General features: G+C 44.2%; 1 protein-coding gene across 1 annotated transcript; it reads left to right on the forward strand.

The window, feature by feature from the left end:
• Nucleotides 1-8460: 8460 nt before the first annotated feature.
• Nucleotides 8461-59255, forward strand: CCDC174 (coiled-coil domain containing 174). Its single transcript, XM_029601384.1, is given in 13 exon segments — nucleotides 8461-8611; nucleotides 19402-19506; nucleotides 19973-20073; nucleotides 26863-26921; nucleotides 27117-27291; nucleotides 43556-43651; nucleotides 44237-44306; nucleotides 44308-44375; nucleotides 45332-45443; nucleotides 47267-47403; nucleotides 49017-49026; nucleotides 50189-50318; nucleotides 54900-59255. Coding segments are annotated over 13 exon segments (1341 nt in total). The 5' UTR covers nucleotides 8461-8569; the 3' UTR covers nucleotides 55136-59255.
• Nucleotides 59256-72089: the final 12834 nt, after the last annotated feature.

Below are 72089 nucleotides of genomic sequence, written 5' to 3' on the forward strand. Positions count from 1 at the left end.
TTAAAATCTACCCCTCATTTCTTACATTTGTCTATAATCCTTTAGGAATGTTATGTTTGTGGTTCGGTTAATTGTTGTTTTTTTAAGTGGATTTGGTATAATATTTGTTGAGTTTCACAGTGTAAAAGTGGAATATAAACCAGGAAATGAAATGAAATTAAAGCTTATCACAGCCAAAAGTGTTTTTGACTTTGTTAAATTATTGCTTTGTATGTCATTGATTCTGAAGACTAAAAGAGTGCCTCTAGTAGGACAAACTGAGATTAAACAATATTGATGAAACTGTATGTGATACAGCCCAACAATTTATCTGCACTTGAAAGAACAGTGTGAGAATATTGTATTGACATTTACAGTATAGAGTTCTTTTGTGTGTACCCTGGCTTTATGAACATTCGACAGTGCACTGGTTCATAGGGTGGGCAGAATGACAGACTGCCAGCATCATATTATTGAGCTCTGCTGTCTTTCATTAGTGCCCACTGATGTCTGTTGGCATGAGCCTTGAAAAGAAATGTGGGCTAGGTGGCTACAAAAGAATGTGATGCACATAATTAAATTAGGAAGGAGTAGAAAAGTCTGCATCCTGCAGCTGCTGGGACTAAGTGATCGGGTGTCATTCAAGATGGAAACAAGTGTTTTATATGGATGTACACAACAAATCCTTCACACCCAAATATTTTATCCATCTATTGTGGCCATCATAATAGGCACTCCCGGTCAAGCAAAATACCTTCTTTGCCTTGTTTTTAATCATATGCCAGCGATCAATCTTTTTGTATATATTTTCTTTTAATATATTTTTGCACAAAATAGACTTATCTTAAGGCAGTGACAATGAAACAGTGATCTCCAACATGGGTCCATGTTTTGTAATCCTACATCAGGGGGATGCACTCTACTCAAAATCACTTCTTCTTCTTGTGAAAATTGTTAATATTGAAACATTGCTAAAAGAAAAATTGACAGCTTTACGTACCATGTAATCGCTTTAAATGTGCCTATAGACCTCAATTTTCACAAGAGCATCGCACAGAAAACATTTAACATAGCAGCTATTCAATTGTAACAGCATCGCCTTACAGGAACAGTATTCAGCGTTACCTTCTTTCACCATAAACTCATTTTAGCACCAAAGTGAGAACCAGAAGCTGTTTCAAATGTCTGGTAACCATTTAAATACTAAGAAGTGATTGACATATATTTAAATTATCGAGACCCATTCAATTTCAAGGTGTAATCCTCTAGGAGTTATTGAGTCCAAAAAATATATCCAAAATTGTTCTCTCAAATTGAGGCATTTAGTGCAATTGCAGTGTCTGAAAGATTCTTCAATATGCTCCAAAATGCCCCATTAGAAATCTTGGAATTGATTAAATTCTATACAATGGGCTGCTACTGGAGGATTTATCTTGCTGGTATTAATACAACTCTTGTGTTCTCTTAGACGCACTTTTATATTTCCTTTTGTGCGTCCAACATACATTTTTGGGCAAGGACATTGTAAAAAATAAATCTCACATAATGACAAACTATTAGTATTGTGGTACAGCTTAACAATTTTTTTTAAGTTGGATTAATCCACTGACTACCCACTATTGTTTGTGTGCAAAAATTTCAAATACCGCACTGCTGATGTCCAATAATTGGAGATGTTTGTGTAAGAGGTTCTGTAGGAAGAAATGAATGAACTACTATATCTTTAATGTTTCTTCCTCTTTTCTATGCAATCCTGGAGGTGTCTTGAATATGGATTGTAAAGTTAACACTGATCAATGTTTAAAAATTACTGCTGTAATGTTTCTGATCAGCGAAGAATATTCCAATACACATACCACTGACATCTCCATAGATTCTTTATTTTCCAGTAATAACCAAGTCCGCTCTGCATCTGCTGCCTTTTTGTATGCTCTCCGTATTAACTTAAATGGATAGCCTTGTTCAAGTAACCTTGCACTTAAATCCCGTGCATGAGTTAAAAAGTCTTCCTTCTTGGAACATAGTCTGCGAATTCGCAAAAATTGGCCAATGGGGAAATTATTCCTCAAGTTAGCCGGTAGAACTGGAAAAATGTAGTAAATTATTTCTTTCTGCTGATTTTTGTATAACGATGTTTCCAGTCTACTACCTTCTTTATAAATCAAAATGTCCAAAACTGCTATTTGTTTATCATGGCATTCCATCTTAAATTGAAGATTACTATCTTGTGCATTGAGCCATAAGATGAATTCTAACAGATGGTTATAAGAAGATGTCCATAAACAAAAAATATTGTTCCTATATCTGCACCATATAGCAATATACTTATAAAATGTAGATGTATATAAAAACCTATTTTGAGCAGAGTGCATCCCCCTGATGCAGGATTACAAAACACGGACCCATATCGGGGAACACCGTTTCATTGACACAGCATTAAAATAAGTCTATTTTAAGTGTAAAAATATATTTTAAAAAATACACAAAAAGATTGATCACTGGCCTATGATTAAAAACATGGCAAAGAAGGTATTTTGCTTGACCTGGAGTGCCTATTATGACAGCCACAATAGATAGATAAAATATTTGGGTGTGAAGGATTTGTTGTATACATCTATATATTCAACAGCCTTCTTGAAAAGCACTAGTTACTATTTAAACAAGTGGTTTATAGACATGAACAGTATTTCTCAAGTAAATACTTCCTAATGACCCAGTAAGGCAGACTGGAATAGGTGCAAATTTATCAAGCAACAATTTACTGGGGCTGGTGAGTGCAAACCAACTCAGCTTTTAAAACAGTAACTCAAGCAGGAACACAAGTACAGTGTCTTGGCAGCAAAATAAACAGGAACAAAAAATTACAGCTTCTCTTCAACTGAGTTCATGCCAAATAAATTAAAAGTTTACCAGAGATCACGGGCTCAAGCTCTCTGAAGCAGAGCTCTACTCTGATTCAGCTGTTGGGCAGCATCCCTTCTTAGCATGCAGGATCCTCTTTGCAAGCCTTTCCTAATTATGAGCACGTCTGTCCCTGTGAGACCTTGCTTCCCGGCAACCAGGTGCATTTCTATCCGGGCTCTCTCCTGTGTAAACCATGATCTGGATCAAACCCACATCCACCTGTAACATTGTAGCTTTAATGTCTATCCTGATCTAACCTTACACCCAGTCACTATCCTAACTTTTCTTAATTTCAGTTTCACAATGGGCAGCTTTACCAGCACTCTCAAAAGTGTAACATATTTCGGTAACCCCAGAAAAAAAAAAAGTGTCCCTGTTTAAGCTGATTCATCAAGGTCTTTTCCCATAGACCCAGAATGTAGTCCTGGGGGAATTCTGTGCTACTGCGGAATGCAGAATTTGCGCAGAATTCTCCCTTCCCGCAGATTTCCTCCTTCGCCTCACAGAATCCACTGCTGCTTAGAGATGTGCTTCGTTTAAAGATATCGGTTTGGGCTTTGGATTGGGCACTTCGTGGAAAATTTCATTTTCCCACAGTTTGTTTTTTTTTCCGGCAATTTTTGAAGAAGTGTGTTAGTGCGCACTAACGGGCCTTACTGCACACTAGCAACCAGTTAGTGTGCACTATCTCAGTATTAGTACACAGCACACCGAATGAGATAGTGCGCACTAGCTAGATGTTAATGCGCATTAAGGCCTGTTAGTGCGCACTAACAGGTTAGTTAGTGCGCCGTAATAGAATTTACAGCGCACTAAGGGCCAGATCTTAAAATCTACGCCTAATTTTGTAACATGTGCGTGCTGCCGCGTGCATGTTATAAAATCCGGGCTCGGCATGAGCAAGGGGGTGCACACATGTGCACCTTGCGCGCACCAAGCCCAAGGGGAGACCTGATGGCTTTCCCCGTTTCCTCCAAGGCCGCTCCGAAATCGGAGCGGCCTTGGAGGGAACTTTTTTTTGGATCCCCCACCTTTCCTTCCCTTCCCCTATCTAACTCACCCCCAGCCCTACCTAAATCCCCCCCCCCCCCCACATTACTTGATGGAGTTATGCTAGGTGTAACTTGCATGTGCCGGCCAGCTGCCGGCGCGCAAACCTCCGGCACAGCTGCTGTGCCGGAGGACTTGGGAACAGCCCCCAGCCCCGCCTCCGCCCCGTACCACTGCCACGCCCCCTGCCCCACCCCCGATCTGTACATTTTTGAAAGCCCCGGGACATACGCGCGTCCCGGGGCTTGCGCGCGCCGCCGAGCCTATGCAAACTAGGCTCGGCGCGTGCAGGGTCAGATTTTCTCGGGTTACGCGTATATGTTACGCGCGTAGCCTTTGAAAATCTGCCCCTAAGTATGCAGGAGTGTGCTGTAACTAATGTTAGTGCGCACTAAAAAATGCAACTTAAAAATTAAAAAGTATCAATTCAGAGGAGTTCATTAGCTAGAAAAACAGTGCGCACTAATTGGTATTACTGCGCACTAAGAGATATGCAGTGCTCAGTAACTCCGTTAGTGTGCACTAACACGAAATACGAATTTTGCCGAAATTTCAGCAAAAATCCCTTCGTATATCGGTGCTACCGAACCATGATGAATTAGACAATATTGTTGCCATTGTCTAATTCATTAAAAACAAATGCACATGCCGTGCTGCTGAATGCTTCTCCCTTCTGAATGCTCTTCCGGAAGAGGAAGCAAAACTGGAAGCATCGCACCATGAGCGAGTTTAACCATGCACGGAGAGCGGAACCATCACAGCATGGGCACGTGCACAGTGAGCGGAGGCATTGCAGGTGAGGTTCCTGCATGGAGAGCAGAGGCAGCGTGGAATGGGTGAGGTTAGCAAGCTGAACTGTGCAAAGTCCAGGATCCTACAATCAGCTGGGGGGGGGGGGGAAGGAGAGAGAGGGGGAGGGAGAGAGGGGAGGGAGAGGCATAACCCAGCAGTCTGGACTGATCCTGGTACGTACAGGGAAGGAGAGAGGGGAGAGAAAGAGATGGGGAAGGGAGAAAGAGAATGAGAGGGGGATGAGAGGGGGAAGAGAGGGGGAGGGAGAGATCGGGAGAGAATGGGAGAGGGGGAGTGAGAGATCGGGAGAGAGGGAGAGGGGGGAGAGAGAATGAGGGGGAGAATGAGAAAGGGGAGAGGGAGGGATAGGGAGAGAGAGAGGGGAGGGAGACAGAGGGGAGGGGAGAGAGAGAGGGAGGGAGAGAATTAGCGATGGAGGAGAGAGAGAATGCAGGGAATAATTAGCAATGGGAAGTGGTAGTGAGAGAGAGGAGGGGAGGGAGGGAGGAGAGAGAGGGGAGAGAGGGGAGAGGGAAGGGGAGAAGAGGGAGGGAGAGAGGGACAGAGATGGGAAGGGGAAGGGAAGTGGAGAGAGGGAAGGGGAGAGGGAGGGAGAGATAGGGGAGAGAGAGAGGGGAAGGAGGGAGAGGGGGAGGAGAGAGAGGGGAGAGGGGGAGAGGGGAGAGGAGGGAGGAGAGAGGGGGAGTGGGAAGGGGGAGAGGGAGAAGAGAGAGGGAAGGGGAAGAGGGAGAGGAGAGGGAGAGAGAGGGAGGGAGAGTGAGAGTGAGAGAGGGGAGGGGAAAGAGAGAGGGGAGGGGGAGGAGGAGAGATTGTTTCCAGTGGGGGCTCAAGGTATGAGGTGAAAGCAGGTGAATGGGGACGGGGCAGAGGCCAAGGGACATTCATATTTCCATTATTCTGAGCCAGAGGTCTGCAGCCTTTGACATGTGTGTCCTGGCACTGGACAGCTAAGCGAACTCTGACTTCTGCTGCAGAGGTTGCATTTAACCAAACATCATCTCCTACTGCAAGAGACCGGCCCCACAGCAGCAGGAGATGTCTGGTTAAATGCGACTCCTGCTGCTGCATGTGAGGCTTGGAGCTAGCTTTCTGATTCAAGTAGCAGCGGCAGCCATTGTCTGCTCAACCATGGGTTGCTACCTCTGGCCTAGAACAGGTGATGTGAATCATCCTTTTATCTGTTCTTCAGTTCCTGTTTACCTCCTTTCAGGAAAATAGTGGTTTGCACTGAAATGCAGAATAATTTGCAAAAAATATTGTGTTATTTTGACCAATAAACGTGCAGAATTTTGCAGAATTTAGAAAATGTGTGCGCAGAATTCCCCCAGGAGTAAAGCCCAGCTCTAGCTGCCTGTCCTGAGCTGTCCATGGAGTAGGTGCTGAAACAAGCTAACCTTTGGGTCAGAGGTGTTCTTCTCATTTTGTGCCTGCGGGAAATATCTAGTAACCTTTGGCTCTTTCTTCGTTATTTAACATTCTTAGTTGTTCTTCACAATTACCAAACCTCATTGATTACCAAATCTGGACACATTATTCCACTCTTCTCTGCCACCCCTGCCCCCTTTTCTGCTCTACTCAACCTCTGCTGCCAAGTGATTACTCACAGAAAATTACTTTCTTCTATTTAGGGACCTTCATAATCATGTCCACAATTAGCATTTTTCAAATATAAAGTGTAACTTTAGCTACTTTTAGTAACGATTTTGAGTGGGAGCACATTCTTTTATCACCCTGTAAAAGTAGTGCGTACCAAGACATTTGTGTTTTGTTTACAATAGCATTATAAATGATTGCTAGAAATTAGTAAGAGTGTGTGAAGGAACCTGTTCAGTTGGTTTCTAGCGTATTGGCTGTCCAAAGTCAATCATATTTTATTTGAAAATTTCCTCTTTGATCACTCATGTGAGGTGGTTCTATCTCGATTCGAAGTGAATGAAACATAACTGTAAAGAGATGTATTTTGTCACATTGACTTGCAACTCTAATAGAACAGCTTCCAGTCCAAAGTCTCTCCCTTTGGCTTTTATTCCTTCTTCTTGAAATAGAGATTCTTGTGACTTTTGGTTCTGTGTGAGGCGTCAGCTTACTTTCCTTTCTACCTTAGGCACTTTGCTTTCCATGACGATATGTTGCTTTCTTATGGGCCAATACAGTAAAGTGCGCTCCAGTGGATCGCACTGTTAGCCCTGCGTTTGGCTTACTGTATAAGGGGTAAAAATAGCGCGTTAAAAACGCGCGGCCAACCCTCCCGAAACTAATAGTGCCCGCAACATGCATTTGGATGTTGCGGGCACTATTAGTCATTCTCGTGCGATACAGAAAGTAAAATGTGCAGCGAAGCCACACATTTTCATTTCGGCCAGCACCGGGAAAGTGTACAGAAAAGCAGAAAAAACTGCTTTTCTGTACACCCTCCGACTTAATATCATAGTGATATTAAGTCGGAGGCCCCAAAAATAAAAAAAAATTAAAAATTAAAAATCTGCCTGCGGCCCCCTGGTTGAAAGAAGGATGCTCAATTTTGCCGGCATCCTTTTTCCAAACCCGTGGCTGTCAGCAGGTTCGCGAACCAACGCCAGTAAAATTGAGCGTCGGCTGTCAAACCCGCTGACAGCCACCACTTCTCTCAAAAAGGAGGTGCTACGAACGCGCTAGTGTCCCTAGCGCTTCCTTTTACCACAGGCCCTCATTTGCATGCGGGCCGATACTGAATCGCGCGCCCAGGACACTGGCCTGTGCGTGCAGTCGGGAGAGCGGGCGCTCGCCGGCTCTCCCATGCTTCTTTCTGTATCGCCCGTATCTGTTTCATTCTCAGTACATTATTCTGCTGTGCCTATCGATCCTTGGATTTCATACACACGGGCCGATGCTGAGTGCACTGTTAGCCCCATTTGGCCGCGCGTTTTTGACGCACTATTTTTACCCCTTATACAGTAAGGGGTAATAGCGTGTGGAAAATGTGCGGCCAACCCCCCCCAAAACTAATAGCACCCTGCAACATGCAAATGCATGTTCATGGGCCTATTAGTAATTCCCGCGTGATACAGAAAGTAAAATGTGCAGCCAAGCCGCACATTTTAATTTCGGCCGTCACCGAGAAAGTGTACAGAAAGGCAGAAAAAACTGCTTTTCTGTACACCCTCCGACTTAATATCATAGCAATATTAAGTCGGGGGCCCCAAAAAAAAAAAAAAAAAAATCTGCCCGCGGCCCACGGGTTGGAAGACGGGCGCTCAATTTTGCAGGTGTCCATTTTCCGAACCCGTGCCTGTCAGCGGATTCCAGAACCAACGCCGGTAAAATTGAGCGTCGGCTGTCAAACCCGCTGACAGCCGCCGCTTCTGTCAAAAAGGAGGCGCTAGGGACGCACTAGTGTCCCTAGCGCCTCCCTTTACCGCGGGCCCTCATTTACAATTTTTTTTTCTGAATCGCGCGCGCCCAGGAGAGCGGGCGCTCGCCGGCTCTCCCGCGGATTTTTCTGTATCGGCCCGTGTCACAATGTGCTGTAGATTTATAGAAATAAAACAATGATGCATCTATTCGAATTATATAAAACTGCAGTGCATTATGTTAAGGATATTTTAAGACATTTAAAGGCAGAGAATAACTTTAGGGGCTGCCGATTATTTGTCTCCAGCAGAGGTAGCCCCCAAACCATTTTTCCGGGTCTCCATCCATCCGTGTTCTGCTCTCTGCTTTCAGGGCCCGCCCCGCCCCGCCGTCCGGACCTTGCCCATCCCAACATGGCGTCTGGCCTGGGCCGGAAGAGCGGTGCGCTTTACGGCAGAGTTGCGACGGTGGTCGGTTTCCGGCCGTTCTAGACATGGAGCGGAGGAAGAAAGCCCTGGATGTGACAGCAGCGTCGGTGAGGGCTCAGGGGTCTGAAACATGGTCAAACAGGCTGCAGGGAGGGAGCGGGAAGCTGCCTGAGAGCGTACCGAGAATTACGAAAACAAACAGCTATCGGTAAAGGACTTTCCGGGCAGGAGCAGGGTATGAATTACTGCCTTTGGCTCTACCGGACGACAGTAAAGTTACGGGGTTTCCCGCACTGTCCTGGTGACCTCACTGCTGTTATCCACCATGAATATGAATGAGATGGATACCTGGGCACACGCAGATCTAACTCATGCATATTCATGTCGGATATCTAGAGTTATAGGAGCCAACTTTTCAAAATGGTTGGGGGGTAAAAAAAATCAACGAAAATTACACCTTACTGGACACAGTGAAGGCATTTCTTAAACATTGGGGGTGATCAAGCATCCATAGAGCTGGCTGCAATGTCCCGCGCTCCTGACTGGTTGCAAGATCACGAAGAGAATATTGGGAAGTTCGTTCTGGCATAGTAAAACCAGCTGAGCACAAAATGAGAACGGTAAAATGTCTCTAAAAAATTGAGGCTGTCAGTACAAATGTCTGAGCTGGTCAGTCAAAAAAAAAAAATCCTGCTAAGCAGCTCCATCACAACGGCTGCTACATAAATGTTTGTATGGGGGGTATGGAGGAACATAGTGATTTTCAGAATGGTAAGTGGCTTTCGGTCCAATCAGTCTGGCCGTGTAACCTGTGGGAACCCTCCCGAGCCATATGACACGGTTCCACAGCCCTGGAGGAATCCTTGTAAACCTCTCAATATCTGCATTGCCATGGACTGAACTTCCTGACTGGTGAACCCACAGATGCCTTCTAAGGTTCAATTAAGTTCTTACCTGCTAATTGTTTTTCCTTGAATCCTGACACCAGTACAGACAAGTGGGATTTGTCCCCTCTACCAGCAGATGGCGGCAGAAAGCAAGCTGATCTGACCTGTTGTCCCTCCCTATATACTCCAGTACAGTACGGAAGGTGTCGTTAGTTCTTTGCTGCCAGCAGATGGCAGGAGATGTCTGGTGCAGTAGGAAGGTGGAGGAAAGATGATTCTGGGGCAGAAGTGTTAATGCCAAGCTGATTTCCTCAGTGGGAACTGTGGCTGAGTTGGGGGTTCCTCCAGGACAACAGTTAGAAGGGTGGCTGCTGTTCCTCCTCCAGGGCAATCTCAGCAAGATCACTGTAGTTCCCTTTTTTGATTAAAGGCACAGTTGTGCTCTGTGCCTTTAAGAAGCTTGGAAAAAAAACTGCAGGTGAGAAGGCACAGCCTGAGGCTAGCAGTGGTGACTTGACCTGTTGTGCACTCCCAGGAACCCCCTTTCCCCCCGGAGCAGATATGGAGCAGAGTTGAAAGTGTGTCAAATGCGGGGCCCAGCATGTGCCTAGTATGGCAAGGTAATTTTGCAGGAGCCATGATAGGCTGAGCTAAATGCAGTACAAGCAGGAGAGAGGAGTGCCGGAAGAGCAGAGCTCCTGTAACAATGCAGCCTTTCCGAGTCAGCTTTTTCTGCTCTATTAGAGTCTGGAGCAGCTGCGGGATGAGCCAGACAGTTCTCCACAGTCTTGGAGCCATTGCTGAAGACCTATGGGAAGGTTTGGGACTGCAGGGCTCAGAAAAGGAGGAGGAGGAGGAAGATTTTACTTCAGAGTTTGTTTTGGTAATGCACAAAAAATTCTGTCAATTAAAGGGAAAGAAAAGGCATAATGCTGTAATACACCTTATGGAAACAGCCCAGCAAGCCAAGAAACCAAGACTGCACTCAGCACACGAGTCAGGCCAGGGGGAAGATTCCCTATCAGGTAAAGAAGAGAGAGTCTCCTTGTAAGATTCCCAAGGAGAGGAGACAGAGATGGCAGCAGACTCCACAGTTAGATTATTCAGGGCTAAGGAACTGAGGCCTTAATCTCTAAAGTGTCCCACTCTGTCAAACTGTATAACAAGCCAAAGGAGGAGGGGCCAGAGGGGATCCATTCCTCACAGGAATTAAGAAATTGGCCAAGGTCTTCCCCATCCATACAGCTATATGCTTGGTGCAGAATGGGAATGCCTTGATGCAACATTCAAGAGCAGGAGAGCCATGGAAAAGCTGTAGCCCCTGCAACAGCAAGAGCGTGACTGCCTGTTCTGGACCTCCCAGGGTGGATGCAGCAGTGGCAGGAGCCTTTATAGCTGATACCCTATACGATCTGGACAGGTCAACGGCCTAGCAGCTGGCGACGACAGTCATGCCAGGCGCTTCCTCTGGTTTAAAAATTGGGCAGCTGAATCATTCTCAAAGGCCAGATTGTGCAGACTCCCATTCAAGGGTAGACTCTTGTTTGGGGAAGACCTGGAGAAGCTGGTTAAAGACTTGGGGAAGTCAAAACCACAGAGAGTACCAGAGGAAAAAAGCAGCTCTACTAGAGGAAGGCTGAGCAGGGCTCAGCTGAAGGAGAATAAGCAATATAGGTTGCCTAAATCATCCAGTGTGCAGAGATCCATGCCACTGGATAAGATTCAGCCCTTTCCAAGTAGCAGGTGCAGTGACAAAGGCAGAGACAGCTGAGAGCCAGCATCAAGTAAGGATTCTCAGTGACATTGCAGCAGGCCATTCCTCGCTCCCGCCCATAGGCAGACATCTACAGCAATACTACAAGGAGTGGTCTTAGAAGTTGTGTGGCGGGGTAATGCCTTGGAGCTGGAAGCCCTAATAAGAGAAGCCTTTGTTCTTTTCCCCATACAAAATAAAAAAAAAAAAAGAAAGCAGTAAAGCAACAATAAACAGACTACTTTATCTGGAAGCAGTGGTACCTGTGCCAGGAGAAGAGATAGGAAGATATTCAGTTTTACTTTGTTGTTCCAACTAAGGAAGAGACATTTCGTTCGGTTCTAGATCTGAAAGGTGCAAACCAGTCTTCTGCATGGAGACCTTGAAGTCTGTGATCAGTGCAGTAAGAAAAGGAGAGAACCCATCAGTGTCGGATCTGTCGGAAGCATATCTCCACAACCCAATCAGACAGCATCATCAGCACTACCTGTACTGTGCTGTATTGGAAAGCCCCTTTCAATTCAAGGCTTTGCCTTTTGGGCTAGCCTCAGCCCCCAGGACCTTCACAAAAGTAACAGTAGTGGTAGCAGCCTACCTGCACAGAGAGAAGGAATAAGAATACACCCGTATCTGGACAGTTGGTTGATAAGAACAGATTCCTTGCTGGAGGGACCCCAAGTGACAGACAAAGTCATGCAGACGCTGGAGAAGTTGGAATGAGTGGTGAACAGAGACAAGAGCCAGCTGGATCAAAACTGACCTATCTCGCAGGCTGATGCAATAAAGTGCGTTCAGCCGAACTTTACCTGCACTTGAACGCACATTTTGGGCATGTAAACCTCACTGCCGATGCAGGAGGGAGTTTTACGCCCACAAAATGTGCATTTAAAGCTGTGAGTCCTGGTTAATACCCTCGCATGGCAATCGCATGCAAATGAAGGCATTAATCAGCACTACCCGATGCAGAGAGGTGTGCTTGGCCTACCCCAAGTTTTCTTAGCACATGATATTTTACTCCTTGTTAAAGATGGAGTTAAGTTTCCAGTGCTGCAGTGCACTTAACAAGTTGGCAACATTTTATTGCTCTCAGTGACTAAAAGATGGCCAAGCAGACAGCAAAACCATAAACACAAAGCTACTTCCAGCTGCACCAGTTTCAAAACTTCTACCAACAAAGATGCAGAAAGGTGAGACTGACCAAAAATTCCAGGTAAAGATTCTGATCAACCAGAGCCTGAGCAAAGCAGTCCAGAAAAGCCCTTACTATCCATGGGAAGAGGTCAGGGCTGGGTTTATTGTCACCAGGGAGTAGCAGAGAGCAATTGTAAAGGTGAGTGACAGAGAAAGTGCAGGAAAGAAAAGGAAACCCAACGAAGAGGGTGACAACCGGCTATGGTGGGTAAAGGAACGTCACAGGGTGGTGAGCAGCCCTGGGACAATGCACATCACCGTCTGTGCTTGTCCAAAAACATGCAGACTAAATGCTTTGCCACTACCACCCCATGCTCTCTCCCCCCCCCCCCCCCCCCCCCCCCCCACGTTAAAAAGCGCCTTCAGCAGAGGTGTCGCTAGCACCAAGCACACGGAGCCTGTGCCCCAAGTCTCAGCCATGTCTCCTGCTAAGGAAGAGACTAATGAGGCCTGTGTGGCCCAAAGAGTCTGCAGCTGTATCCGCCGAGCCGCACGGTGAAAAACAGAGACTGCAGCTCTGTCAGCAGGGCCCATGTGGCTCAAGGAGGCTAAAGCTGTATCAGCCAGCCCACAAGGGAAAAGGAAGAGACTGCAGAATCAGCCAGGCCCGTGCAGCCCAAGGAAGAGGCTGCTGCATCAGCACACCCACAGGGATGAGGAAAGAAACTGCTTGCTGCCTGCACCCGGCAAGTTTTGGGGAGAGAGAGAGAGAGAAGCATGTGTGTGTGTGACAGAATCAGTCTGTGTGTTTAAAAGAGACAGAGCCGTTCTGTGTGTATTTGAGAAAGAGAGACATCATGGATCCAAGAAGGAGGCTGCTGTTGCCCATATGTTCTGGGGACAGAGAAAGCGAGTGTGCATGAGGGCATGTGAGGAAGCATGTGTGTGTGTATTTGAGAGATCATATGGGGGAGTGAGCATGTGTGTGTGTTGGAGTATATATATATATTTAAGAGAGAGAAGAAAGTTTGTGTGGCCCCTTCTCCCACTAATCCATGACAATCACAGGGTGACTGGAAATCAAAAGTTCCCAGGTATGGAGAGCAGAGGATTTTTCTTTCCTTATTTGTTTTCCTTATTGGGTGTTTGTTGTCTGTTTTGAAATATTTTGTTGAAGTTTAGGAAATTAAAAAATGTGTGTGACTTTTAATTAGATATTCTTTTCATCAGCTGTTTTATAATTATTCTTTCTATGAATATGATTTTACTATTAGAATGTTTATATTTCTTGATTTTATTTTTTTTATCTTTTATGTGGAATAATATTTGTGCTTTTCAGTTGTTGCATGCATACAGAGTCTGGCTTGTTGCTGTGTCAAGTTGAGTTTGTCTGCATGCTTCTATTTACAATATATTTTATGGTCTCTTCAGTTAGTATTGAGGGAGGCTTTGACTGTGTTCTGCATGTGTGACTAAGGCAAGGTATTATGCTAACATGTAGTTTTTGCGTAGGGATCTGTAGCAGCTTGGCTTTTTATTTTCCTGATAGGTGTACTAGTGTTTTAGGGTCTAGTGCAATATTTGAAGTGTTGCCTTTTCATAGTTAGGGTTGTTCCTGTTTGTGTACTGGCAGTTAGTGCTATTTTGGAATGGAAGTCTTACTGTATTGTAATTGTAATTCACTTTTTTCAAAGGATTCATTGCCAATTTATTTTCAGTATCACAATTTTTAAATCTATACAGTACTGTATCACAAAGGCTGAATGTAAGTGGCTATATGCTGTGCTGTGTTTGGGTCCCTCAGCCAGCTGTGAGTGCACTATAAGAAGAGATCGGTGAAGGGTGTGGGTGACTGATGCATTCATATTTCTGTAACAGTGGGAAGAATCAGTAATGCATCCATAATACACATGTGCATATACAATTAATGGAATGCATGCATCTATGCAGATTGTGCTCTGTCGTTCTCATGGTGTTTCAAATAGATTCAGCAGTGCATCACTCATCATTGATAGCCTTGTTGCTTTTGTTGATCCATTGCTAGATCGTTCATTGTCACTGTCCTAGGGATGATAGAATAGAAGGAACAGAAGGCAGGTTCTGGGGAGGTGGTGGCAAATTTATGCAAATGAGGGGAGAGTCAGGTGTCTCTCCCATCTCCCCAGTCCTCAAGTGTCCAGTCCTGTGGAAAAGTTGGCAACCCTGGGGGGGGGGGGAACGGGACTTGAGGGAGGAGGTGAAGAAAAAGGCCCATGCCCCGGATCTTTGTAGAATCTAGCAACACCTCTGGTATTCAGCCTGTGCTGAATGCACATTTTAACTCCCGGTGCATCAGCATAGCATTAGCTTACTGCATCGAGAATTTAAAAAAAATGTAACCTGGCCATTAAGAAATTGTGCGACTTATCGGAGTCCAGTCTGATATAAGGAGAGGAAAAGTGTGCTTAACAGGCAAGCGGACCATCAAACTATAGGATCAGGTGAGGGAAATGCTGACAGCTTCTCCTCAGGCACGCCAGTACTTACAACTTATGGCAGCGATCAACAGAGTCAGAAGGCAAATATGGTAAAACAAGACCAGTCTTCTTAGCTGAGGGAATTCCTTTATTAATTAGATACTTGAAAAATCACAGGACGATAAAATATGCCCAACTCGGGTTGAGTTTCGCCCCAACATAGGGCTGTGTCAGGGGCTATGCTTTGTTAATTATACTTCAATGTTCACTGGTTTATAATTTGCTCGTGCGTCTAGAGAAGTGGTACTCTACACAGAAAAATCAAAACAGCGCAGAGCCTGCCCTTGACGCTGGGCTTTAAATTCAAGACGTTCCCATGCTGCATACTCGGAGGCATTAGTTCAATATAAAATTAGCTGGTTTTTCAAGCCAGTGCACCGAAGAAGGAACAGGAGCAAAGTATAAACCAGTGAACATTGAAGTATAATTAAAGCAAAGCCCCTGACGCAGGAGTGACAAGATTAGGGACTGAATGATGGTGCGAAAAGCAGAATAACAGAGAAGCAGAGGGCCCAGCAGGCAAAGCTTGTAATAAGAAGATTGAACCAGGGACCCAATATGAGGCCGTAGAGACAAGGAGGAATCGATGAGAACCCCTAAGTTTCTTGCCTTCAATAGAATAGGGATAGTATAGCCTTCAAAGAAGAAATCTAGGTACTGCTTAGTACATCACACGTATCTGGACTTGTCTGGCAGGACAATGAGGAAGATTCAGTTAGGCTCTTACCTGCTAATTGTCTTTCCGTGAATCTTGACAGACCAGTTCAGAACCCACCCTGAGAAGAAATTGGAGGTCAGAAGCGAGATATATAAGAACAATAGGTGAAGCACACACAAAAAAAAGGATAAAAAGGGACATATGTATACATAGATATACATATAAAAATAAGTGAAAGGAGTGCCCTTTTCAAGGTAGGAAATGCAGCACAGGTGATGCTCAATCCCATACTCATTTTTTTTCAGAGCCTCCACTTTATTATTGAAACTATTTTCTTTTTTCCCATCTGGTAATATCTTCTTTTGAGTTCCAGGGAAGCCTAATGATTCAGCTTGGGCAAGAGACTACTGACACCTTCCCTGCTGTACCAGAATATATAAGGAGAGACATCAGGTCGGATCAGCTTGCTCTCTGTCTCCATCTGCTGGAAGAGGTCAAATCCCACTTGTCTGGACTGGTCTGTCAGGATTAAAGGAAAGCACACTGTAGTGACGGAGTCAACAACACACACATATAGAACAACAAATAATATAAAGAATGTGTGGCTACACATAAATCACTGGTCAATACATTTCCAAAAAAATGTTTTAATTATTGTTATATATTTATATTTTAACAAAACCGCATGAACACATGAACAGGTTAATGCAGGACACTCTTTTTTCTGAATTACAAGCGTATCCTGCATTAACCTGTTCATGTGTTCATATGGTTTTGTTATTATATAAAAATAATTTAAAAAATTTTTGGAAATGTATTGACCAGTGATTTATGTATAGCCATACATTCTTTATGTTCTTAGGATTCAAGGAAAGACAATTAGCAGGTAAGAACCTAATTGAACCATCTCTGTGACCACCACAGACATCTTCCAATTGCAACGCATCTTGTCTGCAGTAGCAGGGCAGTTCTCTGTAGCGAGCCCTTACTAGTCAGTCAGTGACTGTGCAGAGAAAAACAAAATCAATTTTTTTCCTGTTTCTTTTAAAAAGTACTAAAATGATTTTAGATGCACTAATTGTTTTAGCATGTGCTAAACATAAAAAAACAAAAGCACATCCCTAGAATAGGGTGACCTCAAGGCTCCACGTCCAAAGGGACAGGTTAAGCCAGTCCTGGTTTTACCACATTACTTGCAGGGAGATGTAGCCCTGCTTTTCATCGGGACCTATTCCAAGGCATTTGGTGAATGTAGCAGGTTGCTGAAGGTAGTCTCTGTCATGGGTGCTGGTGGTGAACATGGCAAGGGCTGCCAATTGCAGCCCCAGCTGTTTTTCTTAGGGAGCTCAGTAGAACAATCTAAACTACATTTCCATACATGGAAAGAGTTAAAACAGGATCAGTTTGTCTTGGACGTGGAGCTATATTTTCACCCTAACCCAAGGCAAAAGTTTTGTTTTTTTGACTCCCATTCTCAGCTGGTCCTAAATAGATCAGAAACTGCCTGATGTGTAAGGCAGCATTGTTTATTCCAAGGCTTCTCAAACCTGTTTTGGTAACCCCACAGCCAGTCTGGATTTCACAGTGAATACACATTCTATAGAACGAATTACCTGAGTTCATTAGATCAGAGAATGATTGGCTCCATTTCCATAAATTGCTAAAAATTAATTTCTTTAAGCAGGCATTCCCAGATAGAACATGACCCAGTAGGTTTGTTCCACGATTTTCACGTTTGTGTTGTCTACTTTTCCCGATGTGTTTAGTTTTATGTACTGTTTGGTGTTATTTTATTGTAACTGTACATTATTTTATTTTGTTTTTAAATTATTGTTGTACTCTATTTTGAATGTGTGTTCATTATCCACTGAGATCTATGGATTAGTGGAATATACATTTCCAGAATAAATAAATGAGATGAATTTGCAAATATTAGATCTCCAGTATGTGCAAATATTCATGGCAGATATCCTGTGGGGTCAATAGCACAGCTTTGGTTAGCAGTGGCTTAATATAAGAAGTTAGGATTACTGGAAGGGGAAATCCGTACATTTGATTGGATGATGCTGGACATTTCATATTTTGGAGACCCATTTTGTCACCTGTAAGAACTCCTAAAGCAGTTAATATATGCCAGGGGGTTTCAGTGAGGGCTGTGTAAACCTGTCCAGTTTTCAGAATATCCACAATGAGCATTCATCAGACATCTCTGAATTCTAAAAATGCCATAAACCACTTTGAGCATTATTTGAAAAGCTGGATTGAAAATCCAAAAATTAATATGGTCTAATAATTACTGAACCAATTTACATTGCTTACTTATTCAGAAAATTGGACCTGTTTATAGCCCTCGTGGGCTGGAGTTGAAAATCCCTGCTATAGCATTACATGTGTGTTCACCCGTATGTAACTGCCAATTTTCTGAGAAGATTTAATGATGGGCAAATCAAATCTTTATCATTAGTATGCAGGCCTATGAGGCCTCCAGTGCTTGTGTACTGCAACGTCATTTTTATCGGTCCTTTAAAATGGGTCACAGCCCACTCCAGTTTTCTTCAGTGTGTCTACTAGAATTCTGCAATGCTTTTCATTAGTTTCACTTTTAAATCAAACTAATATCTGTACTAACAGATGTGGCCCTGCTTTGCTGAGTGACGAGGATGGGATACAGTACTATAAGATGTCAGCTGGCAGAACTGTTGAGCTCTGTAAATTGCCAGATATGAAAAGATATTCATCCCGCTGTACTTTTTATTAGTCTACTGTTTGAAGGCAAAAAAGCTCATAAGATTGCTGGGGGGGGGGATGTCCCCAATATCCTTTTTGTTTGGGGGTCCTATCCGCACCAGATTTTCAGGATATATCAGGGAGGACGAGTGGTTTTTCTTTTTTTTTTTTTTTAATTCATGCATATGTGCAAACTACGGATGTGTGTGTGTGTCCTGGAAAGTAGGCTCTTCAGTTCTGGGTGCAAATTCCTGTTTTTTTCTCATGCTGCAAAATAGACTTCAGGCTGGCTGAGAGGAGAGTCAGCTCCATGTGCATTGTGCATTACAAGCCTATAAATGTTGCAGAAAAGGGGCCTCAATTATTTAAGTGGAGTCTGTTGGTGTAAATAATTGAGCCTTTTGTTATGGCTAAGCTAGGACTTTGAAGATAAAGTTCAGTGTTATTACAGGCGGTTAATGTTATAGCTAAAATTCTGTTTCCAGACACTATCAGGCCGATACAGAACGGTGCGCTCAGCCCCCATTTGGCCGCGCGTTTTTGACGCGCTATTATTACCCCTTATACAGTAAAGGGTAATAGCGCGTGGAAAACGCACAGCCAACCCTCCCCCCCCCCCAAAACTAATAGCGTGCATCACATACAAATGCGTGTTGATGAGCCTATTAGTTATTCCCGCGCGATACAGAAAGCAAAATGTGCAGCCAAGCCGCACATTTTAATTTCGGCCGGCACCAGGCAAGTGTACAGAAAAGCAGAAAAAACTGCTTTTCTGTACACCCTCTGACTTAATATCATAGCGATATTAAGTCAGAGGCCCCAAAAATAAAAAAAATTAAAATCTGCCCGCGGATTGGAAAATGGATGCTCAATTTTGCCGGCGTCCATTTTCTGAACCTGTGGCTGTCAGCGGGTTCGACAAACGACACTGGTAAAATTAAGCGTCGGCTGTCAAACCCACTGACAGCCGCTGCTTCTACCAATAAGGAGGCGCTAGGAACACGCTAGCGCCTCCTTATTATTGCGGGCCCTCATTTGAATACTGAATCGCATGCCCAGGACAGGTGCCTGGGCGCGCGTTGGGAGAGCGGGCGCTCGCCTCGGAGCGCCAGCTCTCCCACGCACTTTACTGTATCGGCCTGTATGAAAGAGAGAACATCTTTGATAGGAGTTTACCTGGTGACACATGTTTCTGTGTAATACTATAATAACTTTAATTCTACAGTTGGTAGATCTCAAGGCTGAGCTTTACCGTAAGCAACAAGAATTCAAGCAAGAAAAACTTTTGAAAGATGCTGGAGTTCCAGTAAAACCCAAACCAGCCAACAAGGTAAGCAATCAGAATATAACAACATATCATCAGCCTTTCAGAGAGTTAGAGCTCAGTCTGAATCTGGCATCGTCATTCTGAATACACCTATGAATAGTCAAAATGATTGACCAAACTAATTTACAGCATGTTATAAAAGCTGAATCTTTGATTTAAACTTGCGGTAAGTTTTTCTATATCAAAGTGTTTTTTGAAAAATCTCTGCAGACAAAAAGTGTGGCTAGGAAGATGCAGTATCAGTTTGTGCATCCTACTTATATGCCTTGCGGTTCTTGTTCTCTGTTAGTTACTCCCCCCAGGACCTCTTTTTGTCCCCACTAAGTTCTCTCTGTTTAAGTAAATACCTCTGGCATTTCTCGAGCGACACCGTGATCTAGAGCATTAGGTCTTTAAATTACCCTGCTTTATTCATGAATAGCAATTTTGTGAGAGTTGTGACTTTACAATGCCCCTCCTGATCCTACAGAAACCTAACATCTGGAGCAAGCAAAATACCGGGGTTACAGATAGGGCGGAGAAAGATGTTGAACAAAAGATTGAAGAACAAGAGACACTGGATAAGGCCAGGTAATTCCCAAATCTGGGGAAATCAGATAGTAACATTTTCCTTTTCATTTTGTAAGACCCATCATATTTCCTGACATTTGAAACACAATACGATGCAAGTTGTCATCTTCTACTGCTAAAATACCGGAAGTTCACACTGTGATCGGGGAATAAGTCTCATTACCAAATAGAACTTTCAAATGATTTTATAGCTGCTGAAATGTCAGGGAACTTGAACGTGATTTATCTTATCAGTGTCTGGCAGCTTTACACTGTTTCGCTCCCATCCTAAGGTCATTTGACACTTTATTTGCAAAAGGCAAGTTGGCCGACTGAAAGCACAAGATCCAGCTTTCCTGATTCTTCATATCCTAGCTAAAAATTTTCATCCACATTTTGTTTAGCCTTAAAGTAACTGCTTTTATTCTGGCTCCTGTCTAGTCAGTATGTCAGAACATCTCCATTTTGCCATTTTTTATGGATTGTGTTTGTTCCACCGTAGTCTTATTCCCCTCTCATGTTAGGTGTTTCACTAGTTTTTGTTCATACTCATTAGCTCATTTGCTTTCTATGGCAACCTGCACGCACACCCCACTAATCGCCAGATTGCACTGGTAAAGCAATGATCTAAAGAAATCAGATCTTTGGTGTAATGGAAAATTTGGCACAATGGTTAGAGCATAGGGCTAACAACCAGGGGAAACCAGGGTTCTAATCCCATCCCCCGCTGTCACTGCTCATGACTTTGGGCAAACCACATTATCTCCTTTTGTTTCAGATATCCAAAGAGATTGTAAGCTCTTAAGGGCCAGCATTCATTGCACCTGAATTCTAATAATGCTATAAATCACCTTGAGCATCATTTGGATATGCAAGCCAAAGTTCCAAAAAAATAATATAAAAAGTAAGGGCATTGCTCTACCTTTTTAATCTTACAAGTACAGAGTGTCTCTCCGTTTATACTGAGATTTGGTTAGACCTTTTGAGAACAGAATCTGTTGTAACAGCCAAATTCTGCTATAACAAATCTTCACAGAAAACACACTTCTGTCTGCCAGTCTTAGTATAAAAAGGACCATCATGGGGAAGATATTCAAAGGGATCTAGCTGGCTATCTAAGGAATGGATCCCTTAGATAAAAATTCCCCCCACTGAGCAGCTAAATATAGTCACCTATATTTAACTGCTCATATTCCGGGCAGTTGTAGGGATGGTGCTAGGTCAGGGGAAGGACCGCAAGAAAAGCTGGCTTACTCTAACTGGCTATATTTTGGCCAGCTAGATCTAAGCAAGTTTTCAGCCTTAACCTAGAAGCTTAACTTAATTGGCTAAAACATAGCCAACTAAATCAGTGTTCAGCTGTCATGTGATTGTCACCTGTATTATTAATAATAAGAGCAAGTTTGCTTACCGTAAACGGTGTTTTCCGTAGATAGCAGATGAGTTAGCCAGGCTGTCTGGGTACGTCTTCCGTGCCACTAGGTGGCGGAGCTAAGTCTCTCAAAGTCTTTCAGCTAGGTGCTCCTTCCTGTATCCTGACAGGATTACCTCAGTCTCCTCAGTCAGTATCAAAGAGAGTTAGGTATGCTAGAACTGTCCGGGGAGGCGGGCGGGCCAGCATGGCTAATTCATCTGCTATCTACGGAAAACACCGTTTACGGTAAGCAAACTTGCTCTTTTCACGTAGATAAGCAGCTGAATTAGCCATGCTGTCTGGGAGTCCCCAGCTGATGTATTGAGCAGGTAATGTGTAATAATCGGGTTTTTTTTGCTCAGTACAATGAAACATATCAGACAGTTCCTATGAAGGCTGTAATTATATGGAATCTGTGCTCTTCTGAAGGATAGTCCACCCCACTAGGGCATCATTTGCTGTTTGTTTATCAATAGTGGGATGTGAAGGTGTGAAGTGAGGACCATGTCGCCGCTTTACATATGTCTATGACAGGAACTTGATGTAGAGAGCGATCGAGGCTGCCATGGCACTCACCTGATGCGCCTTAGGTGTTTCAGGTAAAGTTTGCGACCTTTGTTGATAACAGAACTGTATACAGTTCGATATCCATGCGGATAAAGTTCTTTTTGTAACAGGACGCCCTGGAGCGTTCAGAAGGAAATAGTTGTGAAGGTCAATTGGGTGAAAGTGTGCGTCGATTGGGTGAAAGTGTGCGTCTTTTGTAGTACGCTAGCGCACATTTGCAATCTAAAGTGTGTAATTTCTTCTCATTAGCGTTAGCATGAGGTTTAGAATGGAATGTGGGCAAGGTGATGGTCTGGTTAATGTGGAAACTGGAGATCACCTTTGGTAGAAACAGGGTGAGTGCATAGGGTCACCTTGTCATGGTGAAATTGAAGATAAGGAGGGTAGTGAACTAAGGCTTGCAATTCACTAACTCTTCTTGCAGAAGTTAAAGCAACCATAAAAAACACCTTCCAGGAAAGGTAGCGCAGGTGACAAGTTTCCAAAGGTTCAAAGGGCGAAAGCATTAGCTGTTTGAGAATTGTATTAATGTCCCACAGAACTGGTGGTTTGTGTACAAATGGACAGAGGTGTGCCTTTCATAAACCTGGATACTAAGGTATGACCTTTCAATCTCCATGCCGTGAGGTGTAGTGAGGAGTGTAGAGGATGTAGCAGTGTTCCCTTGTCCTGGGTGAGAAGGTGTGGACTGCCGCCCAGGGGAATCGGGCTGTGGATTGATAGTCGTAGTAGGTAACTGTACCATGGTTGACGAGGCCATACTGGCGCAATTAGGATTAGATCCGCTTGATCCTCGATGCATCTCTGGATTGTTCGAGAGATGAGTGGTATCAGGGGGAATGCATAGAGTAGGTTTTGTGACCAATCAATGAGAAAGGTATCTGGGGCGAGTCTGAGGGGGCTTTGATAAACCGAGCAAAATCTCTCTAGTTTCCTGTTGTTCTCTGTTGCAAACAGGTAGACTGTAGGGAGACCCCATGTCGCAAAAAGTTCCTGAGTCACCTCTGGATTCAGTTCCCATTCGTGAGGGCGAAAAATTCTGCTGAGCTTGTCCACTCTGGAATTGTGTATCCCTGGCAGATAAGTTGCCTGTAGTGAGAGGGATCTGTGATGAGCCCATTCCAGCATTTGCACTGCTTCCTTGCAGAGGTTCCATGAACCGGACCCTCCTTCCTTGTTTATATATAACATGGTCACTTGGTTGTCTGTGCACCATGACTATTTTCCCCTGTAAGGAATCCTAGAAGGCTCTAAGGGCGTTTTTTACTGCCTTGAGCTCCAGAAGGTTGATATGAAGGGTCCGCTCGAACGGGGTCCATATACCTTGTGTCTGTAACGTTTGCAGATGAGCTCCCCATCCTGTGGGAGATGTATCCGTGGTAAGTATCACTTGATGTCGAAGGGGTCTCAGTGGTGAACCCAAGGAAAGTGTTTGTGGGAGTAACCACCATGCTAGGTCCCGTTTCATGCTGGTGGTCAAGGAAAAGGGTGTGGACAATGGATGTAGATATTGAGTCCATTGAAGTTTGAGACCCCATTGTAGGCGGCGCATATGAAGGCGTGTGTGTGGAACCACATAAATGGCTGCCGCCATGTGCCCCAGAACAGTGAGCACTTGACGAGCTGGTACTGTCGCACTGTGAAGTAGCGTCATAGAGATTATAGAAAGAGCTAGTGCTCTCGGGTGAGGTAGGAAAGCCTTGTCTTGGATCGTATCGAGATAGGCTCCTATGAATTGTAAAGTTTGAGTGGGCTCCAGTTTCGATTTCTCATAGTTGAGGAGTCCTAGGTTGTCCAGGCAAGGAATCGTTTTGCGAAGATTGTCCCGTAGTAGGCTTGGATTGGATGCTACTAGGAGTCAATCGTCCAGGTAGGGAAAGATTTGCACCTTCTGACGACGAAGGTGCGCCACTGCCATGCATTTGGTGAAAACTCTGGGGGCTGAAATCAGGCCAAATGGAAAAACTTTGTACTGGAAATGATGATTGTCCGCCTGGAAAGAAAGGTAACACCAGGAACTGGGGTGCATTGGTATGCGAGCATAAGCATCTTTCAAATCCAGTGAGCACATCCAGTCCCTGGGTTGAAGAAATGGAAAAATGGATTTGAAAGAAGTCATTTTGAACTTCTCCTTGTGTAGGTGTTTGTTGAGGGAACGTAGGTCTAGAATCGGATGTAAACCTCCTGTTTTCTTGGGAATTAGGAAATATTGTGAATAGAAGCCCTGATGAAATTCCTGGGGAGGTAGCTTCTGGATGCACTGATTTTGTAAAAGAAGTTGGATTTCTTGTAGGATATGTTCCCTCTGAGTTACAAACTTCTGAGGAACCCAGTGTTGGAGGGTTGGGAGGGATAAGAAATTGAGGGCATAGCCCTTCTGTATTATTGATAAAATCCATTGATCTGATGTAACGTGATTCCAGGCTGGAAGATAGTTGGACAACCTTCCTCCGACTGGTGATGACGGTGGTATTATCATCTTTAAAAACTCGACTGGGCTTTTGCTGGTTGAGGATCGGATTGTTGCCGTGGCTGCCTAGGATTTCTAGTACGCTGGCGTATAGGCTGCTGTTGATAAGTCTGTTGCCTTGATGGCTGATTGTACTGAGCCTTATAATAGGTGTAAGGTCTAAAGATCTTATAGGAAGACCTACGATAAGAAGTTGAGGCAGAATATTGATGTCGAGAAGTATTTGGAAGTTGCGGCGATGTTAAGGAAAGAACTGCTGTTTTTTGCTCCTTGAGTTTTGTTACAGTATCAGTGAACTGATCTCCGAACAAATTTTCTGAATGACATGGTAAATTAGCCAATTTGTCGTGGACATCGTCCCTTATGGCACTAGATCGCAACCACGCGAGGCATCTGGCTGCTAAGGCATTTGCTGAAGTTTTAGATGAAACATCAAAACCTTCGTAGATAGATCTCAGTAAATGACACAAGCCTTCCTCAAGGTTATAGTATTGAGGAAGTAAGGAAATGTCTGCAGAGGATTTCTGAAGATGTGGTTGCAATGCTTGCAGTTCTTGAAGAGATATTGTGTTATGTAAAACTGGTAGTTTTGAATTATCTTTAGTTGGTGGCGTGTTGGAGTGAATTCTGGATTTGCAAACCTTTTGCATCTCCGACTCAACTACCACTGACTGGTGTGGAAGTTGAATAGTGGTATAGAAAGGAGAATCTTTCATTCTGTATTTCAGGTCAACTTTACGAGATGTTGGAGGAATTATCAAGGGAGTAGCCCAAGATTTCTCCAGTAAAGCTGTCAATGCAGTGTGTTGTGGGAGGGCCACTGGCTCAGATGGCATGTCCAAGATCTTTAGGATACCCAGCATTTCTTGACGAGGATCTGGTATCCTCTTGGTCTGTATGTTGAGTAATTGACCTACCTTGTCTATGAACTAAGAATAGGTAAGGTCCTCTGGTGGTGACAAAGGCTCTGGAGTTATCTCATCTTGGTCAGACGGGTAACCAGTGGATGAATCTGAAGAGGGATCCTCCAAGGGAGATGCTGGGGAAATTGGGACATCCCGTGGCGTTAGAGGAATCTTAGATGATTGTACCAGATCTGCTTGTGATATAGAAGGGAGCAGTTTTGGTGGTAAATGAGATTGCTCTATTGACTGTAGAAATTGAGTCAAAAAAGTAGTAATCTGAGAAATAGCTTGGTTTGCGAACCGTAATGTAGACTGATCTTGTAGGTGTCTTACGTCGAGTGGAAGAGGCTCCTTGGTGGGTGAAGGAGGATCATCAGAACCCTTGGAGTCAATGGAAATATGAGATAGTGCCCCAGGTGATGATGGGGACTCGTCTGACATAGAAAGTGGAGATGTGGGTTGAGTGTTACTCATCTCTTGTGTTGGCGAAGCTTCTCTGCGTCTTTTGTGACCCGAGTGATGGTTCTTAGGGGGTTTCTGCGTCGAATGCGTCGATGCAGAGTCGAATGCGTCAAGTAAAGGCATCTGCACCGGTAACATAACACTTTCCTGCGTAGGTGCTTCGATGCATCGATGCTTCGTGTTGAGTCTGGCGTCGATGAAGCATGCGGCCATGATGCCACCGACGCGTCCCCCGCGCTTAGAGCCGATTTTTGGGTAGCGCACATCGGTCGCTGGTCTGACCTGGGGGGTTCGACGGAGGAAGCCCTCTGCTTCAGGAGGGGCTTTTTCTTCAATGTTGGAGCTGGAACTGATCTGACAGAGACTTCTGAAGAGGCATAAGAGCCCGAAGTTCTGGATCTCAGCTCTTGATGCTGTCTCTGCCTCCGGTCATGAGGGGACATCTGTCTGCAGGCTTTACAATTCTTCTGATCGTGGGTACCCAGGCAGAAGTGGCAGGAGAGGTGGCTATCAGTAGCTGACATTAACTTGCCACAGGAACAGAATTTTAAGCCAGGACGAGGCATTTCTTTTGTGGATTTTAAAGTTTTACCTGTGGTGATTGTTTCTTTTAATTTGTAATTTTTTAAAGACTTTTTCCTCACAGAATATAACTTTCTCTGGAGAAAGAGCTCCGTGTGCCCTAACGGTCTCGTGGAAAAAAACTGACTGAGGAGACTGAGGTAATCCTGTCAGGATACAGGAGGGAGCACCTAGCTTGAAAGACTTTAGAGAGCTCCGCCATCTAGTGGTACGGAAGACGTACCCAGACAGCATGGCTAATTCAGCTGCTTATCTACGTGAAAAATATTTATACAATACAATTAAATGTACACCTGCCTGTGGCAGATATAATCTAATTATCTTGCCCTGGATTTTCATTGCAGTTAAGAAAATGAAAGAGTTTTTAACCTATGTTGTAGAGATTGCATATAACACATTTTCTGCTATAGGCAAAAACTGGAAGAGAAAGCACAACTGTATGAGAAAATGACAAAAGGAAACTTTCCAGGTAAATGAAATCTAAATTCAATGACAAGATATTTGTACAAAATAAGAAGCAAAAAGCCTTATTCAGAAAGGACTTTTTCTCATTTTGTGCCTGTGGAAAAATTCTTAATTGAATAAGGTCTGGATGTGTCTTTTAGTTTGATCTGTTAATTGAGTTTCCTGTCTCATGCTGTCTTTGTTAAATAATATTCCCTAGATGAAGAAACTGAGGATCTGTACCTTGTGGATTTTACTCAGAAGATAATTGAGAAGCAGAAGGAGGTGCAGGCGTTGCGTGAGAGGGAAACAGCGAGAAAAGCAGCAGAGGAGGAAGCTGAAGGGAGAGAGTCAGACACAGAGATTCCACCTCCACAGAGCCCCAATGAGGAATGGTAGGCAGCTTCATAAAGACCAAAGCTTGTATTATGTGCACTCAGAATATCAAAAGTAACAAGGTGGGACAGAGCAAAGGACTATTGAGCCCAGCAGCCTTTCTCAGACATTGGTCAGTCAAGGGCAGCACGAAGTACCTGGTGGATTCTAGGGGTAAGCACTGGCTTTCTCAGGTCCACGTGGCTAATAATTGTTTATGGACTTTTCCTCTAGAATTTGTCCCAGCCCATTTTAAACCCAGCTATGCTAGTTGCCTTAACCACATCCTATGACAACAAATTCCACAACTTGATTGTGTGCTGAGTAAGAAAATACTTTCTCCAGTATGTTTTATATCTCTTACCTGTTAGTTTTATGGAGTGTCCCCTAGTCCTGATAGTTTTTGAAAGGATAATTCCTGTTCGTACCCTGGATCATCCCAGACGGGTGGGTTTATGCATCCCTACCAGCAGATGGAGGCAGAGAACAAAACTTTGAGGCACTGCTACATAACCGAGAGTGCCACCTGCAGTCCCTCAGTATTTCTCTGTCTCCATCAGATGGTAGAAGTGCAAACCTGTGGTCTGGAGGTGCTTGAAAAAAAAAAGGAGAAGAGAATTCAGCTCCCTGAGGTGTTAGGTTCCTTCATGGGCCATCCCTCGGGTAGAGCAGGGCGATCCTGTCAAAACTCAGCCCTATGGTTTTGGCAGGGGGATAGATAGCCAGAGGCCCTGGTTCCCTCTCCGCCTCTGGGCTCTTCAAAGGGCAGTGAAGCCGGGAGAGAGGCTGCAACAGTGTTTGTGTGCAGGGCTGTGGAGCAGGTAAGTTTTGTTTTTTCTGCCAGGAGGGAGGCAGGAGGGAGTGGGCCGAATTGCCTGCCTTAATCGGGCTCGGGTTAGTGCTGAATTTCTGCACCAGGACAGTGGCGAGTTCGATTGCGGCGGCTGCGTTTATTTTTAGGCCTAACCATATGTGCAGGCCCAGCCGCCTCGACATGCCGGCTCCTGAGCAGCGTGGCAGACTTTGCCATGGCTGCGGTCTGAGGCAAACTTAATGCAGCCTCGTTTTGCCGCAAATGTGCTTCGGGGGGGGGGGGGGGGGGGGGTGTCTCTGGGGGAGCGGTGAGAAAGGACAGGTGACTGGGTCGGCTCATGAGGCTCTGAGGGGGGGGGGGGGGACAAAGGAGCCGGTGACCATTTTGGCAGCACATGCAGAAGTGCAAGCTGCCATTTCTGAGGCCCAGGATTCCCCTCCCATGCTTTTTCCTGTAGGAAAGGACCAGACTGATGGCAGGGGTCAGGGTGAGGCTCATGAGGGAGTCTATCAGGACTCTTACTCCTTCGACCTGGAGGCCTTTTCCACAGGTTTTGTGCTTCTCCTTCATAAGGCTTATTTAGCCAGGAAGGAGTTAGGAGCAAAGAGGTCCTTACCTAGGAAGTCCCGGACAGCCAAGAGGGCTAGAGGGCCTGTGGAGTCAGGAGGCATCCTGCGGATGCTGGGATGCCTCCTGAACCCCGGAGGAGGGCTATTTGTCAGATAGCCTGGATGATCCTGAGCACTTCAAGGGGTCCGGTGGTACCGGACAAGGACCCTGTTAGTGCCCTGGGAGATCTGAGGCAGAACCTGGACTCGGATCCATTGGAGGTCTTGGGGGATCCTATGCAGGATCCAGATGCTCAGGACTCGAGGCGGTTCCAGTCGCAGAAGGAGGACCCGCGAGTGGACCGGCTGTTCCGGAGAGAGGGACTGGGTCCATTGATTACCCAGGAGCTTGGCATTAAAGATGTCCAGGAAGACTTGGACAAGGAAGGAGTGAATCCGCTCCTGGAGGGTCTGCAGGGATCCTCTACCACTTTTCCATTACCGAAGCAGGTGAAGAAGTTGGTGGATCAGGAGTGGGAATCTCCTGAGGGAGGTCTAAAGGTCACGAGAGCTCTGGGGAAGTTATATTCCTTGCCGGAACAGACCTTGGAGTTATGGAGAATTCCTAAGGTGGATGCAGCCGTTTCAGCGGTTACTAAGAAGACTACCATCCCGGTGATGGGGGCGGTGGCTCTCAAGGATCTCCAGGATAGGAAACTATCAAGCAGCTTTTTGAAGCTTCTGCTTTGGCCCTTCGGGTAGCGGTGTGCAGAAATCTGATGCAGAGAGCCTGTTTGTCCTGGGTGCTGAAGGCGCATGACAAGCATTCAGCAACAGCATCTGAAGCAGCGCAAGTTGCCCATTTAGAGCCGGGAGTAGCCTATGTAGCTGATGGTCTGTACGACATGGTCCGGTCTTTTGCTAGGAGTAGGGTATGGCCTCGGCCATGGCGGCATGAAGGCTCTTGTGGCTGCAAAATTGATTGGCGGATGTGTGGTCTAAGGCCCAGCTGCTGAACCTCCCTTTCAGGGGGAAGCTCCTCTTCAGGGAGGATTTGGAGAAGCGTGTGAAGCAGTTGGAAGAGTCAAAAGGCAATAAGCTGCCTGAGGACAGGAAGGGTCCTGCGAAGTCCTTTCTGCCGAGAGCCCATTATTGAGAGGCTAGAAGATTTCGAGCAGGCAGAGCCCTGAGCAAACATCACAGAAACAGAGTTTGGGCAGGCAGCAGCCCTTTCGGAATCAGCGCAGGTCCCCAAGGGGGGAGCGGAAGTAAGGTCGGACAATGAAGGTGCGAGGGTCCACGCCTCTCAGGAAGCTATCGGAGGGAGGCTCTTTCTTTTTTAGGAGGAGTGGATCAGAATAACATCGGACCGATGGGTCCTAGAGGTGGTAAGAGCCAGTTACGCTTTAGAATTTTCTTGGCCGCTCAGGGATGCCTTTGTAGTTTCCCACTGTGTCTCCAGGAGCAAATGGGAGGCAGTGCGGGACACACTCCAGCGCTTGCAACATCTACGTATTATTGTTCAGGTGCCCCCTCAGGAAAGGGGGCAGGTATTTAGTGTACTTCGTGGTGCCAAAGAAGGAAGGGATCTTTCAGCCCATTCTCGATCTGCAAATGGTAAATGCTGCCCTCCGGGTGCTGCGGTTTCGGATGGAGACGCTGCGTACAGTAATAGCGGCAGCGCACAAAAGGGAGTTTCTAGCATTCTTGGATCTGTCAGATGCCTACCTTCATATCCCTATTCGACCCGAACATCAGCAATTTCTGAGATTCATGGTTCTGGGAGAGAATTTCCAATTTTGAGCTTTTCCCTTTGGGTTGGCGATGGCTCTCAAGAAGGAGGGTGTCCTGGTACACCCATATCTGGACGATTGGCTGAGTTGAGTGAAGTCGGAGGTAGAGTGTGGTCGTTCAGTCCAGCGGGTACTCCAGCTTCTGGGGGTATTGGGCTGGGTAATGAACCTCGCAAAGAGTCATCTGAAGCTGACTCAGTCCTTGGAGTATCTGGGCGCTCACTTCGATACCCAACTGGGGAAGCTGTTCATGACTTCGGAGAGAGTTCTCAAGCTGCAGAGTCAGGTTCTTTAGTTGCGGAGCCTGGCGGTGCCCAAGGTCTGGGATTACCTGCAAGTTCTGTGATCCATGGCTTCTATGCTGGATTTAGTGCCATGGGCTTTTGCTCACATGCGTCCTCTACAGGGGGCTCTGTTATCCCAGTGGAATCCGCTGTCAGAGGAATTTCAGCTTTCTTTACCTTTGCCAGAGGATGCCAGGTCCAATCTCTCATGATGGCTGTCGCAGCACAGTCTGGAGAAGGGAATGGATCTGGAAATACCCAACTGGGTACTGGTAACCATGGATGCCAGCCTCTCTGGATGGGGGGCAATTTGTCAAAGGAAATCAGCCCAGGGTCAGTGGTCGCCAGAGGAGGCAACTTGGTTGATCAACCGACTGGAAACCAAGGCAATGCGGAAGGCCTTGTTGGCATTTCTTCCAATGGTTTGGGGCAAATCGGTGCGAGTATTCTCAGACAATGCGACAACAGTAGCGTACATCAATTGTCAGGGTGGTACGCAGAGTCATCTAGTGGTGCTGGAAGTGCAGGAGCTGTTTGTGTGGATGTAGAAACATCTGTAGAGACTAGCTACTTCTAATGTGGCTGGGCTGGACAGCGTGCAAGCAGACTTCCTCAGCAGACAGCCTCTGGATCCAGGGAAGTGAGAGTTGTCGGTGTAAGCCTTCACCTTGCTGCAAGCAAGATGGGGGAAACCAGTGATAGACCTCATGGCGACTCCAACAAATGCGAAAGTGGAACGCTTTTAAATTTGCTCTTGTTCAACCATGGCCAACACATCTCTTGTTATACGTGTTTCCTCCATGGCCGCTCGTAGGATGGGTGCTACGGTGCATCGAAGTTCATCCAGGCAGAGTGATTCTGGTGGCACCCAAGTGGCTGCGTTGGACGTGGTTTGCAGACCTTCTGCATCTGGCGGTAGACAGACCCGTTCGTTTGGCTTATCCCTCAGGATTACCTCATCAGGGACCTGTATTTTCAGACCGGGAGTATCGCTTCTATGACTTTTGAGAGGTGGTGGCTCCATTTGAAGGGATATTTGGAGCCGTGATTGCAACTTTGCTTCAGGTGAGGAGACCTTCCACTTTAATGGCTTATGTCCGGGTGTGGAGAGTATGCAAATCCTGGTGTTTGCTGAATAGAGTGCAGCCCTTAGAGGTGGACATCCTGCAGATTTTGGACTTTCTGCAGTGCGGATTATCTAAGGAGTTGGCGAATAATTCCCTTCAGGTAGAGGTTACAGCTTTGGGTTCCCTGTGTGGCAGGATTCAGGAAAGACCGCTGGAGTCTGATCCAGATGTGGCTCATTTCCTGAGAGGGGTGACGCATCTGCATACTCTGGTGTGGTAGATCTGTCGGGTGTGGAATGTGAATTTGGTTCTTCGGGTGCTGTGTGGTCCCCCTTTTGAGCCAATGCGGAGGCTGTCGTTAAAGGATTTAACCCTGAAGACTTTTTCCTAGTGGCCATCTGTTCAGCTAGGTGAATTTCTGAGTTGCAAGCGTTATCATGTAGGGACCCTTTCCTCTGTTTTTTGGATGATGGGGTCTCGTTACACACGGTTCCATCCTTTTTGCCAAAGGTAGTGTCCTCTTTTCACCTTAATCAGGTGGTTGAGCTTCCGGCCTTTTTGAACTTGGCATCCGATTCCTCGATGGCTAGGGAACTTCACTTATTGGATGTGCGTCGTATCCTTTTGCGATATCTCAAGGCTATGAATCCCTTTCGGAGATTGGATCATTTGTTTGTCCTTTTCAGTGGAGCAAAGAAGGGAAATAAGACTTCCAAGGGCACAATTGCTCTCTGGTTAAAAGAGATGATAGCTTTGGCTTACATCTGCCAGGGCCAGCTGGTGCCGGAGGGGTTGCAAGCACATCGCATTTGGGTGCAGGCGACCTCATGGGCGGAATGTCAACTGCTTTCTCCGCAGGAGATCTGTCATGCAGCGATGTGGTCTTCTCTTCGCACTTTCACCAGACATTACCGCTTAGATGTGCATGCTCCTGAGGAAGCGATGTTTGGGGAGAGTGTATTGCACACGGGTCTTTCAGGTTCCCGCAAAGAATAGAGGGGCTTGGGTACATCCCACTCATCTGGACTGATCCGGGGTATGAACAAGAAAGGAAAATTAGTTCTTATCTACTAATTTCGTTCCTGAAGTACCATGGATCAGTCCAGAGACCGGTCCTCTTCTGATGAAAGACTTCCTCGCTTCTGGATATGGCTAAGCTGATTGAGCTGGAATTTGATTTGATTAGAGTGATGAAAACTCTACATAGTTGGTGTAGTTTTTGTTAAATCAAGGGGACCTAGTTTGCAGAGGGCTCCAACTTTAAGTCTCTGTTTGCCCAAGGTTTATTGGAGTTTGTTAAGGTGGGCATCTTGGCTAAAGGTGGCACTCTTGGTTATGTAGCAGTGCCTCAAAGTTTTGTTCTCTGTCTCCATTTAATGGTAGGGATGCATAAATCCACTCGTCTGGACTGATCTGTGGTACTTCAGGAACGAAAATTAGCAACCAATTTTCCTATAACTTTCGTATTTACACTCATGATTTATAAACCTATATTGTGGGTTAAGCAAAATAAACACTTCATACTAGAAGTTTAAGGAATATCTTTAGATAAAGTATAGAATGATGGAATATTCCAGGAGAGGCAATTCAGAAGTCTGAGAGCATTGTTTACATAATAGATTAAATCAATTTACACACCAATGAGCTAGTTTGTTGTTATAACATTTTTCTAATTGGATGACGTTAACACAAAATCCTCTTAATAGGATGGCATAATTTTATCTCATATATATTAATAAAGCTTGGATTCCTATAAGCTATGTGATTTCTTCTAAATTGAGCCCAGAAGGCAGAAACAAAACTTAAGGCTGATCTCGACATACTTTTTGACTTCTGGCCTACATTCTAGCACTTCAGCATATTCTGGCATGCCGGCAACCTTCAATAATTCTACAAGTCTAATCACTGTAAATTTACAGTGCAGTAATAATAGCATAGGAAAGACCTTTTCAAAGCACCCTAACACTATGATATCCCCTCTCAAGCTGCTCTTCTCCAGGCTGAAGAGCCCTTCCCTGTTTAACCTTTATTCATAAGAAAGCTGTTCCATCCCAAAATCATTTTTGTTGCCCTTCTCTGAACCTTTTTAAGTTCTGCTTTATCTTCTGCGATAGGACAACCAGAACTGCACGCAGTATTCATGGTGTGGTCACAGAATGGATTGATACAGAGGCATTATGATATAATCAGTTTTATTCTCCATCCCTTTCCAAATCCATCCGAACATTCTATTTCCTTTTTTGACCACCTCTGCACACTGAACTGAGGATTTCAACATATTGGCCACACTGATCCTAAGATTCTTTTCTTAGAAACATGATAATTTTATTTTTATTTATTTAGGTACTTTATATACTGTCATTCCAAGCGAAGACACAATGGTTTACAAAAGCAACATTCACATTATAGGTCCACACAACATCAAAACATACGAAATTCACATAATTCAACACAACATAGAAAACGTTAGCTAGATTGTTAAATAGTAATTCATGATAAAGTAGTTCCTTTATTGGTAATCTTCATGAGGTTGTCAGTGAGTTATCTTAATATTCTTTAAGTCTCTTAGTAATTGTCGATCATTCATCAAACATGTCTATGTAGTTTTCTATAAGTTGTAATACAAACAACTGCTTAGTTCTACAATAACAACCACTCCTTCAGAGATCCCCTGTGCTTGTTCTATGCTTTCTTGAATTCAGATACTATCCATATATCCACCACCCTTTCTGTAAAGAATGCTTCTTTAGATTACTATATATAGTTTCTACTGGGTATTGACTGCTAATTTGAAACTCAGCATTGTGTAACTATAGTTAGAATTATTTTTCCCCTTGTTTATTGCTTTAAATTTTACCTGCCACTTAGATGCCCAGTTCACCAGTTTTGCAAAATCCTTCTGCAGTCCGCTCATGTTTTAACAACATTGAATAATTTTGTGACATCTGCCAATTTGAACCCCTCACTTTTAGCTCCCTTTAACAGATCATTTATGGAAATGTTAAATAGCACTGATCCCAGTACAGATCCCAGGGGCACTCCACTATTCACCTCTCTACATTGGGAAAACTGACCATTTAATCCAGCTCTTTTCCTATCTTTTAACCAGTTACCAACCCCATCTGCTAGTAGTAACCTCCAGTGATGTTTATGAACTAAAGTACATGAAAGTACATCATCTCATTTAAATATTCAACAGTAGGTGCTGGCATGATGAATGAGTAGCAGCTCTCTGTGTAAAGCTGATTTTGATTCCCAAGCTTGCTTCTGTTCATCAGGCCAGATATGGTGTCCAAGTCATATCCCCTCTAAATTTGTGTGTGTATATGTGTGGGTGTGTACTACTGTTGTGCACATAATTTTGTCACCCCCATCATGTGCTGTTCTGTCCTTTTACCCTCCTCCCCTCTGCCCACCAACCTTCCTGAGTAGTTCTTCCTCAGCTACTGGTAGGAGCTCATTTCCCTACTGCCAATCTCATGTCTATGCTGGCACAGCAAGCATCCTCAAAACCCACAGCCTGGCACCTCCTGGCGGCTAATCTTGTGATGTACAAGATCTGCAGACAGGAAGTGCCAGCCAAGTAAGGTTTGAAAATGTGTGTGATTCAGGTATACACAAGTGATCAGCAGCAGAGGAAAGAGCTGCTGCCACTCAGGGCAGGTGCTAGCTTTTTTGCTGCCCTGGACGAAAAATTACCCCTCGCCGATTCATGTCCCAGGCCCATCAAATAAAGCCCAGCTCCGTCCTGCAATCTATATTTTAAAAAACTGACATGTTCCCCCACCCCAGAACCCATGGATAGGAAAAGGTATGAGGTACCCTAGGCAAACCTTCAGCCTTGCACTCACGCCACCCCCTCCCACACATACACACACATATTCCCACACCCTTTATAGACACACACAATTAAATTGTGCATTTATAAAACTTTTACATGAAAGCATTCAAAAATAGTCTTCGGAGGCAAAAATATCACATACAACATGCATATTATATTTACATGCACTGCTGTGATGCCATCCAGAAACTTCTGCAAAAAAGACACTTCCAGCTCCTATGGAATTAGACTTTTTGTAATGCGTGTTGGGTGTGGGCTTGGCCCTCAGAAAGCCATGAATATACAGAATTACCATTACAATAGAGTGAACTTCCCATACCAAAACAACTCTAACAATCTTATATATGAAAAGGCAATACTGCACATATTACACCAGGCCCTAGAAACCAATAAAACTCTTATTAGGAAACCAGGCTGCTATAGATCCCTACACAGAAATTACATGCTAGCAAAATATCTCACCTTGGTCATATATGCAGAACACAGACAAACCTTGACCAAATACAGAATAAACAGATCAGAAAGTATCTACAGAAACTGTACTGAGAAGAACTGAACTGGAACCCATAACAAGTCAGCCTCTATATGCAGAGCAACAATAGAAAAACAGAAACATTACCATTCTTCATAAAAATATTAAATAATAAAATCTAGAAATATAAAACATCTTTCATAATAGTAAAATAATATTCATAAAAAGAATACATATTTCAAACCAGTTAATGAATTTCCCAAACACCAATAAAATATTTCAAAACATCTGATCAATAAAAATCCAATAATTAAAGTTGTTCTATTCCCCACCCCCAAAAAAAAAAAATTAAATATTTCAAAAGAGCAGAATCATCAAATTACACCCAATAATTAAAACTAATAATGATTAAAAAATCTTCTGCTCTTCATACCAGGGATTTTCTGATTTCCAGTCACCCTGAGATTGTCGTGGATTGGGGAGGTAGGGCTGTACAAATTTTATCTTCTCTCTCACCCCCACCCACAATAACACATTCATCCTCTCACACACTCCCTCTAACATACACAGGCTGCCTCTCCCTCACAGATACATTATGTGTGTGTGTGCGCGCGTGCTTATAAGAGCCTATATGTGACACATGGGCTTTCACAGGCACACAAACACACAAGAACACAGGCCTCGCAGACACAGGGGTGACTTAAGGCAATCTGCTCCCTGAGGCAAGGAAAGAGATGGCGCCCCCCTTCCCCTCCCACCCTTCGTGGCATGGCATAGCACAGGTCAAATTACTGAGATGGCAAGGAGGTGAGGTCCCCTCTTGGAGTCTGGCCCTTTCGATGATTTGAAATGCTGGGGAATTGGGCAGGTAAGGATTATAGTTCCCAGAGGAGTGGCAGATAAGAGTGTCAGTGATATTTTTAAGAAGCTGGCAATCCTGCCATACTCCTCACAACCCTACCATTTGCTTCTCACACTTCCCCAGTATTTGCACTCTGGGAAAGTGGGAGATGAGTGAATGGTGAGAGTCTGTGCGTGGCGCTCTCTTTCAGGGCCAGTGCAAGGGTATTAGGTGCTCGGCAAACCTTACATCCTTACGCTTCCTCATTCTCCCAGTTCTCACCACACACAATTAAAATTATGCATAAATAACAGATTTCTTCCATCAATAGCAGGGCTGAATTAGCCATGCTGTCTGGGGACGTCCTCCGGCAGCCTCTAGGCGAAGCTTCTCTCAGCAATTACAGAACTTTGGCTCTGTGCGACTCTGCGGGTCTTCCCGTGTGTTCCTTCTCCTCAGTCTGTTTTTTCCACGCTGCTAGTCACATGCAGAGATATTTCTCTCTCGCCTTTTCCTCAGAGTTCTTAAAAAAAAAAAAAAAAAAAAAGAAAATGGCACTTTTCAGTGCTAGTATAGCACCCAAACTGCCTGGCTTCAAATATTGCCAGTGCGGTAAAGTTATGTCCATCACCGATGGACATAACTTCTGCTATATTTGCCTGGGCCCTGAGCACAATCAGTCCAACCGTCGGGACTGTGGTCGGATGTCGTCCAGGGCCCAGAGACAACGCACACAGAAGAGCGCACTTTTGAGAGATGAAGCCGGGTCCTGCGCTCCGATTTCAGAGCGCCACTCCTCACACTCTTCCATGGGACCAAAGGTACATAGACCGACGAATGAGAAGATTTTCCTCCCTGGGACCTCAAAGTAAGAAGCAAATGGTTCCAAAAACATCATCACTTTCCACCTCGCAAAGCTATCAGGTGTCGGGAGAGGTGTCATTGGCCAGGTCGCTGCCCATGAATGGTCACAACCCTGGTGCAAATGCAGTAATTAATGCGCCACAACAACACAGAACCGACGCTCCACGTCATGGAGATTCGGCGTGGGCATCTAAGTCCACCAATCCCAAGGCACGACGCGCTCATGCATCCAAGCGTGATTTGATGCTTTCCCCTGCTCACCAGGCATTGGTGCAGCCCCATGACTCCTCACCAGAAACTGCAGCGAACGCGGTGCAGAGGATGCATGCGTCAGATCTGGCGCCACAAAGGGACCCCGAACAACTAGATCCCAATGCGTACTAACTATACAAGAACTGCGTGTCACGATTTTCTCTGACGCAGGAGTGCCCCCAGACTCTCCTTCATCGGGAGGCTCCTCTGTAGCTTCAAGGAGTGTATACGCCGACTTTTCCTCCATCTCATGAAGGAAGCAAAATTCACCCCAGCTTCAAGAGCCTTTATTAAAGAGGCACAAGCCTTCTAACACGACAGAGCCAGCAACTCATTATGAGCGAGGGGCCTCATCAAGCATCCTCTTGGCTGCAGTACCAACAAGGGCCAAAAGAACAAAGTCGGGCCACAACAAGCAACAGCATTCCCACACCATAGCAACAGGGCCGAAGGACCGGCATACCACTGCGGTGGGTGGCCTGGCCTCCCAGGCAATGTCCCAAATCTTGGACATTCTTAATAATCTCTTCACATCTCTAGAATTGGGGAACAAAGAGCGTGCACCTCTGAGCCTCTCATCGGTGGAATTATCCCCACATGAGGAGTCCTTTCCTCAACTGCAGGATTTTCAGGGACAAGGAGGATCTCACCCACCGCTATCACCACAGCTGAGCTCAGAACCGCCTGACTCCCGTCTTCACCGGGATCTTCCACAGGCATTCCATCTGATCCCCCCAAGGAAGCCCAAGAGCCATTTTCGCCGCCCGAAGACCTCTCTTACTCTAAGTTTATAGAGAAAGTAGGATCTCTGCTCAAGGTGGAAACAAATAGGGTATCAGACCCTAGAGCAGAGGTACTCAGCATCCTGAAGATTTTCGAGATTCTGTCTGAGCCTACATCCCTCCCTTCCCACACAGTCTTGGATGCAGTCATGGAAAGAACCTAGGCATCTCCTTTCTCGGGATTTCCCGCTTCCAGGAAAAAGACCTGAAGTTTCGAATGAGGAAGTCACCATACTTTAGTGCAGTACAGTTACCACATGTCTCCATTGTGGTAGAGTCGGCCATGAAAATGGCGAAAAAGTCCAGGCTACATTCTTGCGCGCCACACGCACAAGGACAACCGCTACCTAGACGAGTTCAGGAGGAAAGCCTTCCAGACGGCCATGTTGAACACACACATCCAACAACACGAGTTCTACATCGCTCAATATCTCTGAGTGTTTTGCAATTTTTCAAACCCCTCCTTCAGAGTGAATCCGGGGATAGAGCACTTCCTTCCCTTTTCGGAGACATGGAGGAAGACTTACATCACCTCCTACGGATTATGTATGAAGCATTCGAGACTTCGGTCTGTGCATCAGCGGTGGCTATAGGAGCACACAGGATGGCCTGGTTGAGAGCAAGCGCCATCTGTGAGGATGTTCACGAAAAGTTAGCTGATCTTCCATGCAAAGGAGATAATCTTTTCGGAGACAAGCTGTGGGAGGCAGTCTCGTAGCTAAAGGAACAGAATGTAGCAATTCAATCTCTGGCTTCTCCCTCAGATCAGCCATCTGTATCCAGGAGGGTATTGCTCCAGTTACCGAAGCCCAACTACCAACGATGTCCATATCGGACATTTACCCCTACCGGACCCAGACCTTTTCACAACCCAGGCCACAAGAGCAGCCGGATAGCCCAATTTTATGACTCTTGGAAGGCAATCACATCGCCATGCGCATAAAATACAATTCCCATGTGCACATGCACAGCCGATTTCAATACTGTTCCCTAAGTGCATCACTTTGCACTTGTTTATGTTAAATTTCATTTGCTATTTGCATGCCCAGTCTCCCAGTTTTGCAAAGTGCTCTTGCGATTTCTCACAATCCTCTTGTGATTTAACAACTTTTGGTGTCATCGGCAAATTTGATCACCTCACTTGTTGTCCCCATTTCTAGGTCATTGATAAATATATTAAAAAGCAGTGGTCCCAGAACAGGAATAAACTTTCTATATCAAAACATCATTAACTGCCAGGACTCAAAGAGCAACAACCCTACCTATGAAAAGGCAACATTGCAAAGATTACACCAATACATCCCCTATTAGGAAAACAGAACAAGCCAAGCTGCTATAGATCCCTACATAGAAACTACACACTATGGAACACATACAAAACACAGATCAACCCTCAAATACAGAATAGAGAGACCACAAAATATAAACAGAAATGTGCAGACAAAAACTGAACTGGAAACTACAACAAGCCAAATTCTGGAAAAACAGAACCATCACCATTCCTCATAAAACGACAAAATCAAGAAATGTAAATATCATCAATAATAGTAAAGCCATACCAATAAAAAATAATTATTTAAAAATAGCTAAGGCAGAGAATAATATCCAAAAATTAAAAACTTATATAAAAATTTTCCAAACACCAATAAAATATTTCAAAACAGACATCAAATAATACCTAATAAAACTAATAAGGATTTTAAAAAATACCCCACTCTCCATCCCTGGGAACTTTTGATTTCCAGATGCCCTGAAATTGTCATGGATCAGCAGGCAGAGGGGAAGGAGGGGGGATTGTTTTGCATAGACTTTCCTCTCTCTCTCTCTCTCTCTTTCTCACACACACACACACAGGTGCTCTCTCTTTCTCATAAACACACACACACACGCTGCCTCTCTCACACACATGCTCTCTCTTACACAATGCTTGCTCTCACACGCATATACATGCATTCACACACACTCGTGTTTCACTCTTGCACACATACAAAACATGCGCGCTCACACACACATGCCCTCATACATGTGCACTCTCTGACTCTCACAAAGACATGCACTCTCACTCCCACATACACAGGCACTCTCTTACACACCACAGGCACTCTTACTCCCCCCCACATGCAGATGCTATCTCTCACACCCACATGTTTAACCCCCCTCTGTCATTCACTCGAAGCAGCAGCAACACCCCCCTCTCCCCCTTGACCGACTGGGCTACTTTTTCGGCCGCCAGGGCCAATTCTGCTGTGTCCATGTGTTCTTTACTGCAGGGCACTGCGTGTATCTCCTCCCCTTGCTAGACCCCGCCGGTGAGACTGCCGCTTCCAGTGGGGAAGCACAGCATAATGCAGTTCCTCCTCTTCTTAATCCCTGTTGGCGATGCTGCTGCTTCTGGTGGGGCAGCTACTCCTTTTTCTAAGGCCCTCACCAGTGCACGTTTACTTTTCTTCCTAGGCCCTGTAGTCCCACCCAATTCCAGTGGGACTATGCTGCTTTTGATTGCTGCAGCGGGCAACATTTTCCCTTCTGCGCCAGCGGCGCGATGACGCCCTTCAGATAGCAGCTCTGACACACACACACACAAGCTTTCTCACATTCATGCTCTCACACATACAAGATCACTTACATGCTCGCTCACACTCATGCACGTACTCTCGCATGCTCACACACTTACATGCTCTCATACACACATGCACCCTCACCCGATCCCTCTTGCTCCCCTTTCTTCTAACTCAACCCTTTCCTTCCTTCTCTCCCCTCTCATACTCACCTCTTCCTCCTTTTCCCTTTCCCCCTTCTCACTTACCCCCTTTATATTCCATCCTCTCTCTCACACCCTCCTCTCCTCTCCTCTCCCATGCCATTCCCTCTCATATTCCCACTTTCTCTTCCATTCCCTTCCACGCCATCCACCGGGTCTCTTCTTTTTTTGTGTCCACTGGGTGTGGGAACCCTGTGAGCACATCATATTTCAGTACTGGCCCGAAGGTTGTCTTTCTGCCTGCGGGGTGTGGAAACCCCACCAGCAAGTCATAATTTCAGCTGCTGCCACTTCTTCCCACAGGGCTGGGGCCTGGGCCCCTCCCTGTAAGTACATCATAAACCCATGCCGCTGCTGCCTCTGTCTTCCTGCTCGCGGGGATGGGAGCCCAGCGAGCATATCAGGAATTCTTGCCGTCGCCATCTTCTTACCATGGGGCTAGGGATCCCATGTGTGCCTCTGCTGGTGTTTTCTTCCTGGTCGCAAGGCTGGGAAGCCTGCGAGCACATCAGAAATAGCCTGCTGCCCTGTACAAATGCTTGGTATGCACACCCGGTTGCGCTGAGCCTGCTGCCACTCCTCCTGATGGCACTACAGGCTGCATGACATGGTTGGCAGTGCATATGGCCACGAGCACAGTTTAGAGAGAACCTTGTTGGCAGCCCCCAGGAGAAGGGGAATGCTAGCTTGTAATGGGCGGTTAAAACATGTGGGGAAGCAGATAACAGGCACACAGCAGATCAGTAAAAAACTTTACTTTATAAAACAGGATTGTGATACAAAAGCATTTAATAGGTGGTACAGGCAATATATCAGAGACTATAGCATATGTGCATCTAAGAAAATAATAGTCAAAACAAAACAAATGCTAGCATCATGCTTATATACAAAACAGAGAGAGAGAGAGACTATATTGCAACAACACATTAAATCAAAGGTTATGTGTCCCTTATCTTGTGTCCAAGAGATAAGCAGCAGACCCTGTATTGTCCCCGCAAGGAGTTAACGTCTGGTTCAAACTATTTTCTCCCGGATGAGAGCATCTGCGCAGGGGAAAAATCTGCATCAAGCATCATAATATCTGTTCTGAAGAATTTGGGATTGGGAATGGGAATATATAGTGAGCAGATCACAGGCTTGCGCAGTAAGGATTTCTTCAAGCAGTCCTAAGCTACAGACATGGGTGGCTCAAATTTCTTCGTGCCAAGCAATGTTAGACTATCTGTCAGAGCTCAGTGTTTCACTTTCCTGTGGGGCTTTCTGTCCCTGCGTGTATCATCTAGATTTCCTCCAGTCCACTGTCCCTAATCACAACACATAGCCACTACAGTGATACCAACATATGAGATTCTGATGTGGATATTTCGCCAGTGTCCCCAGTTGAAGCAAAGAATTTAATTTTTCTGCTATGGCCGTGTCCTCCTTGAGTTTCCCTTTTACCCACTAACATTTGATGGTCCAACTGACTCCCTCACAGGATTCTAGCTTTTGATATCCTTAACAAAGAATTTATTAGGTTTTCCTTTTCAAGTTTTTTCTTGGCCTGCCTTATTAATGTTTTACATCTGATTTGAAGTGCTTATGCTCTTTCTTATTCTCATTTAGATATGCCTTCTATTTATTTTTTCTTAAATAGCCTCTTTCACCTCACCATTTTAGCAGCCATATGGTCTTCCTTCCACCTTTATTAATGTGTGGAATATATATTTTATCTGGGCTTTCAAGATGATATTTTTAAACAATCTCCACACCTCATGCAAACTTTTAACCCTTGCAACTGCTCCTTTTAGTTTTTTCTGACTAAAATCCCTCATTTAATTGTATTCTCCCTTTTTAAAGTTAAATGCTATTGTAGTAGTTTTGTTATCCTCCTTCCAGTGTTTGATTGCATTATGCTTAGTATTGTCAAACTGCTTGTGTCATTTCTTTCCAATAGTGGCTGAGACTGTTTGTTCTGTACTGCAGGGTGGATTATGTGGATTCTTTGGGTCGATCCAGGCGCTGTATGAAAAAGGATTTACCAGATCTGCTAAAACTAGATAAAGAACTGCAGGGGAAAAGGTATTACATGAAATTTTGTTTTATAGTACTTCTTTGACAAGGTGTAATATGAGCAGAGAAATGAACAATCAGACTAGACAGCAGCCAGCTCAGCCATAGAAGCTACTCTTGTCATTCAGTGGCAGTGCTCTTGTTTTGGAGTTTACATGTTCAGTTCCCTGGAATCTCTTCAGAAACTTTGATTTTGAAGCGGGTAAACTCTGACCCTCAGCTTCCTGGTCACACGCGTGACAGCCACAAATATACTTTTGCTCTTAATTAACCTAATAGTTGTCAGGCTCTATATATATTTATTTTATAAGAACATAAGAAATTGCCATACTGGGTCGGACCAAGGGGTCCATCAAGTCCATCACCCTGTTTCCAACAGAGGCCAAACCAGGCCACAAGAACCTGGCAAGTACCCAAACACTAAGAAGATCCCATGCCACTGATGCCAGTAGTAGCAGAGGCCATTCTCTAAGTCAACTTGATTAATAGCAGTTAATGTACTTCTCCAAAAACGTATCCAACCCTTTTTTAAACCCAGCTACACTAACTGCACTAACCACATCGGGGTTCATCCTCTTGTTTTTCTTTCTGTAGGCTGGCTGCAGAAGAAAAGACCCTGCTGTCTAAAGATATGAAACGGGAACTACAGCGGCAGCAGTGGGAAAAAGGAGGAGGAGGAGGCTCTGAGAAGGCCTGTAGGACCAATACATTATGAGGACATTCGAGGAACATGGTAGATATCTGGCATCTTTCTACACCACGATTAACCTCATTAAGAAGGAACCTGTTCCCGCTCTGCTGATGAATGAAACAGTTTTAGCTCACTCCCCAAATCAGTCGGAGGTTTTCATGAGTAAGAAAGAACCATTAAATGTGTTCTTGGTGATACGACAATCCAGTCCCCTTTCCACCATTCTGATATTTCAGGGGCATATCAAAATGATGCTGGTGCTGTGCAGGATTGGCAGAGGCCATGATATCAGCACTCCTGCTGTGGATCCCAGAGAAATTTACTGAGAAGATTAGGGGTAAAGAGCGAGGTGCCTCTGCAGATAAATTACACTCAGCATGTCTTGGTCCTTCAAGCTGCTGAAGCAGAGCTGCTGACGTTCCCTGTGGCTGTAGGATTGTATCTTAACTCTGTTGTCCTGAGGAAGTGTCTGCGAGACCTTTAGGTTAAGGCTCTGCTGAATGTGTCTGTTTTTAGTTTGGGCATACGGCTTGGTGATAAACCCAGGCCTGGGAAAACTGCTGGACAAAGGCATTCTGTATTGTTTCTTCCTCCATAATGATCCTCCTTGTTAAAGAGAACTTTTTTAGATATGGGGCCAAAGCTTTGGAATTCCTTACCTGATAGTTTACGTGCTGTTAATGAGATTAGCACTTATAGGAAGCAATTAAAGACCTACTTGTATAAGCAGGCTTTTACTTTATAGATAATTTTATAGTTTAGTTGGCAATGTGAAGAAATCATTGCTGCTGTTGATTTTTTTTTTGTTTTATTGTCTATGTATATTTTATGATTGTTTTATAATGAAGTAATCCGCTTAGCACAAATATTTCACTATAGGCGGAATATAAGACTTTATAAAGAAAGAAAGAAAAAGGAAAAGAGGGATGTGAGGGGTTTTTTTGTTGTTGTTTTTTTGTATTTGTAAAGCATGAGAGAGATTACAGTAACATTGAGAGCTTCTTCTCCATTTCAGAGGCCAGGCAGCTTGGTGTCGGTTATTTTGCCTTTGCACGTGATCAGGAGCTCCGAGGGAAGCAGATGGAAACTCTGGAAATGCTGCGTGATCAGGTAACTTGCCGCACTGCCTTGGCTCCAGTCCCATTGTCATTTGCGCCGTTCAGACAGAGCGAAAAGATGGCAGCAGAATTACACCTCACGCATTGCTTGTCTGCCTGTCTTCTTTTTCTGGACTTTATTTATTCTGTGCCTAGAACGAGAATTTGTATTGAATTAGACCCTCTGTTTGATGGTTAGTTTAGGGTACTCCTGGGGGAATTCTGCGCTACCTTGGAATGCAGAATTTGCGCAGAATTCCCCCTTCCCGCAGATTTTCCACCGTCGCCTCGCCGATTTCCTCCCTCCAAAACCAGAAGCGCATGGACAGCGGCCATCGCGAGAGTGGGGGATCTCAGCATGGCAGAAAACAGCAGAGGAGGCCCTGGCATGCTGCAAAGATGAAGGCCCGGCACGCCATTCACGGCGAAAACGGAAGGCTCCCGTGTGCCACGAACAGCGCACCCGGGCCTTCATCTTCGCTGTGAACGGAGCGCGTCCCGCGGCATGCCGGTGAGAGAGAGAATGTGTGTGTGTGAGAGAGGGGAGGGTCACAGAGAGCAAGGTTGGTGAAGGGTGCAGGAGGGTGTGAGAGAGAGCATGGTTGGTGAAGGGGGGTGGGGAAGGTGAGAGAGTGCATGGTTGGTGAGGGGGGGGGGGGAAGGTGAGAGAGAGCAGGAGGGTGTGAGAGAGAGCATGGGAGGTAAGAGAGGGTGGATGGGGGGATGCTTGAGTGTGGGTTTCAGAGAGAGGGAGCCTATATGAGGGGAAGGGGATGCCGGTGAGAGAGAATGTGTGTGTGAGAGAGGAGAGGGGGGTGTGGGGGAGGGTGAGAGACAGCTTGGTTGGTAAGAGGGGGAGTGGGGGGGATGCTTGTAGGTTTCAGAGAGGGGGCCTATGTGAGGGGAGGGGAGGGGAGGGTGACAGAGCAGGAGGGTGAGAGAGCATGGGAGAAAAAGATGGGGGCTGGGGGGATGCTTGAGTGTGGGCTTCAGAGGGAGCGAGCCTATATGAGGAGATTGTGAAGGAGTGTGTATGTGTATGTGAGAGATTGGGAGCTCGTGTGTATGAAAAAGGATTGTGTGTATGTGAGGGAGCCTGTATGAGGGTGTGTGTATGTGTATTAGAGAGAAGGGAGCATTGTGTGTGAGAGAGGGAGGGACAGAGGGAGCCTGTGTGAGGGGCACTACTGAGAATGGGGTCAAACTCTGGGAGTGGTGATAGAGTGGAAGGGGTTGAGCCTAGAGGTGAAGGGGAGAGATACTGGCAGGTGGAGGAGTTGGGACCTGAGAGGGCAAACTGGCATGGGGAGTAGGGAGAGCGAGTGGAAGGGACACTCTTACAGTGAATTTCTAGGGAAATTCTGCTCAAAAATATTTAAAACTTCTGCAACTTTAAGTAACAGCTTTTTTCTGTAATAATTAAAATGTAGTTACTTAAAGACTGTCATTAAATTGTGTTATTTGCCAAATATAAAATTTGCTGAATTTTCAGATTTTGTGTGTCAGAATTTTCAGTTTTTGTGGCGCAAAATTTTAAATTTTTTGCACAGAATTCCCCCAGGAGTAGTTTAGGGGTAATAAGTAACTAAAGTGAATGGCTGAAGTGCCTGTTTGGCTACTCTGGTGATCTAAGTTTAGTCACGTGTGTATTTGCTGTCCTCCTCTGATGTGGATGACTGAGCAGAGCATCCAACTGAAGGGGCCAAAAGGGAATCCACTGGCACTCCAGCAATTGCCAGTTTTATCCACACCTGCATTTGCCTCCACATAGCCTCTAAGCCTGGATCAGCCCAGAAATCCAGACGCAACCTCCTTAATAAATCATCTGTTTGTTAGACCATGGACCAAAGAGTCAAGCGGGAGAATCTGAAGGAAAAACGGAAAATGATGCTGGAGGCAAGGCTCTCGAAAGTTCGACAGAGAAAGATGAAGAAACTGAAAGGGGATGGGGCAGATGAAGAAAAGAATTCAAAGTGGAAAACACTGAAGGTGAGGGCCATGCATGTGTTATGCTAAATACTTTTTTATTAACGCAAGCATCGAAACAATCACAAAGTCGGTACGTCTGATCACTTGGGCAGCATCACGTGAATCTCTCTCATGCATGTGTTAGACCAGCATGGAGTGACACATGCCCCCACAGTAATACAGACTATGATCTAGGCAGGACATTAGAACATGTCTACATGTGCTTGTGGTAATGGTAGGGAAGTCAGATGGCTTTCACCCAATGTAGCAGAGAGGAACAGCATCACGTGATCTCCCCCATGCATGTGTTAGACCAGCATGGAGTGACACATGCCCCCACAGTAATACAGACTATGATCTAGGCAGGGCGTTTAGAACATGTCTACATGTGCATGTGGTAATGGTAGGGAAGTCAGATGGCTTTCCACCCAATGTAGCAGAGAGGAACAGCATCACGTGATCTCCCCCATGCATGTGTTAGACCAGCATGGAGTGACACATGCCCCCACAGTAATACAGACTATGATCTAGGCAGGCATTAGAACATGTCTACATGTGCTTGTGGTAATGGTAGGGAAGTCAGATGGCTTTCCACCCAATGTAGCAGAGAGGAACAGCATCACGTGATCTCCCCCATGCATGTGTTAGACCAGCATGGAGTGACACGTGTCCCCACAGTAATACAGGACTATGATCTAGGGCAGGCATTAGAACATGTCTACATGTGGCATGTGGTAATGGTCAGGGAAGTCAGATGGCTTTCCACCCAGTGTAGCAGAGAGGAACAGCATCACGTGAGATCCCCCATGCATGTGTTAGACCGGCATGGAGTGACACATGCCCCCACAGTAATACAGACTATGATCTAGGCAGGCATTAGAACATGTCTACATGTGCATGTGGTAATGGTAGGGAAGTCAGATGGCTTTCCACCCAGTGTAGCAGAGAGGAACAGCATCACGTGATCTCCCCATGCATGGGTTAGACCAGCATGGAGTGACACATGCCCCCCACAGTAATACAGACTATGATCTAGGCAGGCATTAGAAACATGTCTACAGGTGCTTGTGGTAATGGTAGGGAAGTCAGATGGCTTTCCACCCAATGTAGCAGAGAGGAACAGCATCACGTGATCTCCCCCATGCATGTGTTAGACCAGCATGGAGTGACACATGCCCCCACAGTAATACAGACTATGATCTAGGCAGGCGTTTAGAACATGTCTAACATGTGCATGTGGTAATGGTAGGGAAGTCAGATGGCTTTCCACCCAATGTAGCAGAGAGGAACAGCATCACGTGATCTCCCCCATGCATGTGTTAGACCAGCATGGAGTGGACACATGCCCCCACAGTAATACAGACTATGATCTAGGCAGGCATTAGAACATGGTCTACATGTGCTTGTGGTAATGGTAGGGAAGTCAGAGGCTTTCCACCCAATGTAGCAGAGAGGAACAGCATCACGTGATCTCCCCCATGCATGTGTTAGACCAGCATGGAGTGACACGTGTCCCCACAGTAATACAGACTATGATCTAGGCAGGCATTAGAACATGTCTACATGTGCATGTGGTAATGGTAGGGAAGTCAGATGGCTTTCCACCCAGTTGTAGCAGAGAGGAACAGGCATCACGTGATCTCCCCCATGCATGTGTTAGACCGGCATGGAGTGACACATGCCCCCACAGTAATACAGACTATGATCTAGGCAGGCATTAGAACATGTCTACATGTGCTTGTGGTAATGGTAGGGAAGTCAGATGGCCTTTCCACCCAGTGTAGGCAGGAGGAACAGCATCACGTGATCTCCCCCATGCATAGTGGTTAGACCAGCATGGAGTGACACGTGTCCCCGCAGTAATACAGACTATGATCTAGGCAGGTGTTAGATACATGTCTACATGTGCTTGGTTATGGTAGGGAAAGTCAGATGGCTCTCCACCCAGTGTAGCAGAGAGGAACAGCATCACGTGATCTCCCCATGCATGTGTTAGACCAGCATGGAGTGACACGTGTCCCCACAGTAATACAGACTATGATCTTGGCAAGGGCGGTAGAAACATGTCCTACATGTGCATGTGGTAATGGTAGGGAAGTCAGATGGCTTTCCACCCAATGTAGCAGAGAGGAACATTTGTGACTTAAACATGTACCTGCTGGGGGGTTTTTGGAAGACTTATTGCAGGCTAGATAACACTGCCCTGTTTCCTGTTCCTTTATCTTGTAGTTGAAGTCAGTTGATTTGCTTCTTTGGCTAGTTTGAGTACTTTTAGGTTAGTTTTAAATAAAGTACTATTAACATTTTTCTCAGTAATCAGACTGTTGCACATATCAGCACCCCCTTTCTCAAGGCTCGAGGCAGATTATGTCTAATTATCCCCATTCTGTTAGAATTGGTGCACATTGCATTTCCCTGAGAAGGGGGAAATCTGCATTGGGCACGCCAGAGTTTCAACCCTTGAATCTAAAGGTTACTTGATGTCAGAGGCAAACATATCTGACAAAAAGAGTAGTCCTCTGGCCTCAGTTCTACTAATTAGCAGAGAAAAGTTCCCGATTAGGTTGCAGACAATATTACTGTATAGACTTTAATTACAAATACTGTTAATTTGCACACATTTACATTAGAAAAAAATCTCTCAATTCAAGTCTACTATATTTTGCTAATATTTGCAATAGGATTTCAACAAGTTGAAAATAGAGTATTTCCAGCTAATAGAATTTGAAGAGGAACTTTCAGGCTGTTTGCAATGGCGATATGCTTTCTTTAATCCAAACAGAAACCAAGGAAGATATTGGGCCACTGCCAGCCCAACCAGAACCAGTAACCAGCAGAGAGAAAGTGGAAGTAATTATTCAAGAAAGAAAAGATTCCAAGCCAGGCATACCTTACATCCGAGAGTGGGATAGAGGGAAAGGTGAGATATCTATTAAACATAAAACTAATTTGGCACTGTTTGGAAAAAGTGTGCACAGAAAAGGTGTCACATTGTTCTCCAAGCCCCTTGGTCATGCATCTAACATTTGGGCAACAAACTTACCCTGACCCCCAGGTTGTTGTTTGACTGTGCTCTCCCACCTGGCAGCACAAAGGTCAACACAAGCCTCCTCTTCTCTAGAGCAAAGAAAATCAACACCCCCTCCGCCTGCTCCTCATCGTCTACTTGTAGGACTGTATCAAATACCTAATAATTGGCACCCTGTGTTACATCAGTAACAGCAATGGGTAATCTCTTACTGGCTTCAATAAAGCAGTAAGCGTTCCTCTTCTTGCAGTAGCCTGATGGTCTAAGTGCCTCATGAGAGACCTGAGTTTGATTCCTGGAGCCAGGATCTGGGGAGGCAAGGTTCAGGCTCTAGAGAGAGGGAATCAAAGCCACTGCTTACAGTGATGTCCTGTTGATGGAAACTCAGGTGCATGCATACTGTCTTCCAAAGGGAACTGTGGCCCTCTACCAAGGATTGACACTGTGATAGGTGAGTTATGAAAGGAGAAGGCGGGAGGAATAGAAATGGAAACAAAATCTTGTTTCCTCTGCACCCAGGCAGGCCAGTCCACACTGGTGGGTTATGCACTCCTACCAACAGATGGAGATGGAGAAAAACTGACTTGTTGATATCACTGACATATAGCCCTTGCCCTGACATCAGCCTGCCAGTATTGTCTGTCTCCAGCAGATGGTGCAACATCTAGTGGGGATTGCTTGTGTTAAAAAAAAAAAAAAAAAAGAGGTTGGTGACTCAAGCCCAGTATTTGAGGAGGGCTATTTGTAAATGGTTTGGTCTTGCCTGCCGTTCCTGGGGTCTGTGGCTGCAATGTTGGAGGTAGTACCCTGGGTGAGGGCACATATGCGACCCCTGCAGTGTGCGTTGCTCTCATGGTGAAATCTGCAGTCACAGAAGTACAGAGTGAGGCTCCAATTGCCGATGGAAGTGAGTGAGCAGTTGCAGGGGTGGTTAAAAGCGCAGTACCTCAGGAAAGGAGTGCCCTTGGAGATACCAGACTAGTTGGTGCTCATGACTGATGTGAGCCTTCTGGGTTGGGGGGCTCACTGTCAAGAGTTGATGGCGCAAGGTCGGTGGAATGCCGAGGAACGACAGTGGACCATCAGTTGTTTAGAAGCGCTTGCAGTTTGCTTGGCATGCCTTAGTTTTGCCGAGCGGTTGGCAGGTAAAGAGGTGAGAATAATGTCAGACAATGCCATGACGGTCGCCTACATCAGTTGTCCCCAACCCTGTCCTGGGGGCCCACCAGCCAGTCGGGTTTTCAAGATATCCACAATGAATATGCATGAGAGAAAATTTGCATGCACTGCCTCCATAACATGCAGATTTTCTCTCATGCATATTCATTGTGGATATCCTGAAAACTCGACTGGCTGGTGGGCCCACAGGACAGGGTTGGGGACCAGTGGCCTACATTATTCATCAGGGCGGTACCAGAAGCCATCGGGTATTAGTGGAGCAACATCTTCAAGAGATATCCACCTCTCTCATTGCTGGGAAGGACAATGTGTGGACTGGCTTTCTCAGCAGACAGGTCTTGGGAACCTGGAGAGTGGGAGCTGGCGGATAATGCCTTTCAGCTCATAGTGTCTCATTGGGGGTCAGCTATATCTGGACCTCATGGCAGGCTCCAACAATGCGAAGGTTCTACAGTTGCAGAAGGGATCCAAGAGCACTGCAAATCAATGCTCTTGTCCAGGTGTGGCCGTGGAGAGGGGTGTGTTATGTTTCCCGCTCTGGGTCAATGATCGGCAGGGTAATTCGGAAGATTGCAAGGTATACCAAGACCGTGATTCTGGTGGCTCTGGATTGGCCACAGAGACCATGGTACAAACCAATCTTCAAGTAACTCCTGGTGGACAGTTTCTCTCAGGCTGCCAGTAGGGGAGGATCTGCTGCATCAGGAGGGCATAGTTGCACAAAGATCCAGGTGGTTTTGTCTTCACGGTTTGGCCCTTGGAGAGGGCTCGGCTGCCGAAGTGTACAATTCTGGTCGCCGCATCACAAAAAAGATATAATTGCGATGGAGAAGGTACAGAGAAGGGCTACCAAAATGATAAGGGGAATGGAACAGCTCCCCTATGAGGAAAGACTAAAGAGGTTAGGACTTTTCAGCTTGGAGAAGAGACCGACTGAGGGGGGATATGATAAAGGTGTTTAAAATCATGAGAGGTCTAGAATGGGTAAGATGTGAATCGGTTATTTACTCTTTCGGATAGTAGAAAGACTAGGGGACACTCCATGAAGTTAGCATGGGGCACATTTAAAACTAATCGGAGAAAGTTCTTTTTTACTCAACGCACAATTAAACTCTGGAATTTGTTGCCAGAGGATGTGGTTCGTGCAGTTAGTATAAGCTGTGTTTAAAAAAAGGATTGGATAAGTTCTTGGAGGAGAAGTCCATTACCTGCTATTAAGTTCACTTAGAGAAATAGCCACTGCCATTAGCAATGGGTTACATGGAATAGACTTAGTTTTGGGTACTTGCCAGGTTCTTATGGCCTGGATTGGCCATTGTTGGAAACAGGATGCTGGGCTTGATGGACCCTTGGTCTGACCCAGTATGGCATTTTCCTTATGTTCTTAATGTTCTTATGAAGCATAGTTATTCTTCATCTGTGATTTCCACATTACTTTGCACTAGAAAGTTTTTACCTTTCTGGCTTATATTAGGGTTTGGGAGCATATTCAAGAGTTGAAATGTGGGGTGAGAGGTTCTCACCCTCTTAAAGTAGAGATTCCACTAATTTTGGAATCTTTACAGGAAGGTGTAGTTAAGGGCTTGGCCTTAAACACTCTGAAGGTACAAGTAGGCAGATCTTGCAGGGGCAGATCAATGGTAGACCCTTGTCTTTCATCCAGATGTTCCAGATTCTTGAAGAAGTCAAGCATCTATGTCCTCCGTTGTGTCTAACCGTTGCTTCTTTGAGACTTTAATCTGATATTGGATTTCTTGGTGGGTCCTACGTTTGGGCTGCTACGTGATCATTCCTTGTTGCTGCCTACTTTGAAAACATTTTTCTGGTGGCAATCTGTTTGGCAAGGTGTATTTGCAAGCTTCAGGCTCTTTCCTTGTCATGAGCTATTTCTACGAATAACTCCAGGGGTGGTAAGCTTCAGACTGTACCTTCCATTTTACTGAAAGTGGTATCTGAGTTTCATTTGAATCAGTCTATTTCCCTACCCACACTGGACAGGATTAGAAATGAGTGGGATTCCTCCGTTGTTGCGTGACTTGGATGTCAAGACGGCATCTGATGCGGCATTTGAAGATTACTCACTCCTTGAGGAAGACTGATCGACTGTTTGTTCGCATGGTGCAGGGTAAACAAGAAGAGCTGGCATCGCGGGCTGCAGTAGCTCATTGGGTTAAAGAGATCATTGCGGCTGCCTATGTGAATGCAGATGTACCCATTGCCTAGACAGGTCAGGGAGCATTCATTAGTCTCCTGTCGAAATTTGCTGGGCAGCAAGTGGTCCTCCTTACATACTCTCTCCAAGCATGTCCTCTTGGATGTTAAGGCTCAAGAGGATGTGGCCTTCATGCATGCAGTGGTTGACGGGAGCGCAGGCAGCCTCCCACCCATTTTGGGAGTATCTTTGGTACAGTCCCAACGGTAATGGATTGGCCTGCCTGAGTATGGAGGAAGGTGAAATTACTTCTTACCTGATTATTTCCTTTCCTCTTAAGAAGGCAGCCAATCCACAACCTGCCCTGGGCTGCCTACTTTAGTTTTGTCCTTTATATTCGGAGACGATACAGAGTGTTCCTGGTTAGTAGTCGTTTAAAGGACTGGTAAGTGAAAAAACCAGCCCCTAGGAACAGTTGAATATTAAACTTTTACTGAGCTCAGTGCTTCCCAGTTGGCTGGAAGTAAAGAGACCTTGACTGTTGATAGTCATATTGCAAGTTTAATCAGTTTGTCCACATTTGGCTTTTCTAGAGATACTGACAGGCTGATGTTGGGGCAAGTCACTTTTCTCCATCTGCTGGTAGGAGTGCATAACCCACCGTGTGGATTGGTCTGCCTTCCTTAGAGGAAAGGAAATTATCAGGTAAGAAGTAATTTCATTCACCATAGTATTAGGTTCATGACTATTTTGAAATTTCTAAGTAATTTTTATTTAAACAGGTTACCAGCCTCTAGAACAACTTCCAAACTGGGGAACCTTTGGTCCTCTCTTTGTTGGACTTTTCTCTTGAGAGGTTTTCAGCAGGTGTGTCTATACTCCGCTGATACAGCTGTCATGCTTATTAATGTACTCGAGTCTCCTCAGTACTGCCAAGGTGGTGGTCCCAACTAGAATGGGCACCATTGCCTAATGCGGGATGGAGAGATAATGATGACAGGGTTGGTTCCCTTTAATGCTAGAAACCCAGTGGAGCAGGAAGTAGTTGCTCTCCTCACCACCCATCGCCAGTCCATAAAATAAAAGTTAATGGTTTCTTAAAGTTATGGTTTTATTAATGCACATGCCCTTCTTTTTGACAGAATTTACTTTTGGTCATTGGTCCAAGTCATGCCCAGACCCAAGGGATGAACGAGAAGCTGAGTTTGCACCACCTTCCAGTTATTTTGCAGGTCAAAAGAAGAGTGTCGTCAATGCAAGGAAGAGCTGGAACCAACCTGGACCTTCTCCGCGCTCAGGCCAGTATCAGCAGAATCTACTTCAGATCCCCTCCAAGGCTGCCCACAGCAAGAGCAGGAACCAGCTCAGCAAAACTTAGATGAGCTGCTGTCCTACTACAGACGAGTGACTTGAATGTAACCGATGTGCTGAGAGAGTCATGTCAGGCAGGATGATCTCCCAAGCTTTTGGATGTTTAAGGACAATGCAGATACTGTGGTGAGTGGGGTGACAGTACCTCCACCAGTCTCATTCCTCCCCAGTCTGTTTCCCAACACCTTACTTTCAGCAGAGTTGTGTGACTAAAGGAGATGCACAGCTCTGCACTGTGACCGTACTAGAAAGATAAATAGTAGAACATCTCTAAGACACAATCTGTATGTGGAATTAAAATGCAATTTCTGGTGGTACTGGATATGTTATTTTATTGTAATACAATCCCATTAAATGCAGTGCAGGGGAATGATTCAGTCACAGCATCAAAGGATCACCACAAGAGCAAGAAACTGGGAATGGAAACCAGCTTGGGGTCATTAGTCAGAAATCTCTTCTGTTTTCACAATGATCCTTCCTCTCACTTCTCCCCAATCTTCTGTTCTTCAAGTTGTACTGGAAGAAGAGAGTTTGAGAGCATTTCCATTCTAGGATTTCTGTGCCTTGCCAAATCTGTGAAGCAGGCAGAAATCATGATGCCCTGAAAAGTGCATTCATAGATTTTAAATGAATAGGGATAATATGGGCTGGTCTCTGACATCTGCAGAGGGCTCCACTGGGTCATACACAAGATTGTTTTGGCAAGATAAGAGCCCAGTAGATGGCAGCACAATACCATGAATACTCCCAGGTGAGCTGAACATTCGCTTTATTACTGTGTCTTCTTTATTGTTCTATAAATAAAATATATTGATGGCAATGACTAAATTCTTTGCCTGCAAATTCTAATGTTTGAGTGAGTCCAGAGGTGCAATTTACAAATCCCCTATCCTGAGAGTTGTTCTGGTCACTGTTAATGGATACAGAAAGGCTGCTAGAGTAGGCCACTGTCTGAATAGTGCAAGCAGGGGCCTAAACAGGTCCAGAATGGTAAGAGGAAGAGGGAATGAACAAAGGAGCACAGTTGAGTAATGCTAAGAAATCAGTATCTTGCCAGTTAGTTGGCAGACCTGCAGCCAGCTTTAATCCTTTCCACTTTCTCATCCTCTCTGGGCAGTGCAGGGCTGCATTCTGGCAAAGAGTATGCTGGGATGTTCCTCATTTGATTATGGCTGAAACACACCATACTGTGTGTACACTGTAAGCACCAAGATCATCATATGAGACATTTGTGTGCTGATAATTTAGACAGATAAATATTCTAAAATCCACATTAGTGTCCTGTTGATCTCTGAGCTGCCGCTCTTGGTTGCCAATCTGAAAATCCAGATTCTGTGCACCAGGAGGTTAAACTCTGCCTTTCTTGTACACGGGTAATGGTAAACTTTGCATAGGGACAGGATTAACATTAATGCAGCCCAATACTCTACACTTATTTCTGGCGGAGACTATATCTGTCTTCATTTAAACAATCCAGGGGCGGATGTGTATATGTATTACATACAGAACATCATTGGACTTATTTCATGGTCAGCATGGCTATGCACTCTTCTCTAGATGGTGCTTTCCTTATGCGAGGAAATGCCTCTTACTGTCTTGCATCATAATTTGTGAGATCAATTGATGATAAATATTCCCACATTATTGATTTAGGTATTGGACAACACAGCTTTTCATCATATCAAGTGCTTGTTCTGATATGCCTTTGTCTCATAGTTGTATTCCTTGGATGGTATTCTTTGTTTTCAGGGGTTTCTATAGCTGGTTCCTATTCATTTCCCACCTCATTTTATTCCGACTTGTCTTTCAAGGTTTGGATGCTATGTAACATAAGCAGCTTTGGGCGTCAGGCCCTGCAGAATACAGATGTTTGGGACCTAGGATGCCACCCTGTCATTCTCTGAACTGATCCTCGGCTGCCAAGCAGGCTGTCCTCGCTCAGGGCCAGGAGCCACAGGGACATTGTGACTATATCAACGAGTGGAAATGACTCCAATTTTCTGAATTTTAGGGTGAGAGGTTTGGAGTAATTTTCTTCTTCAGGAGAAGGCAGACCAGAGCCATTTTTTAACTATAAACTGAAAAACAAAACCTTATAAAATGGGAAAAAAAAAAAAACCCCCATGCAATTGTTACGCAAATTGTCCACAATTTCCTTGTGGCCCTGCTCATATCCAGACTGTCACTGAAGAGGCAAAGAGAGAATGATGAAGTCACATGGAGCAGGACACTTGGAGTCATAGCATGATACTCAACCACTCTGAGACACCCAGGGGGGTGTGATACCCTGCTCTTCTGAGACACATGGGGTGCCTTCATGCTGGAGACAAACATTTGCAAGTAACCTTCTCTGTCATCCGCTCATCAGAGATGGACATGGACAGTTTTGGTTTTATCCTTTTGAGTATATATATTTATTCCCATTTCCCTAAGACTATAGCTGCAGACACATGCAAGAAAAGAGATTTTAAGCTCAGCACCTACTTTGGCATTCCTGGATGAGCGAGGTCCGGTGGTGACCAGCAGGAAGGGCATGGAGCCTGGGACTCTAGCACATCACCCGGTGCCCTGCTGAAGAGCAGCGCCCCTTTCTCGCCTGAGGCAGCACTTTGTGTTGTGAGGGTCCACACAAAACTCAAAAGGTGGGGGAGGATCATTTTCAAGGCCGCTTACACGGTAAATGGCGATTCACGTACGGAGATCGGCCATCTGAACATCGTTTTCCTGTGATACAGCTAAAACCATGTGCCTTGTTCTACAACTTAGCTGCATTTAGGTAAAGTGTTCCTGGGGCACGTTTTGGGCAGGATTGGAAAATCGCAGGTAATGATTGTATTTTCAAGTCTATACACGTTATTTTCAGAAGAAAATCTGCACAAAAAGCAGGTGCCCATGGCAAATTTCAAAGCGAAAACATGCAAGTACTTTTTCTGAAAATTGGTGCAAAGTCTTTGAGGTAAAGAGTGCCCCTGGACTGAGTCCCACTGCAAGCAGTTTGAAAATTGCTCCCTGTGAATTTTAAAATGGAAAAATCCTCTACCAAAGCCCAATACACAGGCATTAAAAGTTTCAGCATCTTTTGGGTTGTACCCATAAAGGCGGCTGAACACGATTCCGTAATAAATAAAATACAGAGAAAAGGATGCCAAGTTTGAATTTTACATTGGGATTAATTAGCAATCTTTATATTTTACTCTTATCCAGTCACATAAACTGATATTTAAAAGAAAAATTATCCTGCCAGTTTGTTAGTTACCATCAAATTATATTTTCCAATTAGAGAACTGCTGAGTTGCTTTTTCTAATTATTCTAAATGCAATTTGTCTTTTCACTTCAAAGCCTTGGGAATATATTCAGATACTAGATAATAGTGTAGTAGTGTGTGTTTGTTGAAATAGCAGTGCAGGGAATGGGGAAAAACTAGAGGGGAGGGAAGTGCTCCCTTACCTGCCCCAGCTCCCCTGACCCAAGCATATTTTCAACAGCCTTTGATGTCATCCAGCTCCATCCCTTGTAGAATCCCACTGAAGAAGTCAAATTTTAGAGTCACATCAAACCTTTGGCAGGGAGTGTGCATTAAGTATAAGATTAGTAAGTTAGATATAAAACAGGAGTAAGGCCAAGAGAGAATTTGAGAAGAAGCTTGCCAGAGAAGCATAAACTAATAACTTTTTCATTTGAAGCGAAAACCTTTGAGTCAGTTGGACCACTATGACTCATGGGTAAAAGGGAGTGTTCAAAGAAGATAAGGAAATAGAAAAACTGAATGAATTCTTTGCTTCATTCTTTACCGATTAGGATATTGGGGGACATGCCCATACACACCAGAAACAATCTTTGACAGTGATGATTCTGAGCAACTAAAAAAATTCTGTGTGATAATGGAGGATGTAATAGATCAAATTGACAAACTAAAGAGTAACAAGTCACCAGGACTGGATGGCATCCACCCCCAGAATCCTGAAAGAGCTCAAACGTAAAATTGCAGACCTTTTAAGTAATCTGTAACCTATCATTTATGTTATGGATGGGTATGGTATTTTATGTAATTTTTATTTTAAGTTTGCAAAATGTGGGATATCAATTTTTAGTAATTAATAAATAAAATAAATAAATAGCAACAATACCTGAAGACTGGAGAGTGGTCAATGTAACACTAATTTTTTAAAAAGATCTCCAGGCGTGATCTGGGGAACTATAGAATGGTGAGCCTGATGTAGGTGCAGGGCAAATTGGTAGACCCTATTCTTAAAACCAAAGTTACTGGCCATATAGATAGACATGGCTTTAGCAAAGGGAAGTCTCGCCTTGTAAATCTATCAGATGTTTTTGAAGGTGTAACTAAAAATGTAGATAAAGATGAATCAGTGTATTTGACAAAGTCCTTCATGAGAGACTCTTCAGAAAATTAAAGTTATAGTCATAATGAGTTCTGTTTAGCATGAGCTCATTATAAGCCGAATACAAATGTTTTAAATTAATAAAAAGAAGGCAGTGTCCTATTGTGGATTGTAACTGATTAAAAGACAGGAAATAGAGTGCAGGACTAAATGGCCAGTTTTCCAAATGGAAAAAAGTCATTGGTGGAGTACCACAGGGATCTATACTGCGAGCTGTGCTGTTCACTGAATTCATAAATGAACTGAAAAAGGGGACCACAAGTGAGGTGATCAAATCTGCAAATGACACAAAATTGTTCAAAGTTGTTAAAACAGCAGCAGATTGTGAGGAACTGCAGAAGGACCTTGTGAGACTAATAGACTTGGCATCTGAATGGCAGATAAAATTTAATGCAGAAAAGTGCAAAGTGATGCAGATAGGAAAAATAACCCCAGCTACAGGTACACAATTCTAGTTTCTATAATAATGTATGTATTCCATCAGGAAATGTACATTAGACTCCTTGTGGTTGGAAAGCTGAAATCCTCTGCTCAGTGCGCGGGAGTGGTCAAAAAAGCAAATAGAGTGTTTGAAATGATCTGAAAAGGAATGGAGCATAAACTGGAGAATATCATACTGCCTCTGTATCAATTCATAGTGCAACTGCACCTTGAGTACTGTGTGCAGTTCTGGTTGTCCTATCTCAAAAAAAGATAAAACAGGACTAAAAAAAGGTACAGAGAAGGGAAACTAAAATGATGAAGGTGATGGAACAAAGGTTAGGGCTCTTCAGCTTGGAGGGAACTTGATAGAAGTTTATAAAAATCATGAGTGGGGTGGAACTCTTTCAAATAACACTAGAACAAGGGCGGTCCACTCATGAAACTAACAAAAGCAGACTTAAAAATCATAGAAAGTAAAGTACTTCTTCACTCAGCGCACTCTCAAGCTGTGGAGTCTGTGGCCGGACGGACATGGTCAAGGCAACTACCATAGCAGGGTTTAAAAGTTGTTTGGAGAAGTTCCTGGAGGAAAAGTCCATAAAATATTATTAGCCAAGTAGACTAGGGAAAGCCATTGCTATCCCTTGGAGTGAGTAACAGGAAATAGATCTATATTTTGGGATCCTTCTGGGTACTAGCAACCTGAACTGTCCACTGTCGAAGACAGGAAGCTGGGTTCAATGGACTTGGTCTGACCCAGCAAGACATGTTCTTGTCACTTATCAGTGTTGTCAGTATTTCAAATCAATTTCCCAATTTTGTGATTTTTTTTTTTTGCATTGCTTTCAGTTAATTATTGCATAATGTCATTGGTAACTTGGGAGCTGACCTCAGATGGCGACTGTCCTGTTATCTGATGAGGTCAGGTCCTGAAAGAGTGCCCTGAGATCTGTGTTCGGGGAGTGTTTTTAGCAGCGGACAGCCACTTTAAGGAAAGAAAACGTGCTTATAAAGTTGTTGCTTCCTGGCTCCCAGCAGCTTCCTCCCTTTCACTCTTGGAAACCGACAGTCTGAGTGACTCAGCTGGGGCGTGAGGGAGAGAGAAATGTCAGAAGCAGACGCTTCAAATTGACCTCTCCCCGGTCATTGGTGGCTGCTTCTAAAGGAACCAGAATGGTAGCTGAAAATATATTTCACAGCTGCTATTTTATTCATAACAGGTAAAATGTATCTGGTGCTCTTTTCTCATGCTGTGCATTCCCCCGTGCATATAATATTGCTAGGGACCTTCCTTTTCAGTTATTTTTATTTTCAATGGGAATTTCAATGCCTTGTTTGTTATAACAAAGTCATTTTTCCACTGATTTTTTTTTAATTATAACATTGAAATTCCCAGGGAAAATAAAATAAAAACTGAAAACATAAGGCCCCTAAATATTGTATAGCAAGCTTATTAACGATCAATCCAGCCATATTCACTCGGCCTCACCCAGCAGCTCTGCTCAAGTTAGCCGGAGACTTTCTGTGATGAGAGCAACATTTTAAAGCCTGAGTTTGTTTGCCTTTGTCAGCCTGAAGACACTGTGAATCAGAGAGGAGCATGTCAAAGAGGGCTCCCCTGCGTTAAGCGCACGCTAAGCAGTGCCGTTCCATCGCTTCCCTAGAGCCTCATTGGCCTTTACGGAGGAGCCCATTCAAAATATGCTGCATCTCGACTTACAGATCCCCGGACTTTCAGGAACCCATTTCCTGGCTATCTATAAAACGTTTATATACTAAAAATGCACTTTAATACAAAAACAACCTTTCAATTAAAATGCTTTATTGCTTTGAAAGTCTGTCTCCGAAGACATAGTCGGATGATTTGGTGCTAACTGGAGTCATTTCTGCATGTAGACTCTTGGCATTATGTTACTGGTATCACTTTTTTGTTTTCTGCCCTGTCCTTGAGCTTCAGCTGTGTGAGTTTCTTTCAGTCATGTCTATGCTCTATATCTTCTTACTGTCAGGCTGATACAGCGGAGCGCAGTTAACCCGCGATTGGACGCGCGTTTTCCCTTACCCCTTATTCAGTAAGGGGCGGAAAACGCGCGTCCAACCCGCCAAACCTAATAGCGCCCTCAACATGCAAATGCATATTGATGGCCGTATTAGGTATTTGCGTGCGATTCAGTAAGTAAAATGTGCAGCCAAGCCGCACATTTTACTTCCAGAAATTAGCGCCTACCCAAAGGTAGGCGCTAATTTCTTCCGGCACCGGGAAAGTGCACAGAAAAGCAGTAAAAACTGCTTTTCTGTGCACACTCCGACTTAATATCATGGCGATATTAAGTCGGAGGTCCCGAAGAGTAAAAAATAAAAATAAAAATTGGAAGTCGGCTGACAGATGTCAGGTCAAAAACCGGACGCTCAATTTTGCTGGCGTCCGGTTTCCGAGCCCATGGCTGTCAGCGGGCTCGAGAACCGACGCCGGCAAAATTGAGCGTCGGCTGTCAAACCCGCTGACAGCTGCCGCTCATTTTGCCCGTTTCTACCGCCGGGCCTCATTTAAATACTGTATTGCGCGCGCCGGGAGAGCGGGCATTCGTCCACTCTCCCGCGGACTTTATTGAATCGGCCTGTGTGTCAGGTAAGAATCTAATAGTTGGACAGCAGATCTGGTTGAGATTCTCCTTATTTTCCTTGAATGGACAGTTGCTTGAAACGGTGGGTTTTTTCGACTTGGTTGAAGATGTGTTCTTGGTTTTGAGGGGTTTCCTTAATGCAAGAGCTTGATTGGTTGCATTGGGATGGCATTTGCAGAAAGTGGATAAGAGATGGCAAAGGGAGCTGGTGTTGGTTTAAGAATGGGGGAGGATATGGGCTGGTGTTGGTCTAAGCATGGAAATTTATATAATCAGACATCCACCCAAAGTGGTAATGAACCAAAGAGGAGAAATCTAGACCAGCTGGCCCAACTGGTCTTTCTCTGCTAAAAGCTATTTCTCAATTAGCAGCCAATGCTACTCTAACAAAAAAGTCAGCAGAATGTAATCATCGCATCCAATTTCTCTGTTTTTCATGTAACTTTTCTATAACACTCAGTGCTTCTCTATTGTTCATAAACTTAGATGGTAAGCCCTTAAGGGGATAGGGAAATACCTACAGTACCTGAATGTAATCTGCTTTGAAGTATCACAAAGGGCAGAATATAAATTTAAAAAAAAAAAAAAAAAAGGTCCATATTGAGTAAGCCAAGGAACAGGAATATTATCTGGGTATCTTCAGTCGGATTATGTGGTGGAAAATAACCAGATGTGCATTCCACTGACTATGCCTGGCTAAAGTCAAATTTACCTGGATAAAGTTATTTGGATGACTTTATCCAGATAGCACTGAATGCCCTGCCCGCCGGACATCCCATCACCATTTCTGGCTATATTTTTTTGTGCATAATAAGTTACTGAACAAAATGTAAATACAGAGCAGGGTGGGATGAAGGGAAGAAGGTGACATTTTTTCAGCCCACATCATTTCCAAAATGGCTCAGAGAAATTTCTTTTAATACAGGCCTCATAATGTTTACATATATTTTTAAGTGCTGAATGTATACAACATAAAATATGATCCTACGGAGTGATGATAGCATCAAAACAAGCTCCAGTGCCTTGATAGCGAAGCGATAAACGTTCAGAGGAGGGTGCCATAACGTACGTAGCCACGTCGTGACCTCATTGGCATGTTTAAGTCATTTGACTGTGGAGTTTATAGTACAATTAAAATTGTTTTGGAATATTCCTGACACGATGTTTTTAGCTACGTCAATGAGCAGATTCTATAATAAGAATACATAAAAAGATGTCTCCTGAAAATTGTATTTTATAATAAGAATCCTAAAATAATTATTTTGTAAAAAAAAGAGGTAATCCCCTGATGGACTTTACCTGCAAGTGAAAATATCAACATATGCAAAGTGAATTCAGGAGTCTTGATCATAGCCTTGCCCATCGCATGAACATGTTAGCACACTTGGCGCCATATATCTGAGCATTTCTTGTTACAATAAGTATATCTTTCTATTTATTACAGTATGTTCTCTTTGGAAATCGTTTTGGGTGAACCACATGCCTTAATTTATAACATATAATAAACATGGTATTAAAAAACTGGATACATTGCTTTCCTCTTGATGCCTTAATTCATTTTGCAGAGAAAAACATATCCCTGATAGTGGCCGTGTTTCTCCTCCTCTGCTGCCTCCTGGGGGAGTTTCATCCTTCAGCTCTCATCAGGCCCAAACTGTTATATGGCCCACATTTCTACTAAGAATATAACAGATGATAAAGATGAAAACATCTAAGTGTTTCAGTGTTCAGAAAAATCCATTTAAGTAAGTGATGAACATGGCTGCTTTATACACGAGAAGGAGCATTTTTTTCATAACCATTCATAAATGTCATAACATGAGTAATTTCTATATTGTCTTACGAAACTGCGAGCCCTAGACAATTTTGAAATCTGCGTTAAGGAGACAGACAGTGCTTTCTTGTTCTGCATCTCCCAGCGTGTTCATTAAAGCACTAAGGTAGTCTAATCGACTGTCTAGGATAGATGACAAAATCTTCTTGGATGTTTTTATCTTGTTTTTGTTTTTAATTTTGATTTTAATGTTTATTGATTCTGGTTTTATTTTTAGGCTTGTTGTTGTACATTGAGGGGATTTATTGTATTTCATTATATATTGTATTTATTATGGTTTTATTGTATTTGAAAATATGCTATATGCCCCGCTGAATGAATTTGAGATTAAAGGAGCAATACAGAAAAAAAAATGTAAACAAATAAATATGGATCAATTTCCTGCAAGTGGATGAGCCTGTATGGTTGTCAGCTGCAAGTTGTGCTTAGCTAGAAAATTGTGGGCTGGGCCAACTGGTTAGATTGGGTGCACCAACTGGACCCTATCTCCATTCATCTACTATGATATGAATGTATCCTTGCCAGAATCTGAGACCTAGCAATATTCTAGGACACAGGTGGCAAATTCCGGTCCTCGAGGGCCACAAACAGGTCAGGTTTTCAGGATATCCACAGTGAATATACAAGAGATAGATCTGCATGCTCTGCCTCCAATGTATGCAAAACTATCTCATGCATATTCATTGTGGTTATCCTGAAAGCCTGGCCTGTTTGTGGCCCTCGAGGACTGGAGTTTGCCACCCCTGTTCTAGGATTGCAGGCTACCACATACATACTTTGGCTAGGAAACTGATAGAGTATGATAAGAAAGGCTTATTTGTATGTGCAGAAAGGTATCAGGGTCAGATTTTTACAAATTAAGCCATTTAAGCATCAAACAAACAAAAGTGTTGCATCAAATACAGGGTCCAAATATAAAACAGAGATTAAAGCCTAGGAAAATTATTGTTCTAGTTAGAGTTACACGTTTTCTTTTAATGCTGTAGTTCGGGGTAGGCAACTCTGGTTCTGGAGTGCCACAAACAGGTCTGGATTTTAAGATCTCCACAGTGAATATGCATGAATTGTATTTGCATACAATAGAGGCAGTGCATAAAAATATACTTCATACATATTCACTATGATATCCTGAAAACTAGGCTGGTTAGTGGCACTGTAGGGCCATAGTTGCCCACCCGCACTGTGGTTGTTAGAGTAATGAGACATTAAGCTTGAAGGCTAACAGATTTAGCAGTCCTGAAAGACCCCAGATCGTCTGCACTGGTGGAACTTTGCATCCCGTCCTCATCTTGAGGGCTCCTCCTCCTCTTTCTCACATCACTTTTCCCCCAAAGACTTTAAAAGCATTACCTAGTCAAATCCCAACATGGGAAAATAATAAATTAAACTGTAGTGTCCAAATAAAGGGAACTAGAAGTTGGCACACAAGCTAAAAGTTGAAATGAGTCATTAAAAGGAGATTATTAAGTATCCAAATACTAAAAAGCTCATTGCCTGAAGGCATAGGAAGTTGATAGCCTCAAGACTCCAGCTGCTCACAACCCTAAGACCACTCTTTTATCACAGCTGGCACTAACTGTGGTACCCGAAAGTTTTAGCAAAAAGCCCAAAGACTAAACTGACAAGAAGACTAACCTCTCATACCCTGTAGCTGCTCTCTGCAGGGCAGGGCTGAGGCCATCGACGTGTCTCTGTATGAAATCTTCCACTCTGCTGTACTAGGGATAAAAGGAAAATGTCAGGTTTTAGTCTAATTGGCATCAACAAATGTTTTGGTGGCCAGCAACTCTTGCTGATGGCCGCATTTACACTTTTTTGTGAAATACTCAGCTTGACATTAGCTGTGTCCTTCATCTGCCTTGGATGTATAAATAAAACCAGCTGATGGCCATTTTTGAGAAATGCTGCCTTAATGAATGTGAACTTCAGGGCAAAAATGTCCCTTTGACCCACCATTTTCACTAGTCAATCTGCTCACCAGAATAGCCACGTCCACCTCCTGACCTCATGAAAGAAGTCTGAATGGCAAAAGCACGAGTGGAAGAAACGTTTGTTAAAGGGGTAAAGTGAGGCATCAAAACCTTTTTCAGGAATGTCAGTGAAAGATGGAAGGATTATTGTAAGAGGAGACAAGGAACAATGTATTAAGAGAGATGAGGAAAAAGCAAAAATGCTAAACAAATACTTCTTTTTAGTTTTCACTGAAGGACTGCTAATATTGGCAAGGGTACATATGGGTGTGGGGTAGATAAGATACCATTTAAGGAAGAACATAAGAACATAAGAAATTGCCATGCTGGGTCAGACCAAGGGTCCATCAAGCCCAGCATCCTGTTTCCAACAGAGGCCAAACCAGGCCATAAGAACCTGGCAATTATCCAAACACTAAGAAGATCCCATGCCACTGATGCAATTAATAGCAGTGGCTATTCCCTAAGTAAACTTGATTAATAGCCGTTAATGGACTTCTCCTCCAAGAACTTATCCAAACCTTTTTTGAATCCAGCTACACTAACTGCACTAACCACATCCTCTGGCAACAAATTCCACAGCTTTATTGTGCGTTGAGTGAAAAAGAATTTTCTCCGATTAGTCTTAAATGTGCTACTTGCTAACTTCATGGAATACCCCCTAGTCCTTCTATTATTCGAAAGTGTAAATAACTGAGTCACATCTACTCGTTCAAGACCTCTATCATATCCCCCCTCAGCCGTCTCTTCTCCAAGATGAACAACCCTAACCTCTTCAGCCTTTCCTCATAGGGGAGCTGTTCCATTCCCTTTATCATTTTGGTTGCCCTTCTCTGTGCCTTCTCCATCGCAACTATATCTTTTTTGAGATGTGGCGACCAGAATTGTACACAGTATTCAAGGTATGGTCTCACCGTGGAGCGATATAGAGGCATTATGACATTTTCCATTTTATTAACTATTCCCTTCCTAATAATTCCTAACATTCTGTTTGCTTTTTTGACTGCTGCAGCACACTGAGCCGACGATTTTAACGTATTATCCATTATGATGCCTAGATCTTTTTCCTGGTTGGTAGTTCCTAATATGGAACCTAACATCGTGTAACTACAGCAAGGGTTATTTTTCCCTATATGCAACACCTTGCACTTGTCCACATTAAATTTCATCTGCCATTTGGATGCCCATTCTTCCAGTCTTGCAAGATCCTCCTGTAATGTATCACAGTCTGCTTGTGATTTAACGTCTCTGAATAATTTTGTATCATCCGCAAGTTTGATAACCTCACTCGTTGTATTCCTTTCCAGATCATTTATACATATATTGAAAAACACCGGTCCAAGTACAGATCCCTGAGGCACTCCACTGTTTACCCTTTTCCACTGAGAAAATTGACCATTTAATCCTACTCTCTGTTTCTTGTCTTTTAACCAGTTTGTAATCCACAAAAGGACATCGCCTCCTATCCCATGACTTTTTAGTTTTCATAGAAGCCTCTCTTGAGGGACTTTGTCAAACGCCTTCTGAAAATCCAAATACACTACATCTACCAGTTCACCTTTATCCACATGTTTATTAACCCCTTCAAAAAAATGAAGCAGATTTGTTAGGCAAGACTTCCCTTGGGTAAATCCATGTTGACTGTGTTCCATTAAATCATGTCTTTCTATATGCTCTACGATTTTGATCTTGAGAATAGTTTCCACTATATTTCCCGGCACTGAAGTTAGGCTCACTGGTCTATAGTTACCTGGATCGCCCCTGGAGCCTTTTTTAAATATTGGGGTTACATTGGCCACCCTCCAATCTTCCGGTACAATGGATGATTTTAATGATAGGTTACAAATTTTAAATAATAGATCAGAAATTTCATTTTTTAGTTCCTTCAGAACCCTAGGATGCATACCATCCGGTCCAGGTGATTTGCTACTCCTTAGTTTGTCAATCTGGCCTACTACATCTTCCAGGTTCACAGTGATTTCGTTCAGTTCGTCTGACTCATCACCCATGAAAACCATCTCCGGAACTGGTATCTCTCCAACATCCTCATTAGTAAACACGGAAGCAAAGAATTAATTTAGTCTTTCTGCAATGGCCTTATCTTCCCTAAGAGCCCCTTTAACCCCGCGGTCATCTAATGGTCCAACCGACTCCCTCACAGGTTTCTTGCTTTGGATATTTTTAAAAAAGTTTTTATTATGAGTTTTTGCCTCTATGGCCAACTTCATTTCAAATTCTCTCTTCGCCTGTCTTATCAATGTTTTACACTTAACTTGACAATGCTTATGTTTTATCCTATTTTCTTCAGATGGATCCTTCTTCCAATTTTTGAAGGATTTTTTTTGGCTAAAATAGCCTCTTTCACCTCATCTTTTAACCATGATAGTAATCATTTTGCCTTCCTTCCACCTTTCTTAATGTGTGGAATACATATGGACTGCGCCTCTAGGATTGTATTTTTAAACAATGTCCAAGCCTGTTGAACACTTTTAACCTTTGCAGTTGTACCTTTCATTTTTTTTCTATTTTCCTCATTTTATCAAAGTTTCCCTTTTGAAAGTTTAGTGTTAGAGCTGCAGATTTACTTATTGTCCCCCTTCCAGTTATTAGTTTAAATTTGATCATGTTATGATCACTGTTGCCAAGTGGCCCCACCACTGTTACCTCTCTCACCAAATCCTGCATTCCACTAAGAATTAAATCTAAAATAGCTCCCTCTCTTGTTGGTTCCTGAACCAATTGCTCCATGAAACAATCATTTATTACATCAAGGAACTTTATGTCTCTAGCAAGTTCTGATGTTACATTTACCCAGTCAATATTGGGGTAATTGAAATCTTCAAACCCACAAAGGAAGCCTTGCACATCAGCAAGTAACCAGAGACAATGGTGCAAGAATATATCTTTTACGATCCACCAATATTCAAATATAATTTTATTGTTATTATTTGCATACTATATAGTTAATAATCATTAACTCCACATATATCAAAAGTCATTTGTACAAGTCCCCCGACACGGTCCCGTGTTTCGCTGTTGCTGCATCGGGAGGGACCTTCATTACAATATAATCTACAACAAAAACAAATATAAGTGGTAGACCACAAAACAAAGGGCTACATATTATAAACAGTAATCAAAAATCAGGTACATACCTTTCAAAACAAACATGGAGCGCGAGCGCCCTCAGCGGTACCAAACTTTTAAAGAACAGAGTTGGCGCCAAACAGAATTGCATCGCAAGATCCCTGAACCAATCAGAATGGAGCGTACACTCAACTGTGGGGTGAGAAGCGCTGCAGGGTGCCCCTTGATGTTATCTGGCTTCCCACACGCAACGCCTGGTGTTGAGGCTGTCTTAACTGTCTGATGTTAGTGACGTCATGGGGGGGCAGGTCTAATGATCGCAGCACTTACATCGCTGCTTCTTTCCAGTTCCAGGTGAAGATCAAGCTGTTTCCTTCACTTCCCCTCCCATGACTGTGGGGTGAGAAGCGCTGCAGGGTGCCCCTTGATGTAATCTGGCTTCCCACACGTGACGCCTGGTGTTGAGGCTGTCTTAACTGTCCAATGTTTTTTGATTTTTTGAAACAAGCTCACCTCATGACCATCCGGTTTTTGGATAGAGGGTATCCTGCACGTGTGGTTAAGAAGGCCTTTAAACAGGCTTTATATACTAATCGTGACTGGCTGTTTCTTCCCCCTTTGGGTTCGGATGAGGGATTTTATAATTGTATCCTTCCATTTTCGATTGTCAGCAAATCTATAGCGACTATGATTCATAGGCATTGGCATGCTTTTTTACTATCAAACCTCCTGCATGGTTCCCTCCGTTTTACTTTCCAGAGGGGTAGGAATCTCCGGGATCAGCTGGTCCATACAATGTTTTCTAGCCATAGGAATGTATCTGATGTGGAAGGTGGGCATAGCCCATGTGGACATTGCACTATGTGTACCCACACCAATGCAATCTCTGTGTTTACCCATCCTAACACTGGCCGTGTTTTTCGACTACGTGCAAAATCAGACTGTACAACTAAGGGTGTGGTATACGCTGTGCAATGCCCTTGCCCCCTTTTGTATGTGGGAAAAACCACTCGGATGGTCAAGGCGAGGATAATTGAACACTGTTCCAACATCCGTCTCTCGAGAATAGACGAGCCTCTGGTAAACCACAGTCTCAATGTAATCATGTCATCTCTGACCTTTTCTTTTCAGTATTGAAGGTAGTCCCCCGCCATCCTAGGGGGGAGACTATCCTGAACTGCTGGGAAGAAAAGAGCAGAGATGGATATTTACCCTTAATACCATCAGTCCGATAGGCTTAAATAAGGAAATTGAGTGGCATTTATTTGGTTGAGTGTGTGCTCCGTTCTGATTGGTTCAGGGATCTCGCGATGCAATTCTGTTTGGCGCCAACTCTGTTCTTTAAAAGTTTGGTACCGCTGAGGGCGCTCGCGCTCCATGTTTGTTTTGAAAGGTATGTACCTGATTTTTGATTACTGTTTATAACATGTAACCCTTTGTTTTGTGGTCTACCACTTATATTTGTTTTTGTTGTAGATTATATTGTAATGAAGGTCCCTCCCGATGCAGCAACAGTGAAACACGGGACCGTGTCGGGGGACTTGTACAAATGACTTTTGATATATGTGGAATTGCCGATTATTAACTATATGGTATGCAAATAATAACAATAAAATTATATTTGAATATTGGTGGATCGTAAAAGATATATTCTTGCACCCATTGTCTCTGGGTAATTGAAATCTCCCATTATTATTGCACTGCCAAATAGGTTTGCTTCCCTGATTTCTCTTAGCATTTCATCATCTGTCTGACCATTTTGTCCAGGTGGATGGTAGTATACTCCTATCACTATACTCTTACCCAACATACATGGGATTTCTACCCGTATAGATTCTACTGAGCATTTAGTCTCTTGTATGATCTTTATCCTGTTGGACTCTATATCCTCCTGGACAGAAAGAGCCACACCCCCGCCAAGTTGATCCTCCCTATCATTGCGATATAATTTGTACCCTGATATAGCACTGTCCCATTGGTTATCCTCCTTCCACCAAGTTTCTGTGATGCCAATTATGTCAATCTCATCATTTGCTGCTATACACTCTAACTCTCCCATCTTATTTCTTAGACTTCTGGCATTGGCATACAGACATTTAAAAGTGTGCTTTTTGTTTATTTTAACAACCTGCTTTTCAGTTGTTTGGGATAATTCAGAAATCATTAGCTTTGGTGATTTTTTACATATAGGCATATGGACTATGTTTGCTTTTAATGGAACCTCTCTGTTGGGATGCCCTAACTCTCCTGTTTCATTAGTATCCTTCAAGGATACATTTCTCCGAACCATGCACTGCTGAGTGACTGTCGGTTTCCCCCCTTGTTCTAGTTTAAAAGCTGCTGTATCTCCTTTTTGAAAGTTAGTGCCAGCAGCTTTGTTCCACTCTGGTTAAGGTGGAGCCCATCCTTTCGGAAAAGTCTCCCCTTTCCCCAAAAGTTTCCCCAGTTCCTTACAAAGCTGAATCCCTCTTCCCTGCACCATCGTCTCATCCACGCATTGAAACTCTGGAGCTCTGCCTGCCTCTGGGGACCTGCATGTGGAACAGGAAGCATTTCAGAGAATGCCACCCTGGAGGTTCTGGATTTTAGCTTCATATCTAAAATCCTAAATTTGGCTTCCAG

The sequence above is a fragment of the Rhinatrema bivittatum genome, chromosome 4 (assembly GCF_901001135.1).
Source record: "Rhinatrema bivittatum chromosome 4, aRhiBiv1.1, whole genome shotgun sequence".
NCBI classification, from domain to species: Eukaryota; Metazoa; Chordata; class Amphibia; order Gymnophiona; family Rhinatrematidae; genus Rhinatrema; species Rhinatrema bivittatum.